General features: G+C 31.2%; 2 protein-coding genes and 1 pseudogene across 2 annotated transcripts; all 3 read left to right on the top strand.

Moving 5' to 3' along the window:
* The first annotated feature begins 35,516 nt into the window (after nucleotides 1-35,516).
* LOC110651390 (wall-associated receptor kinase-like 22) lies at nucleotides 35,517-39,983 on the top strand. Its single transcript, XM_058147897.1, has 3 exons — nucleotides 35,517-36,545; nucleotides 38,151-38,260; nucleotides 38,683-39,983. Exons 1-3 carry the CDS (start codon nucleotides 35,645-35,647, stop codon nucleotides 39,898-39,900), a joined length of 2,229 nt encoding a protein of 742 aa, XP_058003880.1. The 5' UTR covers nucleotides 35,517-35,644; the 3' UTR covers nucleotides 39,901-39,983.
* A 4,507-nt stretch (nucleotides 39,984-44,490) lies between these two features.
* Nucleotides 44,491-45,577, top strand: LOC131183423 (putative wall-associated receptor kinase-like 11). The gene is made up of 2 exons (XM_058154195.1): nucleotides 44,491-44,506; nucleotides 44,925-45,577. Exons 1-2 carry the CDS (start codon nucleotides 44,491-44,493, stop codon nucleotides 45,575-45,577), a joined length of 669 nt encoding a protein of 222 aa, XP_058010178.1.
* Nucleotides 45,578-70,834: 25,257 nt separating this feature from the next.
* Nucleotides 70,835-72,089, top strand: part of LOC131168870 (wall-associated receptor kinase-like 8) — a 4,639-nt pseudogene continuing 3,384 nt past the window's right edge.

The following is a 72,089-nucleotide window of genomic DNA, read 5'->3' as shown; positions in this document are numbered from 1 at the left end:
TTATGCCCAAACCGACAATTCCTCTAGTGGCTGGTTCCCGATCGCTACAATTGGCACGTGAGCCGTTTCGATCTTGGGACCTGTGGGTTATGGGCCCACCATGCTTACCAATTGTAACGATCGGGAACCAGCCACTAGAGGAATTGTCCGCTTTGGCCATAAGCCTCACGGTTTTGTCCCATAGATGGAATGGAGAACTTCCCAGGAGGTCACCCATCCTAGGATTTCTCTCAAGCGAGCACGCTTAACCCTGGAGTTCTTCCAATTCTCTAGGCCATTTCACCAAGAGGCGCCTTTTGGTGGAATGGCCTGGAGAGTTGGAAGAACTCCAGGGTTAAGCGTGCTCGCTTGAGAGAAATCCTAGGATGGGTGACCTCCTGGGAAGTTCTCCATTCCATCTATGGGACAAAACCGTGAGGCTTATGGCCAAAGCGGACAATTCCTCTAGTGGCTGGTTCCCGATCGTTACAATGCGCCTCTTGGTGGAATGGCCTGGAGAATTGGAAGAACTCCAGGGTTAAGCGTGCTCGCTTTAGAGAAATCCTAGGATGGGTGACCTCCTGGGAAGTTCTCCATTCCATCTATGGGACAAAACCGTGAGGCTTATGCCAAAGCGGACAATTCCTCTAGTGGCTGGTTCCCGATCGTTACACTTATTATGGAGGATTGTCATGAAGAAGAAATTGTTGCAGTAGCTAATCTAGCTCTAAGATGCTTAAATTTGAATGGAAAGAAACGACGTTCAATGAAATAAGTTGCATTATAGTTGGAAAGGATTTGAACATCACCAAGTAATAAGTTGAATGTTCAACAAAATATTGAAGAGACCGAAAAGGTCGTGGCTGCTGAAGTAATTATGTTGGAGATGGATGATGTTCCTACATCGCTACTTGTGATTTTAATAGTGTTGAAGCAGAATAATAGATCTTGAAACTATCGATTGTTTTATAAGAAAGTTGTTGGAGAAACTCCAGAACATGCAATAATAATATTAGTTCTTTTATATAGAACATGTAATAATATTGACTAGTAGAACTCAAGATCAAGAAGCTTAGACTGGTCCATTACTATTACCTTCTATTTGCTCTTTTATATGAAAGTTGTTGAAGAAATTAATTAAAAAAAAAATCCAACTAAAGAACTTAAATAATGTCTTATTTTATAAAAAAATCTTTACCTAAATTCGATCTACAATGAATTGAAGACATAATATATATAATAGAATCTACCTATAAAATAAGTGTAATTCTCATATTTGTATTTTAAATATATGATAAATCAAGTTTTCTTTTATATATGTTAGTGATGGCATGTTTTTGAAAAAAAAAAAGATTCCAAGAGTTGAATGACTTCTCTTGCAATTTCTCATGTTTCTAACAACTAAATTTGTGTTTTTTTCTTCTTTTTTCTCATCGAAGGTACACTTTTACTATTGGACTTAGTATTATTAGAAATTTCAATGTCATTTCTCTATTTTAATCAGATTGAATATTATTTCTTATGATAATAATCAATATTATTTTTTTTTCCATGAGGATAAAAACTCCAAGCAAACAATAAATTAAATTATAAAAATAAAATACTTCGTACATTATATTATGTAGATTCCACTATGTCCTTAAGTATAAGATTTCCCACTTGATCAACCAATTGGCAGAGACTGTATGACCCTTGTCCCACATTGGTGCCAAATCCAATACAAAATAATTTGTGTTATTGATTTTAACTAATGGCTTAGATCTACAAATTATTTGAATCAATCGGAGCTAAGGTACCGTTACAATTAGTGATTAAATTTTTTTCCCTCCAAAATTTAGAACACAAGTTTGTGATTTTCTTCCCAAAATTATAGCAATCAATATTCTGCACGGCATGCTATTTGTATCTTTCGGCAAATGCACAAAAAGTTCACTCTGTCAAAACCTCCTACAACAGTTTGAATATTCTCTCTCAACTTTGCTTTTCAACAGAAGTAACTTTTATTAATAAATTTTTTGTTTAGGGACAACAGAGTACTTTCAAATTGGAAGGTGCAGAGAAATATTTTTTATAGTAATTTCACTATTTATGACATAATACTACATTTAAATATTATGATATTTTTTAAGATTATCCTTGAATGTAAAAAATAAAAGGCAAAAGCTCACATTTTTGTCTTTATATTGTTGAAATTGAATTATTAGTTTTTAATATTTAATTGTTTAATAGTTTAGTGCTCTATTTACTTTTTGTTCCTTAATAATTAGTCAAAATAATTAAAAATTTAAAATATTATAAAATTTTATGCATACTCAGAGACGTATCTAACATATAAAAAAAACAACTTCCCTTTTATTATAACGACTTTCCTATAGAGCGATTAATTTAATTGAGCGCATGAATCTTATTAACTATAAAACAACGACTTCTCTTTTATTATAAAGAAAATTTTCCCGCTATCTATCTTCTACGCTTATCTTCTTGTGAATTAAAAAAATTTTTTGTTCCCTTTTATTACAAAGAAAATTTACTTTTTCGTTCCCCTTTCATTGGTCAAAATAAATAAAAATTTAAAATATTATAAAATTTTATACATGCTTAGTGGTGTATCTAATATATAAAAAACAACGACTTCCCTTTTATTACAACGACTTCCGATAGAGGGATTAATTTAATTGAGTGCATGAATCTTACTAATTATAAAACAACGACTTCCCTATTATTATAAAGAAAATTTCCCCACTTTCTAACTTCTACACTTATCTTATAGTAAATTTTAAAAAATATTTTTCTATTGTTTGAGTACTTATAGTAACTAATAATTAAATTTTTATATTTTAAAAATTAGTATATTTCTTTATAGTAATTTCACTATTTACGACATAATACTACATTTAAATATTATGACATTTTTTAAGATTATCCTTGAATATAAAAAATAAAAGGCAAAAGCTCACACTTTTGTCTTTATATTCTTGAAATTGAATTATTAGTTTTTAATATTTAATTGTTTAATAGTTTAGTGCTCTATTTACTTTTTGTTCCTTATTAATTAGTCAAAATAATTAAAAATTTAAAATATTATAAAATTTTATGTATACTCAAAGATGTATCTAACATATAAAAAAAACAACTTCCCTTTTATTACAACGACTTTCCTATGGAGTGATTAATTTAATTGGGCGCATAAATCTTATTAATTATAAAATAACGACTTTCCTTTTATTACAAAGAAAATTTCTCCACTTTCTATCTTCTACGCTTATCTTCTAGTGAATTAAAAAAATTTTTTGTTCCCTTTTATTACAAAGAAAATTTACTTTTCGTTCCCTTTTCATTGGTCAAAATAATTAAAAATTTAAAACATTATAAAATTTTACACATGCTCGGTGGTGTATCTAATATATAAAAAACAACGACTTCCCTTTTATTACAACGACTTCCCGATAGAGGGATTAATTTAATTGAGTGCATGAATCTTACTAATTATAAAACAATGACTTCCCTATTATTATAAAGAAAATTTCCCCACTTTCTAACTTCTACACTTGTCTTATAGTAAATTAAAAAATATATTTTTCTATCGTTTGAGTACCTATAGTAACTAATAATTAAATTTTTATATTTTAAAAATTAGTATTTTTTTATAGTAATTTCACTATTTATGACATAATACTACATTTAAATATTACGATATTTTTTAAGATTATCCTTGAATATAAAAAATAAAAGGCAAAAGCTCAAATTTTTTTCTTTATATTCTTGAAATTGAATTATTAGTTTTTAATATTTAATTGTTTAATAGTTTAGTCGCTCTATTTATTTTTTGTTCCTTATTCATTAGTCAAAATAATTAAAAATTTAAAACATTATAAAATTTTATGCATACTCAAAAGCGTATCTAACATAAAAAAAAAAAAAAACAATGACTTTCCTTTTATTATAACGACTTCCCTATAGAGGGATTAATTTAATTGAGTGCATGAATATTATTAACTATAAAACAACAACTTCTCTTTTATTATAAAGAAAATTTTCCCACTTTCTATCTTCTACACTTGCCTTCCAGTGAAGTAAAAAAAAAAAATTGTTCCCTTTTATTACAAAGAAAATTTACATTTTGTTCTTTTTTCATTAGTCAAAATAATTAAAAATTTAAAACATTATAAAATTTTATACATACTCAGTGGCATATCTAATGTATAAAAAATAATGAATTTCCTTTTATTACAACGATTTCCTTATGGAGAGATTAATTTAATTGAGTGCATGAATCTTACAAATCATAAAACAACGACTTCCCTTTTATTACAAAGAAAATTTCCCCACTTTCTATCTTCTACACTTGTCTTCTAGTGAATTAAAAAAAAAAATTTTCTATCATTTGTGTACTTGTTACAACTAATAATTAAATTCTTATATTTTAAAAATTAGTATATTTTTTTATAGTAATTTCACTATTTACGACATAATACTACATTTAAATATTATGATATTTTTTAAGATTATCCTTGAATATAAAAAATAAAAGGCAAAAGCTCAAATTTTTTCTCAGATATTCTTGAAATTGAATTATTAGTTTTTAATATTTAATTGTTTAATAGTTTAGTTGCTCTATTTATTTTTTGTTCCTTATTCATTAGTCAAAATAATTAAAAATTTAAAACATTATAAAATTTTATGCATACTCAAAGGCGTATCTAACATAAAAAAAAAAAAAAACGACGACTTTCCTTTTATTATAACGACTTCCCTATAGAGGGATTAATTTAATTGAGCGCATGAATATTATTAACTATAAAACAACGACTTCTCTTTTATTATAAAAAAAATTTTCCCACTTTCTATCTTCTACACTTGCCTTCCAGTGAAATAAAAAAAAAAATTGTTCCCTTTCATTACAAAGAAAATTTACTTTTTGTTCTTTTTTCATTAGTCAAAAAAATTAAAAATTTAAAACATTATAAAATTTTATAAATACTCAGTGGCATATCTAATGTATAAAAAACAACGAATTTCCTTTTATTACAACGACTTCCCTATAGAGAGATTAATTTAATTGAGTGCATGAATCTTACAAATCATAAAAAAACGACTTCCCTTTTATTACAAAGAAAATTTCCCCACTTTCTATCTTCTACACTTGTCTTCTAGTGAATTAAAAAAAAAAATTCTATCGTTTGTGTACTTGTTACAACTAATAATTAAATTCTTATATTTTAAAAATTAGTATATTTTTTATAGTAATTTCACTATTTACGACATAATACTACATTTAAATATTATGATATTTTTTAAGATTATCCTTGAATATAAAAAATAAAAGGCAAAAGCTCAAATTTTTTTCTGTATATTCTTGAAATTGAATTATTAGTTTTTAATATTTAATTGTTTAATAGTTTAGTTGCTCTATTTATTTTTTGTTCCTTATTCATTAGTCAAAATAATTAAAAATTTAAAACATTATAAAATTTTATGCATACTCAAAGGCGTATCTAACATAAAAAAAATGGACGACTTTCCTTTTATTATAACGACTTCCCTATAGAGGGATTAATTTAATTGAGCGCATGAATATTATTAACTATAAAACAACGACTTCTCTTTTATTATAAAGAAAATTTTCCCACTTTCTATCTTCTACACTTGCCTTCCAGTGAAGTTAAAAAAAAAATTGTTCCCTTTTATTACAAAGAAAATTTACTTTTTGTTCTTTTTTCATTAGTCAAAATAATTAAAAATTTAAAACATTATAAAATTTTATACATACTCAGTGGCATATCTAATGTATAAAAAACAACGAATTTCCTTTTATTACAACGACTTCCCTATAGAGAGATTAATTTAATTGAGTGCATGAATCTTACAAATCATAAAACAACGACTTCCCTTTTATTACAAAGAAAATTTCCCCACTTTCTATCTTCTACACTTGTCTTCTAGTGAATTAAAAAAAAAATTTCTATCATTTGCGTACTTGTTACAACTAATAATTAAATTCTTATATTTTAAAAATTAGTATATTTTTTATAGTAATTTCACTATTTACGACATAATACTACATTTAAATATTATGATATTTTTTAAGATTATCCTTGAATATAAAAAATAAAAGGCAAAAGCTCAAATTTTTTTCTGTATAGTCTTGAAATTGAATTATTAGTTTTTAATATTTAATTGTTTAATAGTTTAGTCGCTCTATTTATTTTTTGTTCCTTATTCATTAGTCAAAATAATTAAAAATTTAAAACATTATAAAATTTTATGCAAACTCAAAGGTGTATCTAACATAAAAAAAAAAAAAGACGACTTTCCTTTTATTATAACGACTTCCCTATAGAGGGATTAATTTAATTGAGCGCATGAATATTATTAACTATAAAACAACGACTTCTCTTTTATTATAAAAAAAATTTTCCCACTTTCTATCTTCTACACTTGCCTTCCAGTGAAGTAAAAAAAAAAATTGTTCCCTTTTATTACAAAGAAAATTTACTTTTTGTTCTTTTTTCATTAGTCAAAAAAATTAAAAATTTAAAACATTATAAAATTTTATACATACTCAGTGGCATATCTAATGTATAAAAAACAATGAATTTCCTTTTATTACAATGACTTCTGTCACGACCCAACCTATGGGCCGGACCAAGACTAGGACTCTGGCCACTAAAGCCCCGAGGCCCGTAGTAAGCCTAACTGTTCATTTACCCAATTCTAAGGCCCATTTGGGCCCAATTTCAAGAAAACAAACGGACAGAGTCCGGCCATAAAATGGACTTTCCAACGGGGAGTTTTTGACTCACCCGACCTGTAAACACAATATATAGTCAATTGGGGAGCTCAGCTCACCCTCCACATACTCATCAACATAAAAATAAATGGGAGCTCAGCTCCCTCATCCAATCCATGTAACACCCTAGGCAAATCCCACATCGACAAAACACGAGAGAGATGCTGGGTTCATAAGTTGACAGTTCGTAACCCCTACCGTGAGGGCGTCGGCAGAGCGGACAATATCACTAGTGGACCGCCATTACATTTGTGGTATCGAATGCTCACGTGCAACCTGAACGATGGTGGGGCAAACCTCAGACGCCGAGTCCCATAGGTGGATTGTATCACCTAGGCAAATCCACATCGACAAAACACGGGAGAGATGCTGGGTTCATAAGTTGATAGTTCGAAACCCCTATTGACGCGTTCAAATGTAATGGCCCGGCCCACTAGTGATATTGTCCGCTCTGGGCCGAAGCCCTCACGGTTTTAAAACGCGTTACTAGGGGTTACGAACCACCAACTTATAAACCTAGCATCTCTCCCGTGTTTTGTCGATGTGGGATTTGCCTAGGGTGTTACAATCCACCCCCCTTATGGGACTCAGCGTCCTCGCTGAGGTTTGCCCCACCATCGTTCAAGGTTGCACGCGGAGCGGCTCTGATACCACTAAATGTGACGCCCCTTGCCCGTCTATTGTATAGCCGAGCAAGAAGTGCCACATTCGGTGCCGGAGCACCCTATCTTGTCTTGTCATGTCTATTGTAAATTTTAATGTCATTTAAATCAGGTAATTTATGTGTAGAAATTTTTTTTTTTTTATATATATATATCTTATTTTTGTGGAGACCCGGACAGATCCTCCTCTGTTTTATTAGCATCTAGCGGGTTTCACTATCACGTGTTAACATATTCATAGTCATCTCACATATTTCCATATCATATTTTCTTTTATCATATCATTCACAACTATTTATGAGATCTCAAAATGAAGTGTCATCTATTGCATTCATATGGAAATTTATAGATAATAAATTATAAGTTTTCATTTCAAGTCCAAAATAAAATACATCATAAACTAGTAATTACATCATGACTAGACATAATGAACCAAAATACTAGTCTACACATGGGCCCTACCAAAATACAAAAGACTGATGAGGTGACTCTAATCGGTGGCAGATCCGGCCTAACTCGTCCGAATACTACTGTGGCCACGATCTTCAAGACTACGCGATGGAAAACCAACGCGCTAAGCATAACGCTTAGTGGTGCATAATTTATAATAATAATAATTAAAAAATTGAAATAATATTTACAAATCATAAATTCTGGGTCTTTTACATTTTTTTATTACACTTTGGATTCAATTAAAATTATTGGGGTCTTTCCTGTTTACTTATTGTATATTCAGTATTAATTAATTATTATCAATGCCCAAGAAACCTATAACAAATTATAAAAGCTGGATACAAGGGAGTATACGGGTTAGACAGCCATATGTCTACCTCAGATACATCCGTGCACGAGGCCACCGTCGCACGAGACTACCGCCAGCTTGTAAAGCCGTAAATAAAGTAGGCACAATGGCCGTAAGTAGGCATATAGCCTGTAGAACAATCATATCGTATATATATTGTCAGTTCATGATTTGCTCTATAAGCAGTACTGCTATCTGTGGTCCCTAATTGGTATACCAATTTATCCAAACTAAATAAATAAGTCTAGGTATACTATGGGCAATTAAACATTTTTTAATTATTTTAGCACTATTCACTGTTACTATTTTCTAGTACTGTTCATTGGTACCATTAATTTCATATTAATGGGACATTAGTCCCAATTTACATATTCATATCATTTTTAATATTTAATTATCCTTATGAGTATTTTAATTATCATATATAGCATTTTTCCCATGAACCTTTCCTTAGGTTCATGTTGATGTGTTATCTTTATCTAGGAATTTGACTAGGTTAGGATGTCTATTTAGTCACACTTCCTTCATAACAATTGTTCCTCTAAGTTTAAACTTGAATTTCAGTTTTTGAATCACTGAATTTGGACTTATAGAACTCAAGTTATGGTCAAAATACCATAACTGGTCCCTTTGCCTCTAAGCTGTCCAGAATTTACAATTTCTAGTCAATAAACTTTGACCAGTCATTTGATCATCTTATTGTCATTTTTAGACTTAGGTTCCTTCACAAGATATGTTCCTCTATGTCTTAGGGACTCCCAGGTAAAATTTCATAATTTTTCAAGCTTGGTATAGTGAGTTATGGTCAATGTATTAACCTGGACTCTCAGTCCTATAAGGGCAAAAATCAACTTCAGGGCAGTATGTTTGACCCTCTTTTTAGGGTCTTTACACTTAGAATTTGGCAAAGGTGTCTAAATCAATATTGTATCCCTAAGTATCATGTTTCTACATCATATTGGCAAATCTCAAATGGAATTTCCTAGTGGGAGTTATGGCCAAATGAACACACAGGTATCAAATGGCATTCTGGGTTCAACTTAACATTTTCTAGATTTCAATTCCTAACTTTGGCTAATATTTTCCCTAGGATGCAATGGTTTCTAGAGCTTGGTCAAAACATAAAAATTGTTGTGCTATGTCTTATAAAACTTTTGGCACTAGTTTCACTCAATTTGCAGCTTTGGAGACCAAGTTATGGCATTTTTGCCAAAACTGGTCAAGCATACCAAAGGAACAGTATTTTGGTCATTTTCTGGGTTGGCAGTTTCAGTGACCCAACTTGTGCTAATAATTTGAATTGGTTAAAGGCAAAACTGGGTTAAGTGGTCTTCATGAAAAGTGTAGCCTTATGTCTAAGCTTTCCATGGTTAAAATTTTAGGTCATTTGGACCAGTATAGAGAGAGTTATGACCAAATGAACACGTACTGTTCATTTGGTCATTTTCTGGGTTGGCAGTTTCAGTGACCCAACTTTTGCTAACAATTTGATTTTGTTAAAGGCAAAACTGGGTTAAGTGGTCTTCATGAAAAGTGTAGCCCTATGTCTAAACTTTCCATGGTTAAAATTTTAGGTCATTTGGACTAGTATAGAGAGAGTTATGACCAAATGAACACGTACTGTTCATTTGGTCATTTTCTGGGTTGGCAGTTTCAGTGACCCAACTTGTGCTAACAATTTGAATTGGTTAAAGGCAAAAATGGGTTAAGTGGTCTTCATGAAAAGTGTAGCCTTATGTCTAAACTTTCCATGGTTAAAATTTTAGGATTTTTGGACCAGTATAGAGAGAGTTATGACCAAATGAACACGTACTGTTCATTTGGTCATTTTCTGGGTTGGGTTGCAGGGAAATCCGAATTTGGGCAGTATTTAGGTCAAGTTTTGGACAGAATTTGGGCATGGTTTCTTCATGGAAAATGGGCTATTTTGGGTCTAGTTTCACCTCCAATTGGCCTCATACCAATTGGGGTCACACAATTTTATTTATGGCCTAAAATGTACACTGCCCTCAACAAACACAACCTGCAGAAAATTGACACTTCCAAAACTCAATCTCCTCCAACTTCCTTACTTCAATTTGCATGTAATACACTTCTATAGGCAACAATCTCATCCCAATAGATCAATTTCAACATTTTACACAAAGTCCTCAACATTTATACAAACCCTAGTTTTCAAAGTTTTAAATTTACACAAACACTACACAATCAAACACCCAAACATTTCAACTAATTACACATTCTCATAGAACCATTTTTCATCACTTAAAAGCAATAAATTTCAAGTTCCATGGCTGCCAAAAATTCAAGGGTTCTTTCCTCTAGATTTTCTTTTTGTTTTAATGGTATTTATGCTTAGCTAAACATGCTTTTCATGTTTAATAAAGAGAAGAAGAGGGATTAGTGCACAAACCTTTTGTGACCCACTTCAAACTTTAATCTTTCTTCTTCTAATGGGTAACTCACGCTTCCTTATGGTGTCGTCTAAATTTTTTGTGTAGGGGTCTATTGTTATTGGGGAGGAGAAAGCTTGGAAAATCAAGCTTTAAGAAGAACAAAATGGAGGGAGGGAGACACTAAGGAGACGGCAATGAGTGAGAGAGAAGAGGAAGAAGAAGAGGGTTGGTGGGTTTTGTCTCTTGTGGGTATTTATATATATATATTTATGTGTACTTTATTGTTTTTAAATTTCATAAATCTATTTCCTTTCTTTTCTTTTCTTTCCTTTCTTTTCTTTTCTTTCCTTTTCTTTTCTTTTCTTTTCTTCTTCTTTCTCTTCTCATTTTTCAATTTCAAATTCATAAAATTAATTTATGTTAATTATTCTATTTCCAAATTTTAATTTGACATTTAATTCAAAATTCACATCTAGTGAAATGACAAAAATGCCTTTCATGGTTCATATAGTGTTATTTTTATTATTTTTGTACCAAATAAATAAATTCTCTAAATTTTATTTTATTTCTCAAAATTTTTCCTATATTTTTTAATATTTATTTCATTAATTTATGCCTCCTCACTATAGTTTAAGTGTAGTTCCAGACATTTTTATTGTCCGTATAGACATTAGTCATCAGAACAGTATTTGTACGGACTACCTTTGGTGAGGACGTTACAATTCTTCCCCTCTAAATAAAATTTCGTCCCTAAATTTACACGTTGTAATTAATCGAGGGACCGCTATCTCCTTGTCTTTTCACCTTTTGTGTTATAATATTTTACTTTTTTTTTTTTTTTGTCCTGCCTTATTAATCCTAGTTCTACAATCTTATCCTTATTTCGATTTACTATTGGAAATACGTAGCTCTACACAATAGTCCCAAGTCGGTACTGTAATCTGCAGCTTACAGCACAAACATCAAGAGCATTGCATTATTACCATGGTATAATCCCAATAGACTAACTCTCTTTTTTTTTTTTTTCAACCAGTTCTGTGCTCATCTTCTTTCATCTCACATACAGCCCCCTTCTCATTTCCATCTATTATCTTTAACACGATCCTTTCGCTGATAATCTACAATCATCCGTGACCTAAAGGGTTGGTGACAAGTATGTCATCTTCGACTCCATCTATCCAGATCCTCTTTCAACAGAGGTACAATGCATATATAGGGGTGAACATAGTTAGGGTCTATCAATACGCATTTAAAGGTATTATAATTAGGAAATATACCGATAACGCCTACTGTGTCCGCTCCTCTCGAGCCATAGTGTACACACAGTGGTGCTACTTCAACCTCGGTTGTTCTATAGTCTCGTAAGCTCTCGTGATGTACCACCTATCTCTGGTCTCATCGGTCTTCTACCCTCTGATCGCCTGGGTAGACTTCTAAGTCTATGGTGGAGTTGTGGAGCACTCCTCCATGGGCAATCTCTCAAAAATGCTCAGGACCCACATCTAAAACATCCACCCATTAGCAATCTACACTTTCCTCGTGGTTCTTCCCACAATTTGTACAAACCGCATCGAGGTTGATCTCCGTGTTATAGGACCCGCAGACTGCCAATTGATACACCCATTTGACCTTCTCTCCTGTAAATTGGAACCTCTCGCCTCGTTTCGCTCGACCACCATCACTTCGGGTCTCTTGCTCTCTATAGCAATCGCGCTTAGATCGCCAGTCTGCACTTCTCTGCACCGCTCGCTCTCCTAAACTGCTTATCATTTCTAACTCTCTCTACTGGGGTCCTATATACTAGCTGGGGAGGTGGTGGCATAGCTCTGGTGACCTGACAAAGCAATTGAATTGGAACGAAACCACAAATGTAATGGCCCGGTCCACTAGTGATATTGTCCGCTCTGGGCCGAAGCCCTCACGGTTTTAAAACGCGTTACTATGGGGGTTTAGAACTATCAACTTATGAACCCAGAATCTCTCCCGTGTTTTGTCGATGTGGATTTGCCTAGGTGATACAATCCACCCCTTATGGGACTCAAAGCCCGCTGAGGTTTGCCCCACCATCGTTCAAGGTTGCACGCGGAGCGGCTCTGATACCGCAAATGTAATGGCCCAGTCCACTAGTGATATTGTCCGCTCTGGGCCGAAGCCCTCACGGTTTTAAAACGCGTTAATAGGGGTTACGAACTGTCAACTTATGAACCCAGCATCTCTCCCGTGTTTTGTCGATGTGGGATTTGCCTAGGGTGTTACAATCCACCCCCCTTATGGGACTCAGCGTCCTCGCTGAGGTTTGCCCCACCATCGCTCAAGGTTGCACGCGGAGCGGCTCTGATACCACAAATGTAATGGCCCGGCCCACTAGTGATATTGTCCGCTCTAGGCCGAAGCCCGCACGGTTTTAAAATGCGTCATTAGGGGTTACGAATCACCAACTTATGAACCCAGCATTTCTCCCGTGTTTTGTCGATGTGGGATTTGCCTAGGGTGTTACAATCCATCAAACATGCATAGCATATTAAGTTTACAGGTCCCAAAATAATAATTTAGTTTACAGACCCAAATCAAATAAACATTTCTAACACATGCGAAAATTCTAAGATTTAACAAGTTTATACAAACAGTAGTAATCGACCTGCGAGGGAGAAAGCAGGTTAACCTCAAAAATATCCTCCTGGGGCCTGGAAAAATTTTTGAACAGGAGTGAGCGTTCGACTCAGAGAGTAAAATATCAAATTTAACCATAATCTCTATAACTATCTGAAACTAATGCACTCGTGGAGTGAAATGCAACATACACAACATTTTCACATCATAACATCAAAAGGTAATTTGGAGCACTCACGCACTCGTAACATCAATCATAATATATGGAGCCGATCCCCATACGCCTCTCTTAGATCCAACCCGGTGCCAAGAACTCAAATCTGACTTCCACTTGATAACCAAATCGGGGGTCCCAGCGAAGAACTCAAGCCTTGACTACCCCCCGAAGGATCGGGTCCCAGCGAAGAACTCAAGCCGTGACTACCCGTCCAATCCATAGTCTACACCACATCACACGCTCGCCAATGCACGCACACTGCTCCAAATTACCACAACAACACTCATGGCACGTTAACAGTTATAAATGCAACATAAATCGTGCATAGAATTTAACTACATAAATATATGCATATAAGTGATGCATGGGTATGCAGAACATATAATAATATCGAAATTACAATTAAAATTAATATTTTACTCACAGACTTAACAATGGTCACTGTGGCGGCTGGGCGGAGGAAGAAGGCTGTCCTGGCTCACCTAACAATTACAGTACAATCATTTAATAAATTTGACTCTATACAAACAAGGAAAAAGACCAAATATGTCCTAAGTCGCGTTGCAAAATCCGCAGAGTCTCCCTATACCTAGGACCTACCCAACCTCGCAAAAGGGCTCAAAACACACTTCTATACTCACAATCCATATATCCACAGCTCAATCATATCACACACTCTTCCTCGCCCATCAAATCACCATCCATCACAATACGCAAAATTTCAATTTAGTCCTTATTATTGATCATTTTTGCAAAATCGCCCAAATAAGCTCTAAAAATTCTAAAACTTTGCCTCAAATTCTTAGCAATATTATAAGCTATTGCAAAAGAATCATAATTTTCTAAGCTACCACGAATATTTTATGGATTTTTAATCCTATTCAAGCACTAGAAAATTATGAAAAGCAAGGTTCGGTTTACCTTTGCCGATTCCGACTTCAGAACGCCGACGCCCGACAATAGGGGTAGCCAAAACCTCACCCACCGAGACTTTTCCAGAACGGGTCTGTTCGCCGGAATTCACAAACCCGGCCAATCGCCGAATTTCCGCGAATTGAGAATACCTACACGGCCCATAACACGGGGTTAGTACATAAATTTTTCAGAATTTTCTAAGCTCATTAAATGCTCTAAAAACATCGCAAAGTTCCGTGGGACCCACCAAAAACGGATTTAAAAATTTGAAATTTATGTCGCCACGGCTCTCGACGAGTGGAGCACGCTGGTAGCCTCGGCTTTCTCATGGATTCACTTGCCGAGAAATCTAGCCCAAAAGTCGAAATGGGCTAAAAACTTCCCGAGCAAAAATTGACAAACCGCCGATGGATTTCTGCGTTTGGTGTCTATGGAAAGCTCACGAGTAGATGATTTTAGACACAAGACCCAATTGGTGGCCGGATCGCCGGATTTTGGCCGAGAAGTCCAATAGCGCAAGACGCGCTGGTCCGCTCTAAGGCCGCTTCCGAGTTCCAGCGGCCGGCCGTGGGGAAGGGCCGAGGTGGGGCGCCGACGAGGTGGGGATGCAAGGGAGGCGGCGGCGCGGCAAGGGGAGGAGGGAGGAGAGAGAAAAGAGAGAGAGAAGAGGAGAAGGTCGACGCGCGCGGGAGGGAGAAGAAAAAGAGAAGAAGACCGGTCCGATTCGACCGGTCCGATCCGGTCCGGTTCGATTCGGCCGGTTCGATTCAGAATACAAAATTTTGAATTTTTTACTCTGCCTCGGGACCGAAAACGAGGTCCAAAAATTTTGAAAAAATTCCAGAAAACTCAGAAAAATACGTAGACTCCAAATATATTTTTAGTTTTGCCACGTGGTCTTTAAATAAATTTTTACAATTCATCAAAGTTTATATTTTCGGAAAATCGAACCTGATTTTTAAAATCCGAAAAATCTCAAAAAAAATTCCTAAAATTTAAATAAAATTAAAATACCAAAAATGCTCATAAAATTTAAAATTTTGGGGTGTTACATTCTTCCCTCTTACGTAAAAATTCGCCCTCGAATTTTACACAAGGCGTAATAAAGCACATGATTATACATTGAACAGATAATGGTACTATCTACGCATGTCCCGCTCGACTCCTGTGTGCACTCTTCCACCGATCGACTCTCCACAAAACCTTAACCATAGGGACTGCTTTGATCTCACTGCCTCACTTGGTAGTCCACTATGGCTACAGTCGCTCCTCAAATGTCAAGTTCTTTTAGCTCTATCACATCCTACCAAGCAGACATGAGAAGGGCCTGGAATGTATTTCCGAGCATGAAGATGTGAAACACGGATGAACGTGAGAAAGGTTGGGTGGTAGCTCCAACCGAGGCAATCGCCCAACTCTATCAAGAACCTCAAAAGGTCCAATATACCGAGGTGCCAACTTGCCCTTCTTTCCAAATCTCATGACTCCTTCATTGACAAACCTTCAGAATACATAGTCGCCATCGCAAACTCCACATCCTCCGTCTGGGTCCGTATAACTCTTCTCGCCATCAAAGTCAAGCTACCATTCCTCGATTAAAGGAACTACTCAAGTGTACCGCACTAGGTCTACATCATGCACCTTCGCTTCCCATTTTTGTCCAACACAGAGGAGACCTACACTTTCTTCCATATAGTGCCTCATAGGGTGCCATCCCTATGCTGGAGTGATAACTGTTGTTGTAGGCAAACTCCACCAAAGCTAGCTGCTCATCCCATTGACCTCCAAAATCCAAGACACTCATGCGAAGCATGTCTTCCAGTGTTTGGATTGTCCTTCGCATCGTCCGTCTGCTCGAGGGTGGAAAGCCGCATCAAGTTCAATCAGGTGCCAAGTGCCTCCTCGCAACTTTCTCCAAAATCGAGAAGTGAATCGGGGCCCTCTATCGATATTATGGAAGCTTAACTCCGTGCAATCTGACTATTTCTAATGTAGAGCCGCATACCGTGCTACGTAATATGTAGTCTTCACTGTAAGAAGTGAGCCGATTTGGTCAAGCGGTCTACAATTACCCATATCGAATCATATCCTCGCGTGGTACGAGGCAACCTACCACAAAATCCATAGTGATCATTTCCCACTTCCATTCTGGGATAGGAGCTCTTGCAGCCTTCCCCGACGGTCTCGTGTTCAAACTTCACCTTCGACAAGTCAAGCACTTGGACACAAAGTCCGCTATGTCTCTCTTCATGCCATTCCACCAAAGAGCTATCTTTCACATCATGGTACATTTTGGTGGAACTCGTGGACACCGTAAAGTGTGTAGTGTGCCTCTCGCATGATTTCATTCCCGAGGTTGTCCACATCGGGCACACATATCCTAGAACCTTGCACTAGGTGCCATCATTGGTAAATCCAAACTCACCACCTTCACCTTGTCAGACTCTTTCTATAATCTTCATCAATTGTTGGTCTCTGTGTTGGGAAACTCTAACTCGTCCCTCAAGTCCGGCCTCACCAAAAATGAGCCAACAATACCCTCATCCGAAAGATCTAGGATTAAACCTTGATCCATCAACTCATGTACTTCCGAATCAACGGTCTCTTCTCTGTGAAATGTGCGCCAAACCGCTGTAAGATTTCCGCCAAAGCATCCGCCACAACATTGGCCTTCCTGTGGTGGTACCGATGGTGCAATCATAGTCTTCGTAAGCTCCATCCATCTCCTCTGTCTCAAGTTCAAGTCCCTCTGTTGGAAGATGTACTTCAAACTCTTATGGTCGGTGTATATCTCGCACACTTCACCATACAGGTAGTGTCTCCAAATTTTTAGTGCAAAGACTACAGCCGCCATTTCCAAATCATGAGTGGGGTAGTTCTGCTCATGCCTCTTCAGCTGTCTTGAAGTATAAGCCACTACTTTTCCATTCTGCATCAAAACACACCCTAGGCCAACTCGGGAGGCGCACAGTACACGGTGTATCCTTCACCATTCATAGGTAGTGTCAATACAGGGGCAGTGGTTAGACACTCCATAAGCTTCTGGAAACTCACCTCACAGTCATCTGTCCAAATGAATGGAACATTCTTCCCGGTCAACTTAGTTAGGGAGCCGCTATCCCGAGAAATCTTGTACAAAACGCCTATAGTAGCCACTAAACCTGTAAAACTTCGCACCTCGCTGATCGTTGTAGGCCTAAGCCAATCGCCATGCCTTCAATTTTCTTGGGATCCACTTGAATGCCGCTACTAGAAACCACGTGTCCCAAGAATGAGATGCTTTCTAGCCAAAATTCACATTTTGAAAATTTGGCATATAGCCGTGCTCCTCAACGCTCGCAACACCATCCTCAAGTGCCACACGTGTTCTTCCTCGGTCCGAGAGTATACCAAAATGTCATCTATGAATACGATGACAAAACGGTCCAAAAATGGCTTGAACACCTGCTCATCAAGTCCATGAAGGTCAGGTGCATTAGTGAGTCCAAAAGACATCACCAAGAACTCATAATGACCATATCTTGTCCTCGAAGCCGCTTTGGACACGCCTCATTCCCGATTCTCAATCGATGGTAGCCCGATCGCAGTCTATCTTGAAAAGAATCTAGCTCCTTTGAGCCGATCAAACAAATCATCGATCCGAGGAAGTGGATACTTGTTCTTCACAAATACCTTGTTCAAATTGCAGTAGTCGATACACAACCTCAATGACCCATCCTTCTTTCTCACAAATAGAACAGGAGCGCCCCAAGGTGAAGTACTCGGACGTATGAAACCCTTGTCCAAAAGCTCCTGTAGTTGCTCCTTCAGCTCTGTCAATTCTGCTGGTGCCATCCTGTAAGGTGGCATGGATATGGGGTTTGTACCCGGCACAACATCAATGCAAAACTCTATTTCCCTTCCTGGTGGCAACCCTGGAAGCTCCTCTGGGAAGACATCTATAAATTCTCTGACAACAGGAACATTTTCCATGCTGACACCTTCTACAAATGTATCTCTCACCAATGCCAAATACCCTTGGCATCCACGCCTCAACATTTTTCTAGCATTAATTGTTGACACCAAATTATATGGAGCCACGCCCTGCCACCATCAAAGCTAAACTCTTCCACACCGTATGTGGAAATACACCTTTTTGTTCCTGCAGTCTAAAGTGGCATAATGAGTTGCCAACCAATCCATCCCCAAGATTACATCGAAATCCATTACTGGTAAAGGAACCAAGTCTGCTGGGAGGATCTTTCCATCCATTACCACTGGGCTACCCGGAAAAACCATATCTACCTCTATGTTGTCACTAAGTGGGGTAGCTACCGATAAAGGACATCCTAAGGTTGTAGGGTTTCTACCCAACTTCATGGCAAACACAGGGAAGACAAATGAGTGCGTAGCACCCGGATCTATCAAAACACGAGCCTCATAAGAATGCATAAGAAGAATACTGCCACAACCGCATTGGAAGCCCGAGCATCCCGGTGGGTCGTGGTGAAAACCCGAGCTTGACTCCCTACCGAGTGGCAGAGCCCCGACATCGACTTCTACCTCCGACCGCCTCCAAATCCACGCCCCTTGTCCTCGGCCTCATGGCATCGAATCGATCGCCGCCATGCCGAAGCACCGGATACAATCAAGCGAGGAACATTTGCATGTAACCCGTGACTCCCATCTGTGGCTCATTGAAAACGGGGCATTCTCTAGCAAAGTGACCTGGTTGGCCACACCTGAAGCATACTCCTGAACCCATCAAACAAGGTCCTGACGCACAAGGTGCCAAGGAGGATCTCAACTGCACTCAGACTACTGCACTTCGAATCGTGACCACCGCCGATCCGCACTCGTCCAATCCTCGAGGTTTGTGTCTAAAACCACTTTTCTTGTTCCTACTTTTTCCTCTGTAATTACTCTGGCCACCACTGTCTGGAGTACCCACGGAAGGGACACCTGAGGAACCCTCTGCTCTATTTTTCTTTGCTCTTCCGCTGTCATCCGCAGCATAGCTAATCTCAATCTGTCTGGCTCGATCAACCACCACATCAAAAGACTGATTAGACATCATGGCCAGGTTCGCATACCTCCTGTCAAGCCCCTTTAGGAATCTCTTCACCTTCATAGTTTCTGTAGCTACTGCTGCAGGGGCATATCTGCTCAATTCTAGAAATTCTGTAGCATATTCATCTACAGACCTGCCATTCTGTCTTAAGGTCTCAAAGGCCCACTGTTTCTGGTCTCTGAAGCTTTCTGGCACAAACCGATTGATGAACAGTTCCACAAACTGAGTCCACGAGAAACCCTCCATCCGAGGTAACACGTAGTCATTCATCCATTGTCTAGGCTTAGGCCCCATGACATGCTGCATACACTCTATTAGTCTTCTATCACCAATCAGAATTGCTTTCGCTCATAGAATCCAAAACCGATATGCATCGCCCGATACATCATAAGTACCGTGCACTAACTTCTTGAAATTGATGATCTGCTTGTAAGGTTCCTCTTGGTGCGTGGATCGCCGCCGTGGAGGGTGGACTATATCGCGCCATCATGTCGATGGTTCTCTCGCATCACCAGAGTAGCCGCCATGGGGTCCATGGGACCTCGTGCCATAAAGGACTGATCTCAGATCGGGTTGCTGCTCCTCTACTTGAGCAGCTCTAGGCCTCCTACCCCGCCTCCTCGGGGCAGGCGCCTCATCCTGTGTCGACACCTCGTCAGCACATCCGTTCGTGCAAGGCGCCTCTCTTGCTTCTACGCATTTTCCGAAATTCAGCAAGATAGCCCACAAAAATTCAAAATCGCCATTACATGCACTCTATAGACTCATATTTATACATAATATATGGAGCAGAAACTAGAAGCAAAGATGACAATGCAAGACGAATGTGAACCCTATTTTCCGCATGTGACTCCTAGTAGACTCTTCCCAACATTTTAGATGAACATTCCCTAAGAATCTGAAGCCTAAGCTCTGATACCACATTTGTCACGACCCAACCTATGGGCCGGACCGGCACTAGGACCTGGGCCAGCCTAAAGCCCCCGAGGCCCGTAGTAAGCCTAACTGTTCATTTACCCAATTCTAAGGCCCATTTGGGCCCAATTTCAAGAAAACAAATGGACAAAGTCCGGCCATAAAATGGACTTTCCAACGGGGAGTTTTTGACTCACCCGACCTGTAAACACAATATATAGTCAATTGGGGAGCTCAGCTCACCCTCCACATACTCATCAACATAAAAATAAATGGGAGCTCACTCCTCATCCAATCCATCAAACATGCATAGCATATTAAGTTTACTGTCCCAAAATAATAATTTAGTTTATGCACTCCAAATCAAATAAATATTTCTAACACATGCGGAAATTCTAAGATTTAACAAGTTTATACAAACAGTAGTAATCGACCTGCGAGGGAGAAAGCAGGTTAACCTCAAAAATATCCTCCTGGGGCCTGGAAAAATTTTTGAACAGGAGTGAGCGTTCGACTCAGAGAGTAAAATATCAATTTTAACCATAATCTCTATAACTATCTGAAACTAATGCACCCTGTGGAGTGAAATGCAACATACACAACATTTTCACATCATAACATCAAAAAGGTAATTTGGAGCACTCACGCACCCTGTAACATCAATCATAATATATGGGAGCTGATCCCCTATACAGCTCTCTTAGATCCAACTCGTGCGAAGAACTCAGCTCGGACTTCCACTTGATAACCAAATCGAGGGTCCCAGCGAAGAACTCAAGCCGTGACTACCCCCCGAAGGATCGGGTCCCAGCGAAGAACTCAAGCCGTGACTACCCGTCCTATCCATAGTCCACACCACATCATACGCACGCCAACGCATGCACACTGCTCCAAATTACCACAACAACACTCATGGCACGTTAACAGTTATAAATGCAACATAAATCGTGCCTAGAGTTTAACTACATAAATATATGCATATAAGTGATGCATGGGCATGCTGAACATATAATAATATCGAAATTACAATTAAAATTAATATTTTACTCACAGACTTAACAATGGTCACTGTGGCGGCTGGGCAGAGGAAGAAGGCTGTCCCGGCTCACCTGACAATTACAGTACAATCATTTAATAAATTTGACTCTATACAAACAAGGAAAAAGACCAAATACGTCCTAAGTCGTGCCGAAAATCCGGCAGAGTCTCCCCTATACCTAGGACTTACCCAACCTGCAAAAGGGCTCAAAACACACTTCTATACTCACAATCCATATATCCACAGTTCAATCATATCACACAGCCCCTTCTGGGCCCATCAAATCAGTCATCCATCACAATACGCAAAATTTCAATTTAGTCCTTATTATTGATCATTTTTGCAAAAACTGCCCAAATAAGCTCTAAAAATTCTAAAACTTTGCCCCGCTGTCCTTAGCAATATTACTAAGCTATTGCAAAAAGAATCATAATTTTCTAAGCTACCACGAATATTTTATGGATTTTTAATCCTATTCAAGCACTAGAAAATTACGAAAAAGCAAGGTTCGGGTTTACCTTTGCCGATTCCGACTTCAGGAACGCGCGACGTCGACAATAGGGGTAGCCAAAACCTCACCAATTCGAGACTTTTCCAGAACGGTCCGTTCGCCGGAATTCATAAACCGGCCAACGTCGAATTTCCGCAAATTGAGAATACCTACGAAGCCCATAACACTGTGGTTAGTAAATAAATTTTTCAGAATTTTCTAAGATCATTAAATTCTCCGAAAAACACCGCGGTTTCGTGGGACCCACCAAAAACGGTGTCGAAAAATTTGAAATTTATGTCGCCGCTAAGCACTCGACGAGTGGAGCGCTGGTAGCCTCGGTTTTCTCGTGGATTCACGGTTTTGAAATCTAGCCCAAAAGTCGAAATGGGCTAAAAACTTCCCGAGCAAAAATTGACAAACCGCCGATGGATTTCTGCATTCTTAGTGTCTATGGAAAGCTCTCGCCGAGTAGATGATTTTAGACACAAGACTCGGTCCAATTGGTGGCCGGATCGGCCGAATTTTGGCCGAGAAGTCCAAAGTCGCGCGCTGGCGTCCGCTCTAATGCCGCTTTCCGCGCTCCAGTGCGCCGGCCGTGGGGAAGGGCCGAGGTGGGGCGCCGACGAGGTGGGGACGCAGGGGAGGCGGCGGCGGCAAGGGGAGGAGGGAGGAGAGAGAAAAGAGAGAGAGAAGAGGAGAAGGTCGACGCGCGGGGGAGAAGAAAAAGAGAAGAAGCCCGGCCTGATTCGACCAGTCCGATCCGGTCCGGTTCTATTCGGCCGGTTCGATTGAATACAAAATTTTGAATTTTTACTCGCCTGACCAAAACGAGATCCAAAATTCGTAAAAATTCCAAAACTCTAAAAATACGTAGACTCCAAATATATTTTTAGTTTTGCCACGTGGTCTTTTTATAAATTTTTAAAATTCATCAAAGTTTATATTTTCTAAAATCGAACCCGATTTTTAAAATCCGAAAAATCTCAAAAAAAATTCCTAAAATTTAAATAAAATTAAAATACCAAAAATGCTCATAAAATTTAAAATTTCCGGGTGTTACAACTTCCCTATAGAGAGATTAATTTAATTGAGTGCATGAATCTTACAAATCATAAAACAACGACTTCCCTTTTATTACAAAGAAAATTTCCCTACTTTCTATCTTCTACACTTGTCTTCTAGTGAATTAAAAAAAAAAATTTCTATCATTTGCGTACTTGTTACAACTAATAATTAAATTCTTATATTTTAAAAATTAGTATATTTTTTATAGTAATTTCACTATTTACGACATAATACTACATTTAAATATTACGATATTTTTTAAGATTATCCTTGAATGTAAAAAATGAAAGGCAAAAGCTCACATTTTTGTCTTTATATTCTTGAAATTGAATTATTAGTTTTTAATATTTAATTGTTTAATAGTTTAGTGCTCTATTTACTTTTTGTTCCTTATTAATTAGTCAAAATAATTAAAATTCTAAAATATTATAAAATTTTATGCATACTCAGAGATGTATCTAACATATAAAAAAAACAACTTCCCTTTTATTACAACGACTTTCCTATAGAGCGATTAATTTAATTGAGCGCATGAATCTTATTAACTATAAAACAACGACTTCTCTTTTATTATAAATAAAATTTTCCCACTTTCTATCTTCTACGCTTATCTTCTAGTGAATTAAAAAAATTTTTTGTTCCCTTTTATTACAAAGAAAATTTACTTTTCGTTCCCTTTTCATTGGTCAAAATAATTAAAAATTTAAAACATTATAAAATTTTACACTTGCTTGGTGATGTATCTAATATATAAAAAACAACGACTTCCCTTTCATTACAACGACTTCCCGATAGAGGGATTAATTTAATTGAGTGCATGAATCTTACTAATTATAAAATAACGACTTCTCTATTATTATAAAGAAAATTTCCCCACTTTCTAACTTCTACACTTGAAAATTTCCCCACTGTCTAACTTCTACACTTGTCTTATAGTAAATTAAAAAAAATATTTTTCTATCGTTTGAGTACTTATAGTAATTAATAATTAAATTTTTATATTTTAAAAATTAGTATATTTTTTATAGTCATTTCACTATTTACGACATAATACTACATTTAAATATTATGATATTTTTTAAGATTATCCTTGAATATAAAAAATAAAAGGCAAAAGCTCAAATTTTTTTCTTTATATTCTTGAAATTGAATTATTAGTTTTTAATATTTAATTGTTTAATAGTTTAGTCGCTCTATTTATTTTTTGTTCCTTATTCATTAGTCAAAATAATTAAAAATTTAAAACATTATAAAATTTTATGCATACTCAAAGGCGCATCTAACATAAAAAAAAAATGACGACTTTCCTTTTATTATAACGACTTCCCTATAGAGGGATTAATTTATTTGAGCGCATGAATATTATTAACTATAAAACAACGACTTCTCTTTTATTATAAAGAAAATTTTCCCACTTTCTATCTTCTACACTTGCCTTCCAGTGAAGTTAAAAAAAAATTGTTCCCTTTTATTACAAAGAAAAAATTTACTTTTTGTTCTTTTTTCATTAGTCAAAATAATTAAAAATTTAAAACATTATAAAATTTTATACATACTCAGTGGCATATCTAATGTATAAAAAACAATAAATTTCCTTTTATTACAACGACTTCCCTATAGAGAGATTAATTTAATTGAGTGCATGAATCTTACAAATCATAAAACAATGACTCCCTTTTATTACAAAGAAAATTTTCCCACTTTCTATCTTCTACACTTGTCTTCTAGTGAATTAAAAAAAATAAATTTCTATCATTTGTGTACTTGTTACAACTAATAATTAAATTCTTATATTTTAAAAATTAGTATATTTTTTTATAGTAATTTCACTATTTACGACATAATACTACATTTTTATATTATGATATTTTTTAAGATTATCCTTGAATGTAAAAAATAAAAGGCAAAAGCTCACATTTTTGTCTTTATATTCTTGAAATTGAATTATTAGTTTTTAATATTTAATTGTTTAATAGTTTAGTGCTCTATTTACTTTTTGTTCCTTATTAATTAGTCCAAATAATTAAAAATTTAAAATATTATAAAATTTTATGCATACTCAGAGACGTATCTAACATATAAAAAAAAACAACTTCCGTTTTATTACTACGACTTTCCTATAGAGCGATTAATTTAATTGAGCGCATGAATCTTATTAACTATAAAACAACGACTTCTCTTTTATTATAAATAAAATTTCCCCACTTTCTATCTTCTATACTTGCCTTCTAGTGAAGTAAAAAAAAAAATTGTTCCCTTTTATTACAAAGAAAATTTACTTTTTGTTCCTTTTTCATTAGTCAAAATAATTAAAATTTTAAAATATTATAAAATTTTATACATACTCAATGTCATATCTAATATATAAAAAACAACAAATATCCTTTTATTACTAATCATAAAACAGCGACTTCCTTTTATTACAAAGAAATTTTCCCCACTTTCTATCTTCTACACTAGTCTTCTAGTGAATTAAAATTTTTTTTCTATCATTTATGTACTTGTTGCAATTAATAATTAAATTCTTATATTTTAAAAATTAGTATATTTTTTATAGTAATTTCACTATTTACGACATAATACTACATGTAAATATTATGATATTTTCTAACATTTTTTTAATATCCTTAAAAGCAGAAAATAAAAGGCAAAAGCTCACATTTTTATCTTTATGTTCTTGAAATTGAATTATTAGTTTTTAATATTTGATTGTTTAACAGTTTAGTACATTTTTCATTAGTCAAAATAATTAAATATTTAAAACATTACAAAATTTTATGCATACTCAGTGGCGTATCTAATATATAAAAAAACAATGACTTCCCTTTTATTACAAAGAAAATTTCCCATTTCTATCTTCTACACTTGTCTTCTAGTGAATTAAAAATACTTTTGTTCCCTTTTATTACAGAGAAAATTTATTTTTCTTCCAATATCATTAGTCAAAATAATTAAAAATTCAAAACATCATAAAATTTTATACAAACTCAGTGAGGTATCTAATACATAAAAAACAATGACTTCCTTTTTATTACAATGACTTCTCTATATAGTTTTTAAACCTTAAAAGACCTTCAATTACTTCAAAAAAACTCCTTCTCAAACAAAGAGCTCAAAATGGTCATGCTCTAATCAAGTGAGAAACACGTGCCAAATAAAATAAATATTTAAATATGTTTTATTGTTTAATAGTTTAGTTCCTCCATTTACTTTTTTTTTTCATTAGTTTAAATAATTAAACATTTAAAATATTATAAAATTTTATAAATAATTAATAAACACTTTTTATTCATTAATATATTAAGTTCGTAAACTGTTGATATCATGTGATCTATTCTCGTCACTAATTCATGTGTATATATATTTAATTTATCTCCGACAAAAAGAACCGTTCATATCAATTACGATTAAGAAATTCTAAAGAAAAAAAATATATCTTCTATTATACAATATATTTAAGCATAATCATCCAAAAAAGTAAGTATAATATTTTTTGTATAAAAATAACATGATTTAAATAATAATTACAATATTAGACAAATAGTAATCCCAATAGATTTTTAGTAATTCATGTTTTTGGTTAATGTGGCAATATAAGTTTTAGATGAATGGTTTAAACAAAAAAACTTATCAAATATAATAAACATTCTTCATTCGACATATATGTGATAACGAATTTAATTGAAGAACCATGTAAGCCTATTATATTATTTATTTTTATTAATATAAAATCAGTATAAATATTACTACATATTTTTTAAATTTATTAAATATTAATTGAAGTTTAAATTTAAAATTTTAAAGTCTTATAAATGATTTTAATAATTAAGTATTATATTAAAATTCATTTATTAAATTTCTGATACTTAATGGTCAATATTGACTTAATTTGTTGGCCAAAATCTGTCAACAAAAGTGGATTCTGGACATTGAACACAAAATCAATTCAAGACATTTCCAGGCAATGTAAGTTTGGACGACCAAATCCAATCCTGTCAACATAATTTAGAAGTAGAAGTTAAAGGGAAAAAGTTTCAGTGGAGATTTCTTTAAAACCAGATCTAGAAGGCTTTCAAGAGAAAGACCAAAAGAGAGCAAGAATGAGTGTGAATTTCACATACATTTCCGTCAGGAACTATTTCACTGCAGCAGGTTGCAATACCTCAGTCCTCTCCCAAGTTTTTAAATGGTCAATACTTCGATTAAATCAGACCGAATCAACTGATCAAATCGAATATCAACTTAATTTATCTATACTTCTATACTATATATAAATGTGGAAAGGAAGAATATTAGCTTTACTAAAAATGCCCTTCACTCTACAAATTAATTAGAATTATATTTTTTTATTTAAACTAATTTAATATTTGTATAAATTTAAAATTTTTAATTTTACAGTTTATATAAATTTTAAATTCTTAATCCTACTATATTTAAATTCAATTAAATATAAAATTTTATAAGAAGTAATTAAATAAAATAATTAATTAATAAGTAGTAAAAAATAAAAAATATAAGTAATATATATTTATGGTAAAATTCATTTTATTTGCAAATGAATTTCACGATAAAATTCATTTACAAATGAATTTCTTTATTTGGTATATTTTATATTCAATGTGAAATTCATTTTAAATGAAATAAATTATGTTTGAAATAAATAAAATAAAATGATATATAATAAGATGATAATTTTGTCACTTGAAATATGTATAATTTTAAGTTGGGAATTCATTTGCAAATTTTATCAATTTTGATGGAATTTGGCTTAGTTATAATAAATTTCATGGAATTAATTATTAAGAATTTTAAATAAATTTTTATTTAAACCAAACACTAAAATTTTATATTAATAAATGAATTTCACAAAATTTTGTGGAATTCATTAACACTACCATGATCTATATCTACAATAATCTATAATCTATATATCTATAATTATTATCTATAATCTTTATTATAGATAAAATATAAATGTAAAAAGAAAGGGGATTGACCCTAGAATTTCTCACTGCTGTTGGGAATTGAGATGGTAATCCCACCATCATTTTAGTTGTCCTGAAAATCCTGCAATCAAGAGCTCAACAATAGCTCTCTTTGGGGTTCCTGTTTGGATTTTGTAAGCATTTACAGCCATTGTCATTTGCTGGAGCAAATTCAAGATATTGTATTCAGACATACTATCTATATTTCATTCATAGACTGTAGAGGCATTGAACCTAGACTGTGTCAAAATACTGGGTTTATTTTCTATACTTATGTGTGGTATTGTTGTTGGAAGAGGTCCTGTCCCCTGCCAATAAAGTTTGTTTAATTTTAGACTTTCTTGAGAGTTTTGTAGGTCTGAATCCTGCTTTAATGTGTTAACACTAGCTTGAGGAGTATCAGGAACTACGAGTGTAGAAGTGGAGGCTTCTAACCTACTAAGCTAGGTCCTAACAGCTCTTAAGAACTCGGTTTAGTTATTTTGTAACTGTTGCTGACTGGTTTGGGAAACCTGGAAGGGTTTGAAAATTGGATTTTTCAATTTTATATCTACAGCTTTTGTAGTTTCAACAAGGGAAACCACAGTCTTCTAGGCCTATTCTATCCTAAGAAGTTGGTTCCCTATTGTGTGGAGATGTGCATTTATAAAATTTTTCTGTTGAATAATATTTCTAATATTCATAGAATCACTTTCATTTGGGATTTTGTAAGGAGTTACTTCTACAGTCTGGCCTGAATGGGTTTTCTGAATTTGACTAAGAGGAGGGTGCTCTAACTCTACCTTTCTACCATTTGCAATTTCCCATTCTGAAGTTTTATTTCTGGCTGTAACAGGGTTCAAGGTATTTGAAAATGGATATGAAATGCAATTCTCAGAGGTGTACATCTCAAACTAATCAAAAAATGGAATGTTGACTTTATGCTGAGACACAAACTCATAAAAATGATTTTGTATTTCTTTCCTCTGATTCAGGAAATTTTTGAAAAACCACATTTTCTTCTCTGCATTATGAGGAGCATAAAACTCATCATGCAAGAACTCTTTGTCAACTTCAAATTCTTTTAACTCATTTGCAATGTTTTTAGTGACTGTAGAAAAAGTTGGAGAAGTTGCAGGTGAAGTCTGTCTTTCCACATATTCTATCTAGGGGTTTGTATAGATTGGATGTGAAACATTTGTAGAATAATTCACATTTTATAAAGTAGAGCTAAATAAGTCTGAAGTAGAAAACCTAAGTTGAACTACTAGAGGAAAACTAATACTTGGTCCTTCTTCAATGGGTTTTGTAAAAGATAAATTTATGACAGAGGATAAGTTTGAAACTCTACCTATATTTATAGTTCTAGATGTTGAAGAATCATTAGAAAGTCTAAGGCCTCTATCAAAGCTAAGACCGACTCTTCCATCTTTATACTGGGTGATCTGTCTTAATTGGACATTGGGTTCTACAAGTTTTGAAGACTCAAATTTTACTGCACCTTCTAAGATTTATTGTCATTGTCATTATTAAATATTGAAGATTGTAGGTGTTAGAAGAAAGAATACAAGTAATAAAGGAAAAATTTGTGTATTTGTCTGTGTCTTATTTACAGAGATATTACATCTATTTATACATGAGAATATGAGCTAAATTAGACAAGAATAATAATTGCTGTAATTATGCTACACAAATCTCCTATAATTATGCTAATTGTTGTAATTATGCTAACAGTAGGGATTAAAATGTAATTCACCTTATGTTGAATCTCCTTGCAATTGAAAAAGCACAAGAGATTTTTCCAGATTCTCATTTGAATGGCGAAAGGAAATCGATCGTGGAAAGTGATCCAAAATTTGTATCCAGATTCTTATTTGAATGGCAAAAGGAAATCGATCGTGGAAAGTGATCCAAAATTTGTATATATTATTTTGGGCTTCAAAAATCAACAATAGACTTGGAAAATTATGCAAGAAAATTACATGGCAGACCAATTTTTCTTGATTTTATTATTAATAAAATTTCTTATTATAAAAAAATATATATATATATATATATATATATATATATATATATATATATATATATATATATATATATTTTCTATACTTGTCAAAGAGTTTTATATTTTCTTAGTCTACTTACCTAACCAAACGAAGCTTAGTCATTTCGATGGGTTAAGAAACTACAATGAAAAATGTTCATATCCTACTTAGAAATTTCTATGAAACTTAATTGAGTACTTTCTTATAATTAATAGGGCCTCTGATCCATTTTGAGTTACATATTTCACTAATCCTGACATAATACTACTTTTTAAATGGAAAAAGTTCACATTTTTCTCCCTATATTTTAAATATAAAATTGAATTAGAGAACTTTTAATATTTAATTATTTAATACAATAATACTCAATTTACCCTTATATTTATTGAGCAATGTCCAATTTAATCTTTTTTTTTTATTATTTTGAGCTCAATTACACAAAACATTCAATTTAAGTTCAAAACCATCATGCTCTAATCAAGAGAGAAACACTTGCCAAATAAAATAAATATTTAAATATTTTTATTGTTCAATAGTTTAGCCCCTCTATTTACCTTTTGTTCTTTTTCATTAGTCAAAATAATTAAAGATTTAAAACGTTATAATTTTATAAGTAATGTTTATTAATAAATATTTTTATTGATTAATATATATTATGTTCATTTTGATTAAAAGTAAACTGTTCATATTAATTAGGATTAAGAAATTCTTATAAAAAAAAGAAAAAAAATCTTCTATTATACAATATTTAACCATCTAAAACAAGAAAGTATAATATATATATATATATATATATATATATATATATATATATATATATATATATATATATATATATATTTTATAAAAACAACATGATCTTAGTTTATGTATATTAGACCTGGCCATGGATCAGTTTCTATTCGATTTGGATCAAAATCGATGGTTCAGTCAGCTTCACAGTTCGAATTGATTTTTGTTCATAATGGCTCTAATCAGAAACAGTTTCAGTTCAATATTATCCTAGTTTGAAATGGTTCGATATGATTTTTGATTCAGTTTCATTGTTTGTCCTGATTTTAATGTGAAAAATTAAAGAAATTCAATATTTGAACAAAAAAATTGTGTAATCGGGCCAATTTTAGGTTCAAGGAAGGGGACTGAAACTGACCCCTGTAACTCGGCTCTGGGCCAGCTCATGAACCGCAACACTGACTCGATTCAATCACAGTCTAGCTTGTGGTTCGAACGGTTGAACCAACGTTTACATGGTGATATAAGTTTTAAATGAATGGTTCGAATATATAAAAATAGGTTTTTATATTGACAAATATAAATTCCATAGATTTAAAAAATATAAAAAAATTTATCAAATATAATATATATTTTTCATTCAAAACCTGTGATAATTAATTGAAGAACTAAGTAAACCGAATCATATTATTTATTTTCTTATAAATATAAAAAAATAACTTTAACAATTAGTTATTAAATTAAAATTCTTTGACGAAAACAATGATATTTACTTAAATTTTCAATAAATGATAGTGTATTGACTTAATTTGTTGGCCAAAATCTGTCAACGAAAGTGGGTTCCGCACATTGAATGTAAAATTAATGAAAGACATTTCCACGAAATTTATGTTTGGACGACCAAATCAGATCCTTTCAACATAATTTAGAGGGAGAAGTTGCAAAGAAAAAGCTTCAGTCTCCATCTCCAACGCATTGGTGTGACTTAACATGCCTGCCCCAAAAAGGATGTTAATTGCCCAGAAATGCTTCCTAAAGTCGCTAACTAATTATTCCAATTGGTTAAGAAACTAAAGTGAAAAAACCAAATAAAAATTGAAATAGTTCATATCCGATTTAAAATTTTCAATAAAATTTAATGAGGCTTTGCTTGTCATTAATGTTGGAGTTTATTTATTTATTTATTTAAAAATCAAAGATAAAATTCACTGAAGTTCATTGAAGCTACTAAACGGACATATGATAAGAAACAAAGAGCACTTGTCTTAAATAATAGGGCAAGAAGAATTGTTAGAATACATTCCTTAAATATTTTAATTAAAGAATATTAAAAATTGATTTAAATATATATTTAAAAAATTGTATATAATAATTTGAGTTTGCCCCACTTTTGAAGGTATATATTTACCTTTAAATTTAAATATGTGCTTTAATAATTATTTTCTTACATTATATTATTCACTTATTCCCATAAATTAAATTGCTCATATATTAAATTTGAATTATAATAATTTTGAGTTTAATGAAAAGTCATTAGATTATATATATATATATATAATGATATATATAAACTGAAAAATAATATAAAGTGTAAGAATATCATTAATTCTATAAAATTTCAAGGATTAAAAAATATTTTATTTAATTAAGTGTAAGAATATCATTTCATATATATTTAACGGAAATGATTTTTTTTTTCTTTTTGGATGAAAAGACCAACTCATTCATGAATTCAAATTATAAAGACTTCTCAAGATACATGGAACTTCGCTCGAAAAAAAAAATTATGGAACAACTCATTAATTATATCAAATTATATTAAAAAATTATAATTAACTCTTTATTCTTCTCTTAAAGAATGTGGATATCTATTTATTATTGTCATTGTCATTATTAAATATGGAATATAGTAGGGATTAAAATGTAATTCACCTTTTATTGAATCTCCTTTCAATTGAAAAAGCACAAGAGATTTTTCCAAATTCTTATTTGAATGGTAGAAGGAAATCGATTGTCCAAAGTGATCTAAAATTTGTATTGTCTTGGGTTTCAAAAATCAACAATAGACCTGGAAAATTATGGAAGAAAATTACATGGCAGACTAAAGAGATTGAAAGGGTCGTGACTGCTAAAATAATGATAGTGATCACATGTTTTTGAAATGAAAAGATTCCGAGAGAGTTGAAATTTCTAACAAAACTTGAGTGCATGAACCTTACTAAGAAATAATGACTTCTCTTGCAATATCTTCTGTTTCTAACAACTACATTTGTGTTTTTTTCTTCTGTTTTCTCATGAAGGTACACTTTTACTATTGAACTTTAGTATTATTAGAAATTTCAATGTAATATCTCTATTTCAATCAGATTGAATATTATTTCTTATGATATTAACAAATTAATTCATAATATCAATTGATCTAAATTAAAAAAAATAATCAATATTTTTTTTCATGAGGATAAAAACTCCAAGCTAAACAATAAATTAAATTATAAAAATAAAATATATTATGTAGATTCCATATGTCCTTAAGTATAAGATTTCCCATTGATCAACTAATTGGCAGAGAAATTAGTTTTGAGGAACTTCTAGTTTCGTTAACTGATTGATTAGCTATAACACATATCATGCATGTAAAAGAAGAAATTAAATGCTTTATTAATTATAAAATAATTATAAAATAATGAGTGCATGAATCTTATTAATTATAAAATAATGATTTTCTTTTTATTATAAAGAAAATTTTCTTATTTTCTAACTTCTACACTTGTCTGAGGTAAAAAAAAAAAAAAAAAAAACCTTCTACACTTATCTTCTAGTGAATTATATTTTTTTTTTCCTATCATTTGAGTACTTATAGAAATTAATAATTAAATTTTTATATTTTAAAATTAGTATTTAAATAAAATTTAAATAAAATTTAAAAGCCTCTTTTAAATAAAATTTAAAATCTTTTAAAAGCCTCTTTTAAATAAAATTTAAAATTACTTAAGATAAATAAGCATATTATGAATTCAAAAGTTTTTTTTTTTAATTCTATTGTAAATTTTTCATTAATGAATTTTATCAACACAAACATGATATGATTACGTGTGTAATAAGTTAATGAGTGACTTTTAATTAAATTTTTCAATAATATTTTATTATTTAAATATTATATATTGACCCCAAAAAAAATTCTAAATCCACCACTGTACATACTGTTTATTAATAAATACTTTTTATTCATTAATATATAAAGTTCATTTTGATTAATGGTAAACTGCTCATATTAATCACGATTAAGAAATTCTAGGGAAAAAAAAATCTTCTATATTATTCAATATTTAAGCATAACCATTTAAAAAAATTATAATAGACTTTTAGTAATTCATTTTTTTGCTAATAATATAAGTTCTATAAAAATGGTTTAAATATAAAAATTTGTCAAATATAATTATTTTTTCATTCGAAACATATGAAAACTAAATTTAATTGAAGAACTATGCAGACGGATTCATATTATTTATTTTTTTTATAAATATAAAAAATTAACATAAATATCACTATTTTATTAAATTTAATTGAAGAACTATGCAGACGGATTCATATTATTTATAGTCTTACAAATGAATTTGACAATTAACTATTAAATTAAATTCAATGATTAAATACTGATACTTAATGTTCAATAATGATAGTACATTGACTTAATTTGTTGACCCAAATCTGTCAACATGAGTGGGTTCCGCAGCGAATGTATAATCAATTCAAGACATTTCCAGGAAATTTATGTTTGGACGACCAAATCCTATCCTTTCAACATAATTTAGAGCAGAAGGTACAAAGAAAAACCTTTAATAGAGATTTCTTTAAAACAAGATCTCGAATATTCACGAGAGAAAGACCAAAAGAGAGCAATAACGAGTGTGAATTTATTTATTTTTATATCTTGTGAATCTCATTTAATTAATTATATTGGCTCAAATCTAGGTAGTACTAAGAAAGTATTGTTTAACTTAATTTTCATCTAATTCTTTACCAAGGGAGAATTAAATAATTTTTTTTTTCAAAAATGTAAATTTAATTCTTTTAAAGTGTTTTCATTGAAAAATTTATCAAATTAGCTTTCCAAAAGTTTAAACGGATTGAAAATCCGAGTTTGGATAAAAAAGTTATGAGTTTTTAATCTTTAAATTTTTTAGTGCTTATATTCGTAACTTTTTACTTTTGAGAAATGAAAATTTATTTTTTAAAGTATTTTATTAAAAAATTTATCAAATTAGCTTTTCTTCCTTTAGTTCTACCAGGTTGAGGTTGATGATAGTAGTGAATGCCGAGGCTGAGGAAGGCTGGCAATGATTGATCTTAATTTTCATGCTAAGGAAGTGTAGAGAAATTTTGTTTTGAATATTATCTTTTTTTTTTCTTAATCCTAGTTGTTCAACTTGTTATTGTGACACATCAACCTATATTTTTGACATTTTGGCATAGAATGGTGCGTGTAACTCATTCTTTAATTAGGTTATACAAATTTGAGATTAAGAGTGATGGATTTAAGGAGTTTAGGTGTTTAATATATCACAAAATTTATTCAGGTGTGCAAAAGGCAAAATTTAAACTATTCAAGTGTCTAAAAATATTCTCCGCATGGATGCTTGGAAGGCTTGTATTTTGTATTTAGAGACGACCGAGTCCTTTCACTTATTTTTGTAAACTGATTTTATTAAGGAAAAGAAAAGAGATAAGAGGAGAATTGAAACAGACATGCACTAACAGAGAAAAATAGGAGGCTAACCCCACACAGGCAAAACAACAAACACATGGCCCCAAAAGCTAAGCTATAGAACTCCTTTATTTCCGACTTAATTGAGAAGGTGCGAAGAAACATCTCTATTCTCCAATCTCCAATTTCTATAAAGGCAGATATTGTTTAGCTTCTTGAACTCAAAAAGGCTCTCAAGACAAAGACCAAAAAAAGGGAAGCAAAAATGAGTGTGAAATTAGTGTCTCAAGTCAGTTTAAGTTTGGCACTATTGTTAACTATTCAGTTGGCAATAGCAAAGGGACTTATTGCAAAGCCTAGCTGTACAGACCATTGCGGAAATATAGATATTCCATACCCATTCGGAATGGGTGAGAAGGATTGTTATTTCAATGAATGGTTTGAGATTGAGTGCAAAGAAAGTAGAGCTTTTATAAGTAAAATCAAAATGGAGCTCCTCAATATTTCTACCGTAGGCCGGGCTAACGTCAAAAGTCCAATAATATCCTCCAATTGTTCCGACAGGGTGTCCGATTTGCCTTTCAATTTGACGGGAAGTCCTTTCTTCATTTCCGACTACAACGTATTCACTGCAGTAGGTTGCAACACCCGTGCTTTAATGATCGATCAATCTCTCCAACGCCTTGGGTGTGATTCAAAATGCCTTAGCCATAAGAAGGATGTTGATTGGAGACAAATGCTTCCTAATTTCATAGAAGAGGATTCCAGTAGTAATTATTTGATAGCGGACGATTATTGTAACGGCACCGATTGCTGTCAGGTTACAATACCTTCATCCCTTCAGGTTTTCAATGCAAGTTTTCAAGCCATAAATGATCAAAGCACAGATGGTTGCAAGCTGGCATTTCTAGCAGGAACATATGGATGGAACTCCTGGAGGAAAAAGGATCCAAATGTCCAGTTTCCGATGGTGCTAGATTGGATGCTCTATTCGAACCGAACTGAAAGTTATAATTGGATGATCAGTTCCGGCCTATGGAGTGGCAATATCTCGGAGTCGGAATCTCTGTATTGCTTCTACGGTTCTTCTTCTATTAATGGGGCAGCAGTATTCCGTTGTTATTGCAACCGTGGGTATGAGGGCAATCCTTACATTCGATGCACAGGTAAATTTAACAAGGTGTTGTTTTTACCTTTTTTTTTTGGGCTACAGTGCTACTATTTACATAATACAAGCTATAACACCCGCGAGATACGGCGGTTAAAATATTTTATTATCAAAGTTTTTACAATATTATCAACAAATAAAATTCTCTTTTATGTATATATTATAAACTAAATTATTTTTTTTATTATAAAAGTTAATTAATTATTTTTCATTTCTCACACATATAAATAAATTCATATATAGTTTTGTAAAAAAAATCATAATACTATGATTTTATAAATTAATATGTTAAAGTGACCAGTTAGAGATAATTTTTTATAAGCAAAAAAAAATTCGTCTCAATTCCCATATTCAATATATTCATGGTGTATTTTTATTTTTTTTTCTTTTAAAAATAATATATAATAATTAGGATAAATGTAATCATTTAATAATTTAAAAATATTAAAATGACATAAAATATTTTAAAATTAGATATTAAAAAAAAACTAAAGTTAAAAATTGAGAGATTTCAATCAAAATAAAAAGGAAAAAAATAATAAGATTTTTATTGAATACAAACTCAAAATTGAGTTTATATATATATATATATATATATATATATATATATATAAAAGTAAGATATTTAAGAGATATTTAAGAGGGGCTGATATTCTTGTAAAGAAGAGTACATTTTATATGTTGAATATATTGTATTTAATTAAATTAAAATATGTTTTTTATATCATTAATGTCATTAATTTTGTTTTAATGAAAATATAATTAAATAATTAATGCTGTTAATTATTATTGTTTAAAGATAAAAAGAAATTATGTCAATTTTTTCAATAAACTAAAACGTTGCGTAGAGATTATATTCATACATATCTTAAAAATTGTTATTATGTTTATGGTAAGTTCAAATTTTATCCAAATTCATATATTGATAGATAGCTTGAAATAAATACATAAATTTTATCAAAAAAAAAAAAAAAAAAAAAAAGTAAACAATCACTCACAGCTAAATCAGGATTTCATTTTAGTGTTATATATATATATATATATATATATATATATATATATTGATTTTTAATTTTTTTACATAATATATTAAAGAAAAAATTTATTAGTTAGTCTTTTTACTTTAAAAAAAAAAACTATTTATTCCTTCTATTTTTAGTCCACTTCATATCTTCTTATTTGGAGAGTTTTACTTATAATGTAAAAATATCACGTATTTAAATTAAAAAAAAAAATATTTAGTATCTTCGTAAATTACAATTCACTTTCTCTATTTTAATGAAACTAATTAATTGTTACCTATATTTTGAAAAATTTTATTTGATTCTTCTTAATAGTAAATTATAGTAATTATTATAGTAAATTTATAAACATAAATAAAATTACGATGATAAATAAAAATTTATTATTACAAAAAATGTGCATGTATTATTTTAGAGTTTGAAATTCATATACTAAAAGTTGACTTATTTGAGAATTCAACTGCTTAATTAAATGCACACATAATTTAATTAGAAGGTATTAATATGTTATTATCCATCTACCAATGGTACTATTCTTTTTCATTCACTTATTCTTTTCCATTTTGACTTTGTTATATTAGATATTGATGAATGCAAAGAGCAAAAGCATCATTGCAAGGGAATAACAAGATGTATGAATACTTCCGGATCATTTAAATGTGTACCTGACGCAAAATGGATTATATTGTTGGTAAGTCTTTTTTTGCCCGATAATATTATTAAATCATGTAAAGAGCTATAATATTTTCTACCATTTTTATGATCTAAAAAAATTTTAAGCAAATTTAATTAGTCTATATCATGTTATCCTTAATGGAATTATTTTTTATTAATACAATTATAAATAAATATATGATTTAATTATTTTAAAAAGTTTTGAATTATAAATAATATGAGATAATATAATTATGAAATCCATTATTTCTTAATTTCTATTGATTAATCTATAAATCAAATGAGTTTGCTTAATGATTTCTCTAAGTTTCATGGGTACTTTGACTAATGACTAAGTATGTTTTTTTTTTTTTTTTTCTTACTTATATTGACTTTGTTAAGTTAGTAAGTAATCATTTTAATATGTATTCAATTTTTTTTATGGTGCGAGTTATTTAGTGCACAGGCGGGATTATTGGAGTATTGGTAATAGTCTTTGGTATTCAGATGTTGTGCAAGCTTATGAAGAAAAGAAGGAACATCCAACTCAAAAAAAAGTTCTTTGAAAGGAATGGTGGCTTGCTGTTACAACAACAATTAACTTCAAGTGATGGTAGTGTTAAGAAAACACAAATATTTACATCAAAGGAGTTGGAAAAAGCCACTGATCGTTTCAATGATAACAGAATACTTGGTCAGGGAGGTCAGGGCACAGTGTACAAGGGAATGCTAGCAGATGGAAGAATTGTTGCTGTCAAAATGTCCAAATTAGTTGATGAGGAAAACTTACAAGAATTTATTAATGAACTTGTGATTCTTTCTCAGATAAATCACAGGAATGTTGTTAGGTTGTTGGGATGTTGCTTGGAGACCGAAGTTCCTTTGCTAGTCTATGAATTCATACCTAATGGATCTCTTTTCCAATATCTCCATGACCAAAGTGAGGAGGCTTCACTACCATGGGAAATGAGAGTAAGAATTGCTAGTGAAATTGCTGGGGCACTTGCATATTTACACTCAGCAGCTTCTATTCCCGTTTATCATCGTGACATTAAGTCCACAAATATACTCTTAGATGAGAAACACAGAGCAAAAATATCAGATTTTGGAACTTCAAGATCAATTGCCATTGATCAAACTCATTTGACAACTCACGTGCATGGCACTTTTGGTTATTTGGACCCAGAGTACTTCCAATCTAGCCAATTTACAGATAAGAGTGATGTCTATAGCTTTGGAGTGGTTCTGGTGGAGCTTTTAAGTAGACAAAAGCCAATTTATTCAAGTAGCTCACAAGAAACTATGAGTTTAGCCACAAATTTTATTCTTTTGATGGAAGAGAATAGACTTTTTGAAATTGTTGATGCTCGCATTACGAAGGATTGCCATGAAGAAGAAATTGTTGCAGTAGCTAATGTGGCACTAAGATGCCTAAATTTGAATGGAAAGAAACGACCTACAATGAAAGAAGTTGCAATAGAGTTAGAAAGGATTCGAGCATCCCCAAGTAACAAGTTGAATGTTCAACAAAACACTGAAGAGACTGAAAATACTGAAGAGGCTGCTGAAGTAATTATGTTGGAGATGGATGATGTTCCTACTTCAATTACTTGTGATTTTAGTAGTGTTGAAGCTATATCACTAGATCTCAAACCATTGATTTCTAGCGGAGCTTGATGATCAAGAAGATTAAACTTCTATTGGAAGGTAAGTTTTAGTTTTTTTTTTTTTTTTTAGACCGGTTTAAGCTTTTACTACTGCTTTTTTTTCTCATCTTTCATAACATGTAATAATATTAATTCTTGCTTTGTAGAACATTTAATAATATTAATTACTTACAGAACCTGATTATCAAGAAGGCTATGTGTGTATTTCGATCAAAGCATATATGTTTCATTTTTTTCTTACACTGGTCCTTTATTATTGCCTTTTATTTCCTCTTTTACATTAAAGTTGTTGAAGAAACTAACTAAAGAATCTAAATAATATACATTGCTTCGTGGGAAATTCTTATACGATGGGGAGCCACTCAAGTTTTTAAAATTAAAACTTTCTCCAAAAAATTTAGTATATTATGCTGTTGTCCTGCCCTCCACTTGAATTTACCTAACAAAAAAATTTACTCCTCCAATATTTTCATTTTTATTCTATCTATGTACTTTATATATATTTTATTTATTTTTTGTATTATTTAATCTTATCTCTACATTTAATTAAATTTTATTTAGTTCCATTTTAATATTTATTTTTTGTAATCTCAAAAATGAAATTTATTTTGGTCATTGTATTCTGATAACTTTTTATCAGATTTTTTCACTTAACATTTTAGGTCTTTGGTTAGGTATGTTAGATGGATATGTGCTAACGTGTAGTATGGATTTTTTTTATTAAAATTTTCCTAATTATTTAAAATTAATAAAATATATGATTTATAAAAAAAAATTAAAATTGATTTTTGTTTAATAAAAGTTTAAATTATTTTTTGGATTCATTGGAGGCACAATAGGCCAAATGTAATTGATGAGCTACATAGTGGGAGGTACTCCTTTTTATTTCTTACTATAAAGGTGAATAATTTTAGAATAGGTAGATGGAGAGATTTGAACTCGAGACATCTCTACTTCTTATAACTTAAAAGTGAAGGAAGATCAATCAGGCTACCCCTTGATTTATAAAGTATAATTTACAATTAATTTTTATTAATTATAATAATTATATGACTGTAAATTTTAGCGTCTCTGCCCTTGTCATCGTATATTCCAAATATAATATATATATATATATATATGGTAGGATCTATATGTAAAAAAAATGAAACTCGCATATTTGTGTATTTCTTTTTTTAGTGGGGGATTGGAAATGTAGAGACTCAAATTTAGATTTACCAAGTAAATAATATACACTTTTAGTCACGGAATTAAACCAGACTAAGCACACATTTGTATATTTAATACATAATGAATAAGTTGTTATTTTCCTTTATTTACGATATAATGATAATATTGTTTTGAATAGAAAAGATTTCAAGAGATTTTTTTTTAGTAGGAGATTGGAGACTCAAACTTACTATCTACGAAATGAATAATATACTTTTAATCGTTGGAACAAGCCAAGTTAAGCAAAAGATTCCAAGAATTGAAATTTCAACAAAACTTGAGTGCATGAACCTAACGAAAAGATAATGACCTCTTGCAATTTCTTCCGTTTCCAAGTTTACATTTGTTTTTGTTTTCCTATCGGAGGTATGGACACTTTTACTGTTGATTTTAATATTATTAGAAATTTCAATTTAATAAGATTAAGCATTACTTTTTATGATAATAAAATATTAACTCACAATAAATGAAATTATAATAAATATAAAATATTATGTACATTAATATCCTATAGGAGGTCCTTAAGGATATGATTTCTCAATTCATCAATCAACCAGCACAAAAATTAGTTTTGAGGAACTTCTCGTTTCATTGATTGATTGATTGACTAGCTATAACTTATCATGAATGGAAAAGAAGAAATCTAATGCTCTATTATTCTGTGTCCAAAATTATGGAGTGCGAGGATGTGACTTTTCTACAAAAATCTTTTTTTTTTTTTTTTCTTTTTCAATAAAACATACCTCCCTTCTGGGAATGTTCCTCTTTAGCATCAAGCTGGGCCAAATACCCACTAGATCCAGCAACGCTAGGCCCATAGCACACAACGCAATTAAGGAGCAAACGACAACGTCCACTGGTGAAACGCAGCACATCACTCACAAGCGTGGCATCCCAAGGCCAATGCAAGAATGACCTGTCCCATGTGACATCCTCCCACTCGGGGATTGATCCACCGTCGCCCTGTGTGTTATTAAATTCGGAGATAAGCCAAATTTGGCCTTGTAAATTTTAAGAATGTATAATTTAATCTACTTTTAATTTTTATTTACTTTAATTTTTTATTTTTATTTAAATTTAAATTAATTCAATATGTAACTTACTCACTACTACTTGGTGTTACTTTTTTTTTAATATTTTTAATGTTAATTACTTAATTAATATTTTTTAATGTTAATTAAATAATTATAATGAGTTAATTTTTATATTTAACTTTTTGATATTAATTAATAATATGGAAAAAAATAATATTTTATATTTTAATTTTATTTGATCATAATTTTTTAATTTTAACTAAGAAAATGAAAATTTAAAATAATATTTTTTTATTTTAAATAATTAAAATTAATTATAATAATAATTTTTAATTTTAATAAATTATATGAAAATAAAAATATTTTTTATTATTTTTCAATTTAATTAATTTATTTTTATTTAATTAATGAAAATATAAAAATAATATTTTTTCATACTTTCATTTTAATTAATAGTGTTAAATAATATTATTTTTATTATTTAATTTAATTAATTATAAAAAAATAAAAATAATATTTTAATATTAAAAAATAATAAAATATTAAAAAATTGTGTGTATATATCAATTGGGCTAATTTGAACTAAAACAAAAAATAGAAGGGCTAAATTGGATAAAAATTAAAAATATATTATATTAGATATTTTTAAAAAGTATAGGGAGCAAATTAAACTTATTTTCTATTAAATTCTATCTCGAAGGTGATCCTGCAAAAAACCCAAGTAAAATGGTAAATAGTTCAATAAGTAGACCGATGATTAAATCAGTAAGTCATTAAAAAAATTAATTAAATATATATAAATTAATTTAAAATTAATTAAGTATAACACTTGTTTTTTTAGAAAAATTAAATATAATATTTGTTAATATAAATAAATAAAATTAATTAATTAAAATAAAATTTTCATATTTATTAAGTTATATAAATTTTAATAGTATTTTTAAATTTTATATAAAAGTATTTTAATAATATAATGCATAAAAAAATTTCTATAAATGTATAAATTTTTTTTAATATTTATTAAATATTAAATATATGTTAAAAATAAATTTATTGAAATAAATTAAAAAACACATAATTATCAATTTAGTTTTATTAATTTTAATTTTAAAGATTTTTTTTATGAGACTTTAAGTTTAATTCTCTATATAAATATTAAAAAAATATAATAATTAAATTAATTGAATCAATTACATTACACTGATTTTATCACTGAATCGATCGAAATCATATTAAATCACTTCTCCATCTAATTTAATTACAAATTTAACTTAATTTAAAAAGTAGTTCACTCATTTAACTAACTAATTTCGTACGCATTTAATAGGCATTGCAGCCGCGAACTTTCTCCATCTTATGACACTAGAATTTGACCATCATTCCATTGAACAACTTTTTCGCATATAAAACCCTTTAAACCTTGGGATCAGGCTCATCAGCAAACACAAAAAATAAATAAATAAAGAGTTCTCTCGTTATTTTGATTGTTTAGCTTGTCACCTAGAGTACCTCCTCATTAGGGAACTCACTATGTCCTAAGCTACAAAATGCAAACGATTGAAGGAACTTTTATCGCGGGAAAAGGGAGATAGTGTTTTGACTACTTTGACTCTCAAGCCTCAATTTGTCATTCTCCACTTTGAATTTCCTAATAAAATAAAATTTTAAGTACTAAATTATTTTAAATTGAAAGTATTTGATTGAGTTAACATTTAATTTAGATTGTAGGTATTAATTTATTGACAAAAATTAAATTTTAAGTAGTAACTTGTTATGCTAAAACATGTTAGGGATTAATAAACATGTTATCCTTTTAAAAAACTATGGCTGTTTGAATTTTTAGCTTGTGTAGGGCACTGTGGATAATGAAGTTTGAAGTTAAAGTAAATTTTGATAGTGGCATTGTTGAGCAGTAATTATGAAAAATAAATATATTCATTGAATACATAATCTTTTCAACAAATTTTAGCCTATTAGAACAGAATTTAAAATTTAAAAATTTACAGGCCACAAAATGGAGAGATATAAACAACGGCAATATTAATCATTTTCTGATTTAGGCAATGGAGTATTATTTTAGAGCTGTTTGAAATCTCATATACGTGGACCTTGAGAATCAACTGCTTAATTAATTAAATGGACACATAATTTAGTTAGAATCTTTTAATTAGTAGGCATTATTGTGTTACTATCCATCTACAAATAGTACTATTCTTTTTTATTCACTTTTTCTTTTCATTTTGACTTTCTTAAATTAGATGTTGATGAATGCAAAGATCCGAGTATGGCGGTCATTGCAAGGGAATAACAAGATGTGTGAATACTTCTGGATCATTTAAATGTGTACCTGACGCAAAATGGATTATACTGTTGGTAAGTCTTCTTTTGCCCAATAATATCATTAAATCACGTACAGATCTATAATATTTTCTACCATTTTTATCATCTAAAAAAATTTTAAGTAAATTTAATTAATTAGTCTGCATCATGTTATCCTTAATGAAATTATTTTTAATTAATATAATTATAAATAAATATATGATTTAAATATTTTTAAAAATTTTAAATTATAAATAATATGAGATAATATAATTATGAGATTTATTATTTCTTAATTTCTATTGATTAATCTATAAATTAAATGAGTTTGCCTAATGATTTCTCCAAGTTACATTGACTAATAACTAAGTTTTTTTTTTTTTTCTTACTTATATTGACTTTGTTAAGTTAGTAAGTAATCATTTTAATATGTATTCAATTTTTTTTATGGTGCGAGTTATTTAGTGCACAGGCGGGATTATTGGAGTATTGGTAATAGTCTTTGGTATTCAGATGTTGTGCAAGCTTATGAAGAAAGGAAGGAACATCCAACTCAAAAAAAAGTTCTTTGAAAGGAATGGTGGCTTGCTGTTACAACAACAATTAACTTCAAGTGATGGTAGTGTTAAGAAAACACAAATATTTACATCAGAGGAGTTGGAAAAAGCCACTGATCGTTTCAATGATAACAGAATACTTGGTCAGGGAGGTCAGGGCACAGTGTACAAGGGAATGCTAGCAGATGGAAGAATTGTTGCCGTCAAAATGTCCAAATTAGTTGATGAGGAAAACTTACAAGAATTTATTAATGAACTTGTGATTCTTTCTCAGATAAATCACAGGAATGTTGTTAGGTTGTTGGGATGTTGCTTGGAGACCGAAGTTCCTTTGCTGGTCTATGAATTCATACCTAATGGATATCTTTTCCAATATCTCCATGACCAAAGTGAGGAGGCTTCACTACCATGGGAAATGAGAGTAAGAATTGCTAGTGAAATTGCTGGGGCACTTGCATATTTACACTCAGCAGCTTCTATTCCTGTTTATCATCGTGACATTAAGTCCACAAATATACTCTTAGATGAGAAACACAGAGTTAGAAAGGATTCGAGCATCCCCAAGTAACAAGTTGAATGTTGAACAAAACACTGAAAAGACTGAAAATACTGAAGAGGCTGTTGAAGTAATTATGTTGGAATTGGATGATGTTCCTACTTCAATTACTTGTGATTTTAGTAGTGTTGAAGCTATAGCACTAGATCTCAAACCATTGCTTTCTAACGGAGCTTGATGATCAAGAAGATTAAACTTCTATTGGAAGGTATGTTTTAGTTTTTTTTTTTTTAGACCGGTTTAAGCTTTTAATACTGCTTTTTTTTTTTCTCCACTTTCATAACATGTAATAATATTAATTCTTGCTTTGTAGAACATTTAATAATATTAATTACTTACAGAACCTGATTATCAAGAAGGCTATGTGTGTATTCAATCAAAGCATATATGTTTCATTTTTTTCTTACACTGGTCCTTTATTATTGCCTTTTATTTCCTCTTCTATATTAAAGTTGTTGAAGAAACTAACTAAAGAATCTAAAAAATACGTATTCCTTTATGGGAAATTTTTACTTATATTTAGTCCGCTGTATTGGGGCAAACCTAGGTTATAGGGCAGGGAGCCACTCAAGTTTTTAAAATTAAAATTTTGTCCATAAAATTTAGTATATTATGCTGTTGTCCTCCTCCTTTTGTAAAATAAAAAATTTACCTATAAAAAAATTATTTACTCTTCCAATATTTTCATTTTTATTCGATCTATGTACTTTATGTATATTTTATTCATTTTTTTATATTATTTAATCTTGATCTCTATATTTAATTAGATTTTATTTTGTTCCTCTTTAATATTTATTTTTTGTACTCTCAAAGATGAATTTAATTTTGGTCCCCATATTCTGATATCTTTTTATCAGATTTTTTTACTTAATATTTTAGTCTTTTGTTTAGTATATTGGATGGATATGTGCTAATCGTGTAGTGTGGATTTTTATTAAAATTTTTTAATTATTTAAAATAATAAAATATATGACTTATAAAAAAAATTGAAGATTGATTTTTGTTTAATAAAAGTTTAACTTATTTTTTGGATTCACTGGAGGCACAATAGGCCAAATATGGAGCTACATAGCAGGAGGTACCCTTTTCTATTTCTCATCATAAAGGTAAATAATATTAGAATAGGTAGATGGAGAAATTCAAACTCGAGACCTCTCTATTTCTTAGACCCTAAAAGTGAAGAAAGATAAATCAAGTTATCCCTTGATTTGCAAAGAATAATTTATAATTAATTCTTATTAATTATAATAATTATATGACTGTAAATTTTAGCCTCTCTACCCTTACCATTGTATATTCAAAATACAAAATATATAGTAGGATCTACATGTAAAAAAGATAAAACTCGCATATTTGTGTATTTCTTTTTTAGTAGGGGATTGAAAAAGTAGAGACTCAAACTTAGAGTTATTAAGTAAATAATATATATCTTCAATCACGAAATCAAACCAGACTAAGCACACATTTGTATATTTAATAAATAATAAATAAGTTGTTCTTTTCCTTTATTTACGACATAATGATAACATTGTTTTAAAAAGAAAAGATTTCAAGAGAATTTTTTTTTAGTAGGGGATTAGAGACTCGAACTTATTATCTACAAAGTGAGTAATATACTTTTAATCGTTGGATCAAGCCAAGTTAAGCAAAAGATTCCAAGAATTGAAATTTCAACAAAACTTAGAGTGCATAAACCTAACTAAGAGATAATGACCTCTCGCAATTTCTTCCGTTTCTAAGTCTACATTTGTTTTTTTTTCCTCATCGGAGTTATGGAGACTTTTACTACACATTTGTATATTTAATACATAATAAATAAGTTGTTCTTTTCCTTTATTTACGATATAATGATAACATTGTTTTAAAAAGAAAAGATTTCAAGAGATTTTTTTTTTAGTAGGGGATTAGAGACTCGAACTTATTATCTACAAAGTGAGTAATATACTTTTAATCGTTGGATCAAGCCAAGTTAAGCAAAAGATTCCAAGAATTGAAATTTCAACAAAACTTAGAGTGCATAAACCTAACTAAGAGATAATGACCTCTCGCAATTTCTTCCGTTTCTAAGTCTACATTTGTTTTTTTTTCCTCATCGGAGGTATGGAGACTTTTACTACTGATATTAATATTATTAGAAATTTCAATTTAATAAGATTGAATATTACTTTTTATGATAATAAAATATTAATTCACAATATCAATCAATCTAAATAAAAAAAATAATATTATTTTTTTCATATGAGAATAAACTCTGCAAGCTAAACAATAAATGAAATTATAATAAATATAAAAGTGTAGGAGGTCTTTAGGGATATGATTTCTCAATTCATCAATCAATCAGCACAAAAATTAGTTTTGAGGAACTTCTCGTTTCATTGATTGATTGATTGACTAGCTATAACTTATCAAGAATGGAAAAGAAGAAATCTAATCCTCTATTTTTCTCTGTCCAAAATTATGGAGTGCGAGGATGTGACTTTTCTTGCAAAAATGAATTTTTTTTTTTTCTTTTTCAATAAAACATACCTCCCTTCTTGAAATGTTCCTCTTTAGCATCAAGCTGGGCCAAATACCCACTAGATCCAGCAACGCTAGGCCCATAGCACACAACGCAATCAAGGAGCAACGACAACGTCCACTGGTGAAACGCAGCACATCAATCACATGCTAATTTTTTTTTTTCTTTTTTAAATTTATTGGAAAACAATTATTCTTCAAAATAAGTTTTTATAAGAAATAAAATTTTCTCAATTTTCTTGTAAAAAATTATTTTCTTGAAAATTTTTCTTGGAAATAAAGTTTTCAAAAATAATTTGCTATGAGAAATGTTTTTTCGAACAATTCTTGAATAAAAAATATCAGGGTTGAAACATTAATTCTATAAAATTTCAAGGTTTAAAAAATATTTTATTTAATTAAGTATAAGAACATCATTGCATATATATTTAACGGAAATGAAATTTTTTTTTTTTTTTTGATGAAAGACCAACTCGTTAATGAATTCAAATTATAAAGATTTCTTGAAATATATGGAACTTCGCTCAAAAAAAAGAAATATATAGAACAACTCATTAATTATATCAAATTATATTAAAAAATTGTTATTGACTCTTTATTCCTCTCTTAAAGAATGTGAATATCTATTTATTATTGTCATTGTCATTATTAAATATCGAAGATAGTAGGGATTAAAATGTAATTCACTTTTTATTGAATCTCCTTGCAATTGGAAAAGCACAAGAGATTTTTCCAAATTCTTATTTGAATGGCAGAAGGAAATCGATTGTCCAAAGTGATCTAAAATTTGTATTGTCTTGGGTTTCAAAAATCAACAATAGACCTGGAAAATTATGGAAGAAAATTACATGGCAGACCAATTTTGCAAAGCAAGATGATAAAACTTCATTCTTTTTAATTAGCTTTTAGGTTTGTTTGATTCGGTCACTTTTTTAAGATAGGTCACATGTCTTTTCACCAATAATTTTAACATTAAATATTTAAATAATTTTATTATTATCAACCATATATCTGCACTACAAATCAAGATTTGATTGAAGAGTTTCCTTTCTACTCTTAGCTAGTTTGACCGGTAAGTTGGGAGGAACGAAGTAGGTTTGCTTGTCCTGTTCTTTATTTTTTATTTTATTTTATAAATTTTAAAATTTAAATTCTAACCTTTTGCATTATTAATGCTACTCCTTACTTGAATTTAAATAATAAAGTCAGACTATAAATAAATATTTTTAATCTTTTATTTTTTTTATTAAAAAGAGATTAAATTATCAAGTAATAATAATGTAATTATACAATAATCATTATCACTAAAAAAAATTATAAAATTACCAATGACCTTTAACTAGTGGTATTGGAGATTTCAAATTCAAATCCCAATTAGAGCCAATTATATCAAATAAAATTATAAATTTCAATGTTGATTGATATATTAATCACTAAAAACAATTTGTGTAAACTTTTAATAACCTACTCTAAAATATTGAAGAACTATATTGAATAACTTATTTGGTATAATTATATTATATTTACAGTAGATGCATCATCAAGTAATAAGTTGAATGTTCGACAAAATACTAAAGAGACTGAAAGGGTTGTGATTGCTAAAATAATAATAGTGACCACATGTTTTTGAAATGAAAAGATTCCGAGAGAGTTGAAATTTCTAACAAAACTTGAGTGCATGAACCTTACTAAGAAATAATGACTTCTCTTGCAATCTCTTCTGTTTCTAACAACTACATTTGTGTTTTTTTCTTCTTTTTTCTCATCGAAGGTACACTTTTACTACTGGACTTTAGTATTATTAGAAATTTCAATGTAATATCTCTATTTCAATCAGATTGAATATTATTTCTTATGATATTAACACTTTTGCCCTCCCCCAAACTCAAATGAGACAATCTCCTCATTGGCTTAATCAAAGTGGCAAAAATGTCAATTAAATCAATAAATGATAGCTCGAGAGATATAAACTAAGAAAGAGTGGAAAAGAGTTACCATGTAGAACATACATGCCTAGTGCTGAATGAGCAGAATATGTACATGAGGCATGTGAGTTATAAGTATTTGGAGCATGAGGCATGTTAATTAAAAAGCATGAGGCGTGTTAAAGTAAAAGTAAATTGGCATGCCCTGTGCTGAATGCTAATCAACTGACACTGGGTACCAACATGGGGCATGTCATGCTTCATGAAAATTTCGATGGGTTTCAAAAATTTTGCAAATTTGAAGCAATTCAAATAGTTCACATGGCAGCATAACCCTTAGCATGAGGCATGGTAAAGGAAAGCAGTGTCAACATGTGGCATGTGAATGTCCAGGAGTTACCTTAGATGCTGAATTGTCATAGCTAACAGAAGAACAGCTACTGTACTTTCAATAATCCAGTTATATGACTATCAAAGAGCAATATCAATAATGCTATTACAATAGCCCATAGAGACTAAGATTAAAGAAAATGATCAATGCAATAGAAATCTGGATTACAAAGACAATGCATGCAGCACAGCAAAAGAAACCAATGCAGCCAGCAACAATGAACAAGCCAACTTAAGATGCATGAAACAAACAAAAATAAAGAAAAACAAAAATTTAAACCATTCACAAATAGATAAAATATGTAGAAGTTCAAATAACCAGGAAATGAATAGTTCAAACATAAACAGACTGACCAAATTACACAATTAAAAACTAAAGTTTCATAGGGTAACTGAAACTAACAAAAACAAAGTTCTAAAACTAGACAGCTGGTTGGTCTTCTTCATTTGTGGATTGCACTGGCTCATTTGCTGCTGTAGGTGCTTGCTCATTGGATTTCTCAGAAGCAGTATCCAGGTTTTCTACCATAGCTTTCATCTCTTCAAAAATATCTTGGCCCCATTTGTACAGTTGGTTAAAAGAGGCTGCCAGCTTGTTATAAATGTCAATCATTTCTCTGTCATAAATTTTCTGCTTTTTCCTGAATGAAGAAAATTTCTTTTTAATCTTTTTCTCAAGCTTGGCTTGCTTCTATCCAAGTGCATCAACCTTAGCTTCTAAAGCTTTCAGAACAACCACAAGATCAAAACTATCATCAGAAATAGATGGTTGTGCATCACTCATTCTGTCAATTTTGGCTTCCAAATTTTTAAGAAAAGCAAATAAGTCTGATTGCCCAATAGTAGGTTGGTGAGAGCCAAAAGGACCAGCATCAGTTGGTTGTCCTATACCTTGTGATTGTTGCTGCTCTTCATCCTCCTGTCCCCCATTTACCCGAAGGAGCAGAAGCATGAAAAATATAAGTTTAGAACATTGAATTCAAAAATTTTCTTCTAGGGTCTCATGCATCATGCAAGATTTATTATTTACCTAATTGATTTCAATGTTAAATAGCATATTAAAACACTTTTAATATATTTTTGGATCTGCATTTACCATTTAAGATTTTATAATTAACAGATTAATTCATTAGAACCCTAGATTAATTCAAGAACTTGTGCACTAACCTTTTGATACACTGTAGTTGTGTTTGATACCTCTGGGATGCACTTAGGACACCAAATGTTGTCCCTCTAGCTTGTCCACATCAAGATCACCAATGGCAGCCCCTTAAACAGTTTCTCAAGCATTTCCAATCAATTAGAAATTCAGGTTTTGCCTTTAGAGAGATTACAGATGTATATAGGACACTAGAAACGATTTCTAGCAATTTTAATTCAAGAGAATGTTGGCAATTCTCTTTGAATTGATGAGAGATGAAGAAGAAGAGAGGAAGAGATAATAAGAGGTGGTGGCACAAAAGAGAGAATAGCATATTGCATTTTGTTCTTTCATCCTTTCCCTTATATAGCTAGGTCATCACTTAAAAACCCTTGCCACATGTCATCTTCTGATTGGCTCTTAGTTTAATTGATCCAATCACATTGTGCCAAGTGTCAAACTTAGATTTAATCTTAACTTTTATTATCTTACATGATTAAAAGACAAATGACAAGCTTATGTGTAGTGCCATGTGTCACCATCTCATGGTGCCACGTGTCACCCTGTGAAATGACCAAAATACCCTTGTGTCTTAATTTTGAGTTCTCAACCCAAAATAATTATTTTTCCTCTTCTAATCAATTTATATCAAATATAAATTAATTAATTAATCTCTATTAATTAATTTTTCATAATTAAATTCATATTTAAACACTTTAAATATAAATTTAACTTATATTATACATCCAATAACCTATATTTGGTTTCAAGCCATGCTAGGGACTTTGCAATCTAATTGCAAACCAAACCTATTTAATTAATCAATTAAACTCTTTAACTAATTAATTAAATCACATTTAATTTGGTGATTACTTGTGTATGTGTGTGACTTAGTAGGCTCATCACTAATTGGCAATGAGATATGATATCAACTCTTAATATCATCAGAAGTCCTTCTTACCATAAATGATTTCTCTAAATCATTTCATGCACCTCATAGACCATGGTTAACACCCAGCATAGTATGTCATGGCCACCCAATCAGTAATAAGGTTTATCTTTAATGAACCTATAATCATATGTTACCTCTCTATTACAAAATCCCAATTCGAGCTGGAGTCATGGTTTATGTCAAAACCCATATGCTATGAATACTATGTTCTCTTTTAATTCCAGTTCTTGATTAAAAAGATTTTCTCATCAGAAACTCTTTTCTAATTAAATCTATCTGTCATGGCCAGGAACTTGAAACATTAAGAATAATTAAATGAACATGGGATTTTATCCCTATTTACTTAGGGCAATAGATTCCATCTTGATCAACACCTACCTCCATATATAACTAGTAGGAGCCAACACATGCCTATATACCCATACACAGTACAAGTATGAAAGCAGTATCAAACTCAAACCACCTATATACAAGATAACTGTGCTATCTCAAATCTAAAGATTATATGCACTGATATGATTTATGACAATGCATAGACAAGAGTAAACTCCATGTGCTTGTCATAAATGTCACTGGTTCGGCCTACTTATCATGCATAAATGCCTATTATGTTTGTTATATGGCATGAGACTCACCATTCCATCTTATTTATATCTCATATAAATACATTGGGAATAAACATGAATACAATCTTTCTGGATAAGTCATGTTCTGTGTGAAGTATCCTCGATTGTGAACTAATTTATGATACTTTGTACTAGAAATATTATCACTCATATTCTTAACAACTTAATAATAGAATTTCTAACAAAATATCAATGGACCTTTTCTATTACACATAAATATATTATGTAAACGGAAAAGTGAAAATGCCTTTTATTAATAAAACATGTACAAGATACATACATACTAAATGATATGCTCTAGAGCATACTACTAACAATCTCCCACTAGCACTAGAGCCATTCATTACAATATCTTAGACCCATCTTCTCAAGATGTCGATCTAGTTGAGTTTGTGACATAGGCTTAGTGAATGGATCAGCTGGATTTTCAGCTGATGCTATTTTCTGCATGGCTACATCGCCTCGCCCAACTATTTCTCTAATAATGTGGTAGCGCCTTTCTATGTGTTTGAATTTCTGGTGAGACCGGGGTTCCTTAGCCTGTATGACTGCTTCATTGTTGTCACAGTGGAGTGGAACTGCTGACTCAATGGAAGGAACTACTACAAGTTCTGTCACGAACTTCTCAATTTTCTTGTAAAAAATTATTTTCTTGAAAATTTTTCTTGGAAATAAAGTTTTCAAAAATAATTTTCTATGAGAAATGTTTTTTTCGAACAATTCTTGAATAAAAAATGTCAGGGTTGAAACATTAATTCTATAAAATTTCAAGGATTAAAAATATTTTATTTAATTAAGTATAAGAATATCATTTCATATATATTTAACGGAAATGATATTTTTTTTTATGAAAAGACCAACTCGTTAATGAATTCAAATTATAAAGACCAACAGGAACATTTTCCATGCTGACACCTTCTACAAATGTATCTCTCACCAATGCCAAATACCCTTGGCATCCACGCCTCAACATTTTTCTAGCATTAATTGTTGACACCAAATTATATGGAGCCACGCTCCTGTCACCATCAAAGCTAAACTCTTCCACACCAGGTATGTGGAAATACACCTTTTTGTTCCTGCAGTCTAAAGTGGCATAATGAGTTGCCAACCAATCCATCCCCAAGATTACATCGAAATCCATTACTGGTAAAGGAACCAAGTCTGCTGGGAGGATCTTTCCATCCATTACCACTGGGCTACCCGGAAAAACCATATCTACCTCTATGTTGTCACTAAGTGGGGTAGCTACCGATAAAGGACATCCTAAGGTTGTAGGGTTTCTACCCAACTTCATGGCAAACACAGGGAAGACAAATGAGTGCGTAGCACCCGGATCTATCAAAACACGAGCCTCATAAGAACAGACAAGAAGAATACCTGCCACAACTGCATTGGAAGCCTGAGCATCCTGGTGGGTCAGGGTGAAAACCCGAGCTTGACCCCTACCCTGAGTGGCAGAGCCCTGATACTGACTTCTACCTCCTGATCTGCCTCCAAATCCACGTCCCCCTTGTCCTCGGCCCTGTTGGCCATCAATCGATCACTGCCATGCTGGAAGCACCCGGATACAACTGGCGAGGAACATTTGCAACAGAACCCTGTGACCCCATCTGTGGCTCACTGAAAACGGGGCATTCTCTAGCAAAGTGACCTGGTTGGCCACACCTGAAGCATACTCCTGAACCCATCAAACAAGGTCCTGACGCACAAGGTGCCAAGGAGGATCCTGAACCAGACCCAGCACTACTGTACCCTGAACTGTGACCACTGCTGGATCCGTACCCTGGTCTGAATCCTCGAGGTTTGTGTCTAAAACCACTTTTCTTGTTCCTACTTTTTCCTCTGTAATTACTCTGGCCACCACTGTCCGGAGTACCCATGGAAGGGACACCTGAGGAACCCTCTGCTCTATTTTTCTTTGCTCTTCCGCTGTCATCCGCAGCATAGCTAATCTCAATCTGTCTGGCTCGATCAACCACCACATCAAAAGACTGATTAGACATCATGGCCAGGTTCGCATACCTCCTGTCAAGCCCCTTTAGGAATCTCTTCACCTTCATAGTTTCTGTAGCTACTGCTGCAGGGGCATATCTGCTCAATTCTAGAAATTCTGTAGCATATTCATCTACAGACCTGCCATTCTGTCTTAAGGTCTCAAAGGCCCACTGTTTCTGGTCTCTGAAGCTTTCTGGCACAAACCGATTGATGAACAGTTCCACAAACTGAGTCCACGAGAAACCCTCCATCCGAGGTAACACGTAGTCATTCATCCATTGTCTAGGCTTAGGCCCCATGACATGCTGCATACACTCTATTAGTCTTCTATCAGTCAACTGTAATTCTGTTTCTGCCTGTCTGCAGGAATCCAAAAACCGATATGCATCGTCTGATACATCATAAGTACCAGGCACTAACTTCTTGAAATTGATGATCTGTTTGTAAGGTTCCCCTCTTGGTGCGGTGGACTGCTGCTGCTGTGGAGGGTGGACCATATACTGCGCCATCATGTCGATGGTTCTCTGCAGACCAGCTAGAGTAGCTGCCATGGGGTCCATGGGACCCTGTGCCATAAAGGACTGATCCTGTACTGGGGTTGGCTGCTCCTCTACTTGAGCAGCTCTAGGCCTCCTACCCCGCCTCCTCGGGGCAGGCGCCTCATCCTGTGTCGACACCTCGTCAGGCACATCTGGTTCTGGTGCAGTGGCAGCTCTCTTGCTTCTACGCATTTTCCTGAAATTCAGCAGTATTAGCCCACAAAAATTCAAAACTGCTCATTACACAGCTCTATAGACTCATATTTATACATAATATATGGAGCAGAAACTAGAAGCAAAGATGACAATGCAAGACGAATGTGAACCCTATTTTCCGCATGTGACTCCTAGTAGACTCTTCCCAACATTTTAGATGAACATTCCCTAAGAATCTGAAGCCTAAGCTCTGATACCACATTTGTCACGACCCAACCTATGGGCCGGACCGGCACTAGGACCTGGGCCAGCCTAAAGCCCCCGAGGCCCGTAGTAAGCCTAACTGTTCATTTACCCAATTCTAAGGCCCATTTGGGCCCAATTTCAAGAAAACAAATGGACAAAGTCCGGCCATAAAATGGACTTTCCAACGGGGAGTTTTTGACTCACCCGACCTGTAAACACAATATATAGTCAATTGGGGAGCTCAGCTCACCCTCCACATACTCATCAACATAAAAATAAATGGGAGCTCAGCTCCCTCATCCAATCCATCAAACATGCATAGCATATTAAGTTTACAGGTCCCAAAATAATAATTTAGTTTACAGACCCAAATCAAATAAATATTTCTAACACATGCGGAAATTCTAAGATTTAACAAGTTTATACAAACAGTAGTAATCGACCTGCGAGGGAGAAAGCAGGTTAACCTCAAAAATATCCTCCTGGGGCCTGGAAAAATTTTTGAACAGGAGTGAGCGTTCGACTCAGAGAGTAAAATATCAATTTTAACCATAATCTCTATAACTATCTGAAACTAATGCACCCTGTGGAGTGAAATGCAACATACACAACATTTTCACATCATAACATCAAAAAGGTAATTTGGAGCACTCACGCACCCTGTAACATCAATCATAATATATGGGAGCTGATCCCCTATACAGCTCTCTTAAATCCAACCTGGTGCCAGCGAAGAACTCAGCTCGGACTTCCACTTGATAACCAAATCGAGGGTCCCAGCGAAGAACTCAAGCCGTGACTACCCCCCGAAGGATCGGGTCCCAGCGAAGAACTCAAGCCGTGACTACCCGTCCTATCCATAGTCCACACCACATCATACGCACGCCAACGCATGCACACTGCTCCAAATTACCACAACAACACTCATGGCACGTTAACAGTTATAAATGCAACATAAATCGTGCCTAGAGTTTAACTACATAAATATATGCATATAAGTGATGCATGGGCATGCTGAACATATAATAATATCGAAATTACAATTAAAATTAATATTTTACTCACAGACTTAACAATGGTCACTGTGGCGGCTGGGCAGAGGAAGAAGGCATCGCTCACGACAATTCTGATTACAATCATTTAATAAATTTGACTCTATACAAACAAGGAAAAAGACCAAATACGTCCTAAGTCGTGCCGAAAATCCGGCAGAGTCTCCCCTATACCTAGGACTTACCCAACCTGCAAAAGGGCTCAAAACACACTTCTATACTCACAATCCATATATCCACAGTTCAATCATATCACACAGCCCCTTCTGGGCCCATCAAATCAGTCATCCATCACAATACGCAAAATTTCAATTTAGTCCTTATTATTGATCATTTTTGCAAAAACTGCCCAAATAAGCTCTAAAAATTCTAAAACTTTGCCCCGCTGTCCTTAGCAATATTACTAAGCTATTGCAAAAAGAATCATAATTTTCTAAGCTACCACGAATATTTTATGGATTTTTAATCCTATTCAAGCACTAGAAAATTACGAAAAAGCAAGGTTCGGGTTTACCTTTGCCGATTCCGACTTCAGGAACGCGCTCGGGACGTCTGACAATAGGGGGGTAGCCAAAACCTCAGTCCAATTCGGAGACTTTTCCGGTAACGGGTCTGTCTGGCCGGAAATTCATAAACCCGGTCAACTGTCGAATTTCCGCAAATTGAGAATACCTACACGAAGCCCATAACACGGGGGTTAGTACATAAATTTTTCAGAATTTTCTAAGCTCATTAAATGCTCGGAAAAACACTGCGAAGTTTCGTGGGACCCACCGAAAAACGGTGTCGAAAAAATTTGAAATTTATGTCGTCGCGAAGCACTCGACGAGTGGAGCGCGCTGGTAGCCTCGGTTTTCTCGTGGGATTCACGGTTTTCGAGAAATCTAGCCCAAAAGTCGAAATGGGCTAAAAACTTCCCGAGCAAAAATTGGACAAACCGCTCGATGGATTTCGGCATTCTTAGTGTCTATGGAAAGCTCTCGCCGAGTAGATGATTTTAGACACAAGACTCGGTCCAATTGGTGGTCGGATCGGCCGAATTTTGGCCGGAGAAGTCCAAAAGTCGCGCGCGCGCTGCGCGTCCGTTCTAATGCCGTTTTCCGGCGTTCCAGGCTGCGGCCGGCCGTGGGGAAGGGCCGAGGTGGGGCGCCGACGAGGTGGGGACGCAGGGGAGGCGGCGGCGCGGCAAGGGGAGGAGGGAGGAGAGAGAAAAGAGAGAGAGAAGAGGAGAAGGTCGACGCGCGCGGGAGGGAGAAGAAAAAGAGAAGAAGACCGGTCTGATTCGACCAGTCCGATCCGGTCCGGTTCTATTCGGCCGGTTCGATTCAGAATACAAAATTTTGAATTTTTTACTCTGCCTCGGGACCGAAAACGAGATCCAAAAATTCAGAAAAAATTCCAGAAAACTCAGAAAAATACGTAGACTCCAAATATATTTTTAGTTTTGCCACGTGGTCTTTAAATAAATTTTTAAAATTCATCAAAGTTTATATTTTCGGAAAATCGAACCCGATTTTTAAAATCCGAAAAATCTCAAAAAAAATTCCTAAAATTTAAATAAAATTAAAATACCAAAAATGCTCATAAAATTTAAAATTTCCGGGTGTTACAACTTCCCTATAGAGAGATTAATTTAATTGAGTGCATGAATCTTACAAATCATAAAACAACGACTTCCCTTTTATTACAAAGAAAATTTCCCTACTTTCTATCTTCTACACTTGTCTTCTAGTGAATTAAAAAAAAAAATTTCTATCATTTGCGTACTTGTTACAACTAATAATTAAATTCTTATATTTTAAAAATTAGTATATTTTTTATAGTAATTTCACTATTTACGACATAATACTACATTTAAATATTACGATATTTTTTAAGATTATCCTTGAATGTAAAAAATGAAAGGCAAAAGCTCACATTTTTGTCTTTATATTCTTGAAATTGAATTATTAGTTTTTAATATTTAATTGTTTAATAGTTTAGTGCTCTATTTACTTTTTGTTCCTTATTAATTAGTCAAAATAATTAAAATTCTAAAATATTATAAAATTTTATGCATACTCAGAGATGTATCTAACATATAAAAAAAACAACTTCCCTTTTATTACAACGACTTTCCTATAGAGCGATTAATTTAATTGAGCGCATGAATCTTATTAACTATAAAACAACGACTTCTCTTTTATTATAAATAAAATTTTCCCACTTTCTATCTTCTACGCTTATCTTCTAGTGAATTAAAAAAATTTTTTGTTCCCTTTTATTACAAAGAAAATTTACTTTTCGTTCCCTTTTCATTGGTCAAAATAATTAAAAATTTAAAACATTATAAAATTTTACACTTGCTTGGTGATGTATCTAATATATAAAAAACAACGACTTCCCTTTCATTACAACGACTTCCCGATAGAGGGATTAATTTAATTGAGTGCATGAATCTTACTAATTATAAAATAACGACTTCTCTATTATTATAAAGAAAATTTCCCCACTTTCTAACTTCTACACTTGAAAATTTCCCCACTGTCTAACTTCTACACTTGTCTTATAGTAAATTAAAAAAAATATTTTTCTATCGTTTGAGTACTTATAGTAATTAATAATTAAATTTTTATATTTTAAAAATTAGTATATTTTTTATAGTCATTTCACTATTTACGACATAATACTACATTTAAATATTATGATATTTTTTAAGATTATCCTTGAATATAAAAAATAAAAGGCAAAAGCTCAAATTTTTTTCTTTATATTCTTGAAATTGAATTATTAGTTTTTAATATTTAATTGTTTAATAGTTTAGTCGCTCTATTTATTTTTGTTCCTTATTCATTAGTCAAAATAATTAAAAATTTAAAACATTATAAAATTTTATGCATACTCAAAGGCGCATCTAACATAAAAAAAAAATGACGACTTTCCTTTTATTATAACGACTTCCCTATAGAGGGATTAATTTATTTGAGCGCATGAATATTATTAACTATAAAACAACGACTTCTCTTTTATTATAAAGAAAATTTTCCCACTTTCTATCTTCTACACTTGCCTTCCAGTGAAGTTAAAAAAAAATTGTTCCCTTTTATTACAAAGAAAAAATTTACTTTTTGTTCTTTTTTCATTAGTCAAAATAATTAAAAATTTAAAACATTATAAAATTTTATACATACTCAGTGGCATATCTAATGTATAAAAAACAATAAATTTCCTTTTATTACAACGACTTCCCTATAGAGAGATTAATTTAATTGAGTGCATGAATCTTACAAATCATAAAACAATGACTCCCTTTTATTACAAAGAAAATTTTCCCACTTTCTATCTTCTACACTTGTCTTCTAGTGAATTAAAAAAAATAAATTTCTATCATTTGTGTACTTGTTACAACTAATAATTAAATTCTTATATTTTAAAAATTAGTATATTTTTTTATAGTAATTTCACTATTTACGACATAATACTACATTTTTATATTATGATATTTTTTAAGATTATCCTTGAATGTAAAAAATAAAAGGCAAAAGCTCACATTTTTGTCTTTATATTCTTGAAATTGAATTATTAGTTTTTAATATTTAATTGTTTAATAGTTTAGTGCTCTATTTACTTTTTGTTCCTTATTAATTAGTCCAAATAATTAAAAATTTAAAATATTATAAAATTTTATGCATACTCAGAGACGTATCTAACATATAAAAAAAAACAACTTCCGTTTTATTACTACGACTTTCCTATAGAGCGATTAATTTAATTGAGCGCATGAATCTTATTAACTATAAAACAACGACTTCTCTTTTATTATAAATAAAATTTCCCCACTTTCTATCTTCTATACTTGCCTTCTAGTGAAGTAAAAAAAAAAAAAAAATTGTTCCCTTTTATTACAAAGAAAATTTACTTTTTGTTCCTTTTTCATTAGTCAAAATAATTAAAATTTTAAAATATTATAAAATTTTATACATACTCAATGTCATATCTAATATATAAAAAACAACAAATATCCTTTTATTACTAATCATAAAACAGCGACTTCCTTTTATTACAAAGAAATTTTCCCCACTTTCTATCTTCTACACTAGTCTTCTAGTGAATTAAAATTTTTTTTCTATCATTTATGTACTTGTTGCAATTAATAATTAAATTCTTATATTTTAAAAATTAGTATATTTTTTATAGTAATTTCACTATTTACGACATAATACTACATGTAAATATTATGATATTTTCTAACATTTTTTTAATATCCTTAAAAGCAGAAAATAAAAGGCAAAAGCTCACATTTTTATCTTTATGTTCTTGAAATTGAATTATTAGTTTTTAATATTTGATTGTTTAACAGTTTAGTACATTTTTCATTAGTCAAAATAATTAAATATTTAAAACATTACAAAATTTTATGCATACTCAGTGGCGTATCTAATATATAAAAAAACAATGACTTCCCTTTTATTACAAAGAAAATTTCCCCATTTCTATCTTCTACACTTGTCTTCTAGTGAATTAAAAATACTTTTTGTTCCCTTTTATTACAGAGAAAATTTATTTTTCTTCCTTTTTCATTAGTCAAAATAATTAAAAATTCAAAACATCATAAAATTTTATACAAACTCAGTGAGGTATCTAATACATAAAAAACAATGACTTCCTTTTTATTACAATGACTTCTCTATATAGTTTTTAAACCTTAAAAGACCTTCAATTACTTCAAAAAAACTCCTTCTCAAACAAAGAGCTCAAAATGGTCATGCTCTAATCAAGTGAGAAACACGTGCCAAATAAAATAAATATTTAAATATGTTTTATTGTTTAATAGTTTAGTTCCTCCATTTACTTTTTTTTTTCATTAGTTTAAATAATTAAACATTTAAAATATTATAAAATTTTATAAATAATTAATAAACACTTTTTATTCATTAATATATTAAGTTCGTAAACTGTTGATATCATGTGATCTATTCTCGTCACTAATTCATGTGTATATATATTTAATTTATCTCCGACAAAAAGAACCGTTCATATCAATTACGATTAAGAAATTCTAAAGAAAAAAAATATATCTTCTATTATACAATATATTTAAGCATAATCATCCAAAAAAGTAAGTATAATATTTTTTGTATAAAAATAACATGATTTAAATAATAATTACAATATTAGACAAATAGTAATCCCAATAGATTTTTAGTAATTCATGTTTTTGGTTAATGTGGCAATATAAGTTTTAGATGAATGGTTTAAACAAAAAAACTTATCAAATATAATAAACATTCTTCATTCGACATATATGTGATAACGAATTTAATTGAAGAACCATGTAAGCCTATTATATTATTTATTTTTATTAATATAAAATCAGTATAAATATTACTACATATTTTTAAATTTATTAAATATTAATTGAAGTTTAAATTTAAAATTTTAAAGTCTTATAAATGATTTTAATAATTAAGTATTATATTAAAATTCATTTATTAAATTTCTGATACTTAATGGTCAATATTGACTTAATTTGTTGGCCAAAATCTGTCAACAAAAGTGGATTCTGGACATTGAACACAAAATCAATTCAAGACATTTCCAGGCAATGTAAGTTTGGACGACCAAATCCAATCCTGTCAACATAATTTAGAAGTAGAAGTTAAAGGAAAAAGTTTCAGTGGAGATTTCTTTAAAACCAGATCTAGAAGGCTTTCAAGAGAAAGACCAAAGAGAGCAAGAATGAGTGTGAATTTCACATACATTTCCGTCAGGAACTATTTCACTGCAGCAGGTTGCAATACCTCAGTCCTCTCCCAAGTTTTTAAATGGTCAATACTTCGATTAAATCAGACCGAATCAACTGATCAAATCGAATATCAACTTAATTTATCTATACTTCTATACTATATATAAATGTGGAAAGGAAGAATATTAGCTTTACTAAAAATGCCCTTCACTCTACAAATTAATTAGAATTATATTTTTTTATTTAAACTAATTTAATATTTGTATAAATTTAAAATTTTTAATTTTACAGTTTATATAAATTTTAAATTCTTAATCCTACTATATTTAAATTCAATTAAATATAAAATTTTATAAGAAGTAATTAAATAAAATAATTAATTAATAAGTAGTAAAAAATAAAAAATATAAGTAATATATATTTATGGTAAAATTCATTTTATTTGCAAATGAATTTCACGATAAAATTCATTTACAAATGAATTTCTTTATTTGGTATATTTTATATTCAATGTGAAATTCATTTTAAATGAAATAAATTATGTTTGAAATAAATAAAATAAAATGATATATAATAAGATGATAATTTTGTCACTTGAAATATGTATAATTTTAAGTTGGGAATTCATTTGCAAATTTTATCAATTTTGATGGAATTTGGCTTAGTTATAATAAATTTCATGGAATTAATTATTAAGAATTTTAAATAAATTTTTATTTAAACCAAACACTAAAATTTTATATTAATAAATGAATTTCACAAAATTTTGTGGAATTCATTAACACTACCATGATCTATATCTACAATAATCTATAATCTATATATCTATAATTATTATCTATAATCTTTATTATAGATAAAATATAAATGTAAAAAGAAAGGGGATTGACCCTAGAATTTCTCACTGCTGTTGGGAATTGAGATGGTAATCCCACCATCATTTTAGTTGTCCGGAAAATCCTGCAATCAGGAGCTCAACAATAGCTCTCTCTGGGGTTCCTATTTGGATTTTGTCAGCATTTACAGCCATTGTCATTTGCTGGAGCAAATTCAATATATTGTATTCAGACATACTATCTATATTTCATTCATAGACTGTAGAGGCATTGAACCTAGACTGTGTCAAAATACTGGGTTTATTTTCTATACTTATGTGTGGTATTGTTGTTGGAAGAGGTCCTGTCCCCTGCCAATAAAGTTTGTTTAATTTTAGACTTTCTTGAGAGTTTTGTAGGTCTGAATCCTGCTTTAATGTGTTAACACTAGCTTGAGGAGTATCAGGAACTACGAGTGTAGAAGTGGAGGCTTCTAACCTACTAAGCTAGGTCCTAACAGCTCTTAAGAACTCGGTTTAGTTATTTTGTAACTGTTGCTGACTGGTTTGGGAAACCTGGAAGGGTTTGAAAATTGGATTTTTCAATTTTATATCTACAGCTTTTGTAGTTTCAACAAGGGAAACCACAGTCTTCTAGGCCTATTCTATCCTAAGAAGTTGGTTCCCTATTGTGTGGAGATGTGCATTTATAAAATTTTTCTGTTGAATAATATTTCTAATATTCATAGAATCACTTTCATTTGGGATTTTGTAAGGAGTTACTTCTACAGTCTGGCCTGAATGGGTTTTCTGAATTTGACTAAGAGGAGGGTGCTCTAACTCTACCTTTCTACCATTTGCAATTTCCCATTCTGAAGTTTTATTTCTGGCTGTAACAGGGTTCAAGGTATTTGAAAATGGATATGAAATGCAATTCTCAGAGGTGTACATCTCAAACTAATCAAAAAATGGAATGTTGACTTTATGCTGAGACACAAACTCATAAAAATGATTTTGTATTTCTTTCCTCTGATTCAGGAAATTTTTGAAAAACCACATTTTCTTCTCTGCATTATGAGGAGCATAAAACTCATCATGCAAGAACTCTTTGTCAACTTCAAATTCTTTTAACTCATTTGCAATGTTTTTAGTGACTGTAGAAAAAGTTGGAGAAGTTGCAGGTGAAGTCTGTCTTTCCACATATTCTATCTAGGGGTTTGTATAGATTGGATGTGAAACATTTGTAGAATAATTCACATTTTATAAAGTAGAGCTAAATAAGTCTGAAGTAGAAAACCTAAGTTGAACTACTAGAGGAAAACTAATACTTGGTCCTTCTTCAATGGGTTTTGTAAAAGATAAATTTATGACAGAGGATAAGTTTGAAACTCTACCTATATTTATAGTTCTAGATGTTGAAGAATCATTAGAAAGTCTAAGGCCTCTATCAAAGCTAAGACCGACTCTTCCATCTTTATCCTGGGTGATCTGTCTTAATTGGACATTGGGTTCTACAAGTTTTGAAGACTCAAATTTTACTGCACCTTCTAAGATTTATTGTCATTGTCATTATTAAATATTGAAGATTGTAGGTGTTAGAAGAAAGAATACAAGTAATAAAGGAAAAATTTGTGTATTTGTCTGTGTCTTATTTACAGAGATATTACATCTATTTATACATGAGAATATGAGCTAAATTAGACAAGAATAATAATTGCTGTAATTATGCTACACAAATCTCCTATAATTATGCTAATTGTTGTAATTATGCTAACAGTAGGGATTAAAATGTAATTCACCTTATGTTGAATCTCCTTGCAATTGAAAAAGCACAAGAGATTTTTCCAGATTCTCATTTGAATGGCGAAAGGAAATCGATCGTGGAAAGTGATCCAAAATTTGTATCCAGATTCTTATTTGAATGGCAAAAGGAAATCGATCGTGGAAAGTGATCCAAAATTTGTATATATTATTTTGGGCTTCAAAAATCAACAATAGACTTGGAAAATTATGCAAGAAAATTACATGGCAGACCAATTTTTCTTGATTTTATTATTAATAAAATTTCTTATTATAAAAAAAAAAAAAAAATATATATATATATATATATATATATATATATATATTTTCTATACTTGTCAAAGAGTTTTATATTTTCTTAGTCTACTTACCTAACCAAACGAAGCTTAGTCATTTCGATGGGTTAAGAAACTACAATGAAAAATGTTCATATCCTACTTAGAAATTTCTATGAAACTTAATTGAGTACTTTCTTATAATTAATAGGGCCTCTGATCCATTTTGAGTTACATATTTCACTAATCCTGACATAATACTACTTTTTAAATGGAAAAAGTTCACATTTTTCTCCCTATATTTTAAATATAAAATTGAATTAGAGAACTTTTAATATTTAATTATTTAATACAATAATACTCAATTTACCCTTATATTTATTGAGCAATGTCCAATTTAATCTTTTTTTTTTTAATTTTGAGCTCAATTACACAAAACATTCAATTTAAGTTCAAAACCATCATGCTCTAATCAAGAGAGAAACACTTGCCAAATAAAATAAATATTTAAATATTTTTATTGTTCAATAGTTTAGCCCCTCTATTTACCTTTTGTTCTTTTTCATTAGTCAAAATAATTAAAGATTTAAAACGTTATAATTTTATAAGTAATGTTTATTAATAAATATTTTTATTGATTAATATATATTATGTTCATTTTGATTAAAAGTAAACTGTTCATATTAATTAGGATTAAGAAATTCTTATAAAAAAAAGAAAAAAAATCTTCTATTATACAATATTTAACCATCTAAAACAAGAAAGTATAATATATATATATATATATATATATATATATATATATATATATATATATATTTTATAAAAACAACATGATCTTAGTTTATGTATATTAGACCTGGCCATGGATCAGTTTCTATTCGATTTGGATCAAAATCGATGGTTCAGTCAGCTTCACAGTTCGAATTGATTTTTGTTCATAATGGCTCTAATCAGAAACAGTTTCAGTTCAATATTATCCTAGTTTGAAATGGTTCGATATGATTTTTGATTCAGTTTCATTGTTTGTCCTGATTTTAATGTGAAAAATTAAAGAAATTCAATATTTGAACAAAAAAATTGTGTAATCGGGCCAATTTTAGGTTCAAGGAAGGGGACTGAAACTGACCCCTGTAACTCGGCTCTGGGCCAGCTCATGAACCGCAACACTGACTCGATTCAATCACAGTCTAGCTTGTGGTTCGAACGGTTGAACCAACGTTTACATGGTGATATAAGTTTTAAATGAATGGTTCGAATATATAAAAATAGGTTTTTATATTGACAAATATAAATTCCATAGATTTAAAAAATATAAAAAAAACTTATCAAATATAATATATATTTTTCATTCAAAACCTGTGATAATTAATTGAAGAACTAAGTAAACCGAATCATATTATTTATTTTCTTATAAATATAAAAAAATAACTTTAACAATTAGTTATTAAATTAAAATTCTTTGACGAAAACAATGATATTTACTTAAATTTTCAATAAATGATAGTGTATTGACTTAATTTGTTGGCCAAAATCTGTCAACGAAAGTGGGTTCCGCACATTGAATGTAAAATTAATGAAAGACATTTCCACGAAATTTATGTTTGGACGACCAAATCAGATCCTTTCAACATAATTTAGAGGGAGAAGTTGCAAAGAAAAAGCTTCAGTCTCCATCTCCAACGCATTGGTGTGACTTAACATGCCTGCCCCAAAAAGGATGTTAATTGCCCAGAAATGCTTCCTAAAGTCGCTAACTAATTATTCCAATTGGTTAAGAAACTAAAGTGAAAAAACCAAATAAAAATTGAAATAGTTCATATCCGATTTAAAATTTTCAATAAAATTTAATGAGGCTTTGCTTGTCATTAATGTTGGAGTTTATTTATTTATTTATTTAAAAATCAAAGATAAAATTCACTGAAGTTCATTGAAGCTACTAAACGGACATATGATAAGAAACAAAGAGCACTTGTCTTAAATAATAGGGCAAGAAGAATTGTTAGAATACATTCCTTAAATATTTTAATTAAAGAATATTAAAAATTGATTTAAATATATATTTAAAAAATTGTATATAATAATTTGAGTTTGCCCCACTTTTGAAGGTATATATTTACCTTTAAATTTAAATATGTGCTTTAATAATTATTTTCTTACATTATATTATTCACTTATTCCCATAAATTAAATTGCTCATATATTAAATTTGAATTATAATAATTTTGAGTTTAATGAAAAGTCATTAGATTATATATATATATACATATATATATATATATAATGAAAAATAATATAAAGTGTAAGAATATCATTAATTCTATAAAATTTCAAGGATTAAAAAATATTTTATTTAATTAAGTGTAAGAATATCATTTCATATATATTTAACGGAAATGATTTTTTTTTTCTTTTTGGATGAAAAGACCAACTCATTCATGAATTCAAATTATAAAGACTTCTCAAGATACATGGAACTTCTCTCGAAAAAATTATGGAACAACTCATTAATTATATCAAATTATATTAAAAAATTATAATTAACTCTTTATTCTTCTCTTAAAGAATGTGGATATCTATTTATTATTGTCATTGTCATTATTAAATATGGAATATAGTAGGGATTAAAATGTAATTCACCTTTTATTGAATCTCCTTTCAATTGAAAAAGCACAAGAGATTTTTCCAAATTCTTATTTGAATGGTAGAAGGAAATCGATTGTCCAAAGTGATCTAAAATTTGTATTGTCTTGGGTTTCAAAAATCAACAATAGACCTGGAAAATTATGGAAGAAAATTACATGGCAGACTAAAGAGATTGAAAGGGTCGTGACTGCTAAAATAATGATAGTGATCACATGTTTTGAAATGAAAAGATTCCGAGAGAGTTGAAATTTCTAACAAAACTTGAGTGCATGAACCTTACTAAGAAATAATGACTTCTCTTGCAATATCTTCTGTTTCTAACAACTACATTTGTGTTTTTTTCTTCTGTTTTCTCATGAAGGTACACTTTTACTATTGAACTTTAGTATTATTAGAAATTTCAATGTAATATCTCTATTTCAATCAGATTGAATATTATTTCTTATGATATTAACAAATTAATTCATAATATCAATTGATCTAAATTAAAAAAAATAATCAATATTTTTTTTCATGAGGATAAAACTCCAAGCTAAACAATAAATTAAATTATAAAAATAAAATATATTATGTAGATTCCATATGTCCTTAAGTATAAGATTTCCCATTGATCAACTAATTGGCAGAGAAATTAGTTTTGAGGAACTTCTAGTTTCGTTAACTGATTGATTAGCTATAACACATATCATGCATGTAAAAGAAGAAATTAAATGCTTTATTAATTATAAAATAATTATAAAATAATGAGTGCATGAATCTTATTAATTATAAAATAATGATTTTCTTTTTATTATAAAGAAAATTTTCTTATTTTCTAACTTCTACACTTGTCTGAGGTAAAAAAAAAAAAAAAAAAAACCTTCTACACTTATCTTCTAGTGAATTATATTTTTTTTTTCCTATCATTTGAGTACTTATAGAAATTAATAATTAAATTTTTATATTTTAAAATTAGTATTTAAATAAAATTTAAATAAAATTTAAAAGCCTCTTTTAAATATTATAAATTTAAAATCTTTTAAAAGCCTCTTTTAAATAAAATTTCAAATTACTTAAGATAAATAAGCATATTATGAATTCAAAAGTTTTTTTTTAATTCTATTGTAAATTTTTCATTAATGAATTTTATCAAGACAGACATGAGATGATTACGTGTGTAATAAGTTAATGAGTGACTTTTAATTAAATTTTTCAATAATATTTTATTATTTAAATATTATATATTGACCCCAAAAAAAATTCTAAATCCACCACTGTACATACTGTTTATTAATAAATACTTTTTATTCATTAATATATAAAGTTCATTTTGATTAATGGTAAACTGCTCATATTAATTACGATTAAGAAATTCTAGGAAAAAAATCTTCTATATTATTCAAGCATAACCATTTAAAAAATTATAATATATTTATTTTTTTATAAAAACATAAATATCACTATTTTATTAAATTTAATTGAAGAACTATGCAGACGGATTCATATTATTTATAGTCTTACAATGAATTTTTGAATTTTAACTATTAAATTAAATTCAATGATTAAATACTGATACTTAATATTCATAATGATAGTACATTTGACTTAATTTGTTGACCCAAATCTGTCAACATGAGTGGGTCAGCGAGAATGTATATAATCAATTCAAGATTTCCAGGAAATTTATGTGTTTGGACGAAATCTATCCCTTTCAACATAATTTAGAGCAGAAGGTACAAAGAAAAAAAAAAAATAATAGAGATTTCTTTAAAACAGATCGAGATATATTCACGAGAAAAGAAGCAACAACATGTGAATTTATTTATTTTTATATCTTGTGAATCTCATTTAATTAATTATATTGGCTCAAATCTAGGTAATACTAAGAAAATCTTGTTTAACTTAGTTTTAATTAATTACATAATTTTTTCAAAAATATAAATTTAATTCTTTTAAAGTGTTTTCATTGAAAATTTTATCAAATTAGCTTTTCAAAAGTTTAAACGGATTGAAAATCCGAGTTTGGCATAGAATGGCTCGTGTAACTCATTCTTTAATTAGGTTATACAAATTTGAGATTAAGAGTGATGGATTTAAGGAGTTTAGGTGTTTAATATATCACAAAATTTGTTCAGGTGTGTAAAAGGCAAAATTTAAACTATTCAAGTGTCTAAAAATATATTTAACCTTTTAGATTACAAACCAACCTTGAAAAATATTCTCCGCATGGATGCTTGGAAGTCTTGTATTTTGTCTCTTTCAGCAAATGCACATCAATTTCCATTCACTCTGCCTACCACCTTTTGAAAATTCTCTCTAACTTTGTTTCCCAACAAAAGTGTGATTCTCACCAAGGTATTTCCACAAATTTTATTTTATTATTTAGAGACGACCGAGTCCTTTCAACTTCTTTTTGTAAACAAACAAAGATTTTATTAAGGAAAAGAAAAGAGATAAGAGGAGAATGGAAACAGTCATGCACTAACAGAGAAAAATAAGAGGCTAACCCCACTCAGGCAAAACAACAAACAGGGCCCCAAAAGCTAAGCTATCCAACTCCTTTATTTCCATCTTAATTGAGAAGGTGCGAAGAAACATCTCTATTCTCCAGTCTCTAATTACTATAAAGGCAGATATTGTTTAGCTTCTTAAACTCAAAAAGGCTCTCAAGACAAAGACCAAAAAAAGGGAAGCAAAAATGAGTGTGAAATTAGTGTCTCAAGTCAGTTTAAGTTTGGCACTATTGTTAACTATTCAGTTGGCAATAGCAAAGGGACCTATTGCAAAGCCTAGCTGTACAGACCATTGCGGAAATATAGATATTCCATACCCATTCGGAATGGGTGAGAAGGATTGTTATTTCAATGAATGGTTTGAGATTGAGTGCAAAGAAAGTAGAGCTTTTATAAGTAAAATCAAAATGGAGCTCCTCAGTATTTCTGTAGAAGGCTGGGCTAACGTCAAAAGTCCAATAATATCCTCCGATTGTTCTGACAGGGAGTCCGATTTGCCTTTCAATTTGACGGGAAGTCCTTTCTTCATTTCCGACTACAACGTATTCATTGCAGTAGGTTGCAACACCCGTGCTTTAATGATCGATCAATCTCTCCAACGCCTAGGGTGTGAGTCAACATGCCTTGGCCACAAGAAGAATGTTGATTGGAGACAAATGCTTCCTAATTTCATAGAAGAGGGTTCCAGTGGTAATTACCGGATAGTGAACGATTATTGTAACGGCACCGATTGCTGTCATGTTACAATACCTTCATCCCTTCAGGTTTTCGATCCAAAATTCCAGGCCGTAAGTAATCAAAGCACAGGTGGTTGCAAGCTGGCATTTCTAGCAGGAACATAGGGGCGGAACTCCTGGAGGAAAAAGGATCCAAATGTCCAGTTTCCGATGGTGCTAGATTGGATGCTCTATTCGAACCGAACTGAAAGTTATAATTGGATTATCAATTCCAGCCTATGGAGTGGCAATAACTCGGAGTCGGAATCTCTGGCTTGCTTCCCCGACGGTTCTTCTTCTATTAATGAGGCAGCAGTATTCTGGTGTTATTGCAGACGTGGGTATGAGGGCAATCCTTACATTCGATGCACAGGTAAATTTAACGTGGTGTTGTTTTTACCTTTTTTTTTTTTTTTTTGGCTACAGTGCTACTAATTAATAAACTCAGGACATCTATTCGCTATCTATTTACATAATACAAGCTATAACACCCGCGAGATACGGCGGTTATAAT

The sequence above is a fragment of the Hevea brasiliensis genome, chromosome 1, assembly GCF_030052815.1.
Source record: "Hevea brasiliensis isolate MT/VB/25A 57/8 chromosome 1, ASM3005281v1, whole genome shotgun sequence".
Classification (NCBI taxonomy): Eukaryota; Viridiplantae; Streptophyta; class Magnoliopsida; order Malpighiales; family Euphorbiaceae; genus Hevea; species Hevea brasiliensis.
This window is presented reverse-complemented; position numbering and strand designations above follow the sequence as displayed.

Coding starts and splice junctions, on each gene's coding strand:
- LOC110651390 (XM_058147897.1), top strand. CDS start 35,645: ATGAGTGTGAAATTAGTGTCTCAAGTCAGTTTAAGTTTGGCACTATTG. Junction 36,546..38,150: donor TCCTTACATTCGATGCACAG/GTAAATTTAACA, acceptor TTGTTATATTAG/ATATTGATGAATGCAAAGAG. Junction 38,261..38,682: donor CAAAATGGATTATATTGTTG/GTAAGTCTTTTT, acceptor CGAGTTATTTAG/TGCACAGGCGGGATTATTGG.